This window comes from Urocitellus parryii, chromosome 7, assembly GCF_045843805.1.
Source record: "Urocitellus parryii isolate mUroPar1 chromosome 7, mUroPar1.hap1, whole genome shotgun sequence".
Lineage (NCBI taxonomy): Eukaryota > Metazoa > Chordata > Mammalia > Rodentia > Sciuridae > Urocitellus > Urocitellus parryii.
Window position 1 is genome coordinate 92,067,500 of NC_135537.1, and position 72,089 is coordinate 92,139,588.

Genomic DNA, 72,089 nt, shown 5'->3' on the forward strand with positions numbered 1-72,089 from the left:
AGTTTTATGCTTGTTGATCCTCTCACAAACCTCAGAACAAACTGTAAACTATCCATGACAATCGAGAAACAAACATATGTGTGGTACTGTATAGATTAACATATAAAACTTCCAAAAACTTATTGATCTGGCCAAGAGATGATGTAGTAGCTATATACTGATCGAAAAACTGAAATTTAAAGACAACTAATACTGAGAATCACTAACAATCATGTAGCCATTGAAAGCAGATATTCTGAGTAGGAAGCTATCAGAAATGATGTCCACTTCATCTTTTATATGAATATTTGCTCATTATGAGGGTCACCACATTTTAACCAGGACACTTTTGAGGTGTCCATAGAGCACATTAAAAAAAACCAGAATTTTCTTTATGTACCTAGGTATGATTTCCTAGATATCCTTTGAGTTTTTTCACTGACTATTTACATCTTTTAATACAACTAGCCCATTATTCTTGTTCTATTCAAATCTATCCATCCTTTAAAAAGTAGTTTAATTAAATCCCCTAGGATCTTTAAAAAAGTCTCCACTAAAATATTTTTCAGGTTCTCAAGTATTTTTATTGAAGTACCTAGTATCTTCATGACCACTAAGTAATGGCCTTCTATGTATCATTTTTACCATGTGTCTTTATCATATTACTTCCATTATGATTTGAATACGTTGTTCAAAGGATCATGTGCTGGGAGCTTGGTTTGCATTGTAAGAGAGTTTGTAAATAGTGGAACTTATAAAGAGTTCACTAGTAGATGGTGGTTAGATCATTTGGGAAAATTCCCTTAGAAACGACTAATGTAGCTCTCATGGTACTCAAGTTAATTTTTATTAAAGCATGATGCTACAAAAAGAGCAATTGTCCCCAATTTGTCTGCTCCCTGTCCTTTATCTTCTCTCTCCCTCTTGAATTGGCTGTCACCATCATGCCTTCTCAAGTGTGATGCAGGTGAAGGGGGCTTCACAGAAGCTTAGAAGATGCTGGGAAAGTGTTCTTAAATCTTTATAACTATGTACTCAGATAATATTTTTATGCATTTTTTCCTTTTTATGCATTGGCCTGCCTCAGATGTTTTTGTATAAAAATGTATAACACAGACTATAACAAATTCTGTGTCTTATTTCTCAAAATAATTTCTGGGGAGACACTGCAGTGCATTACCAGGAGTTGTAAAAAAAAAAAAAGATTTGGAAAAAGATCTGTTCTGCATTCACTGAGTTATCTTTAGTGAGTGATTAAATGTCTTTGAGTCCCAGGCCTCTCATTTATGACAATGAGTAGGATATCTATGATTACATTTTAAAAGACCTTTTGTAGATCAGATGGTAAAGGGCTCAGTTTTTATGAATCTCATTTTTTTTTGTTGTTGTTCAGAAGACGTATCTTGTATTTTTTTTATATTCCCCATGGTACTTAGACTAGTTTCTTGGCATTTACATTGAAACTGAAATATGTGGAGTGATTTTGCTCAGTAAGCAAAAGGAAAGGTGACTTCTTAAATTATAGCAAAGACTCTAAGTGAATATTCTGATATATAATGTGATGTAATGTCCATTTGCTACTGATTATAGAGCAAAATGGCATTTATCTTTATGGCACCCATTAATCAGAAGTGGTTTGAATTGACTTGATCAAAACTGTTAGAAAACCATAAATAAAGAGGCTTATCATTAAGCAAATTTATGTTTTGCCAGCAGCAGTTTGAGTCTTCAACTAGAATATAAGTTATGTGTATTTTTACTAGTGAATGGACTTTAAATTATGTATTTACTCTTTAAGCTAATTTTATTAACATAAGTAAAAATCAATTAAAATACCAGTGTAGAAAGAGATATGAAGATCTTCAAAACCTGAAACACGTTCAAGTACAAACTCAGGTTTATATTTGAATGCAAAACAGCTCTCTTGATTCACATCATACCTCTTTGGGCTTGAGATAGTCATCCAGAAGAAAGCAAATTTTGTGTGTTTGTGCACATATGTGGGCAGGTGCTAAACACATTAAGAACTAACATAATTAGAATGTAAAGTAAAAATATTTTTATTTGGGGTTCATTTGTTCAAAGTAGGAGGAATTTCCCAGGAAGAAAATGCAAGAGATTTTGTCCTCCATTTCACCAACTTTCTATGTGAAAATCAATTTTCTGTCAATTATAAGTGGAGCCCACAAGTAATCAACAGCAGGTATTGAAAGGCTGTGATGAAAAACCAAACTAAAGATGTTTTTCTCATTTCCTCTAGCGCTGATTGCTGTGCAATTTGATTTAGATGTTTGCTATATTAAAAATTGTATTGAAAATAAACATGACCTATTTTTAAAAATTATTTTAAGGTTATTTTAAGACCCATAGCCTAAGGTCACAATACACATTATAGTTACCTCTTATTTTTATAATGCACTCCAAAGATAAAGAATTTTGAATATATCCTTTATGAAAAAAAATCTTATTTTTCTGAGTAAAACTAAGTTGTAACATGCATCATATTTTTCTCTGAAGTATATGTTTGATCTGAAGATTAATAGAAGAAAGTGTTTTTATGGAGCAGCCAAAAGATTAATATGATCTTGACTGGGGGGATGTTGTGGGAGGATAGATGGAGGATGAACCAGAAATCCTCGGGAATCATGTAATTTCTTCACCAAAGACAAAGAAACTGACATCATTGTTATTAATGGAAAAGACTGGCTAAAAACAGCAATGTTCTTTAAGTTGTACTTAAGGGAAGAATTTCTTTGTTAAGCAAAAATTCCCTGTGCAGCCAGCAAGGCTGAAATACATTATACTGAGATTTTGGGAACCTGGGTTCTATTTATTGATAGTTTCTGTAACTAGTAAAGTGACCTTAGCTAGCTCGATAAACCTCTTTATATCCCTTCATTTGCTTCTAAAACCAGAGGAGCAATGCTTTCTAAAAGAAGAGGATCAATACATTTATTTTGTTTCTTTTTTTTTAACTTTCTGGATTTTTTTCCCAATGTGACTAAGATAAAACCTGCAGAAATATTTCAGAGTGTATCACACAGCATACAAATGGGATTTAATAACATTGCTAACTCTATTTATGACTCTTTTTTCTTTCAAAGGTTGTCCTTGCAAAAAATGGTTTATTCTCTTACTGCAATTTACTCAAACTGATTATATATAAATTTTCCCTCTTATTTAGCCATACTATAACCAATAGTAGTCTCTTGCTTAAATCTGTACATTTTTTTGTATGTTCTTGTATGTAAACCCAATTGAACTTGCCTGTCATTCAGTCATGTTTGGGGACAAAAATGTTGTCCATATAACATATTTTATCATGTTTCATGTAGAATTAAATTGGAAAAATGTATTTCTATATTTGAGAGTGTACTATGTTCCCATAGCTTGTTTTTAGCCATATATTTTTGTAAACTTAGTTCTTCATGAATTATAGGTAATATAAAAAAATAATAATTTTGGAATATGATTGTTGTATAGACCCCATGTATGAGAAGCTTTTACCTTATTGTAACTGGTAAGCCAAAATTTTATTATAAGAAATTTAGTATTATTTACATTCAACCTGCTCTGGTTATCTTTTACACTTGGCCCACACAAAATAAGGCTCAGAAACATACCTCATTGTGTATTTTTTTCAGATATCTAAGGCCTCAACCTTGATTCCAGATCCATTTCTCTGATTCCTGCCCTGAAGTCACACTATATATGGAACCACAGTGATCTCAAAATTTACTGGTGTACCTTCAAACACTATTGGCCACATTCACAACAAGATTAAATATTGCCACCAGGGCTGAATTCTAGAAGGCTATTATGCACACACAAGAGAGAGGAAGCTGTTCTCTCCTATAAAAGTCCACATTTAAGTCTGTGGAAATTCTATTTTCCCAAAACAATTCTTGCTCAACCCAATCAAAATGCATGGCTCTGACCAGAGTGACAGTTCACAATGGACAGGAAGCAGCTGCTAAATTTATCTAGGACACAACATATTCTGTTACTGAAAATTAGGTGAGGAAATCAACCTGATGCTGCCACTGGTCATTTTCTACCTGAACTACAAACTTCACTTCACAGTATTCTTACTCACACCTTCTAAATTCTACAATACATGTAGGTCTGAGAAACGATTAAGAAATAATTAAAACCAAGAATCAATAAATGGGATGGATTCAACTAAAAAGTCTCTTCCTCACCAAACAAACAAACACACAAACAGAAAAACAATCTGTGAGGTGTATAGAGAGCCTACATCCTGGTAGCAAGTTTTTTACTCCTCACATATCAGATAGAGCACTAATCTCTAGGGTATATAAAAAACTGTAAAATTCAAGCACCAAAAAACAAAAATAACCAAATCAATAAATAGGCCAAGGACTGAACAGTCACTAATCAGAAAGAATATACAATAAATCCACAAATATATAAAAAGAATGTTCATAATCTCTAACAAATCAAAACTATTCTAAGATATCTCACTTCATTCAGAATGGCAGCTATTATGAAGACAAACAACAATACGTACTGCCAGAATGTGGGGAAAAATACATTCAAACACTGCTGGTGGGACTATAAATTGATGCAGACAGTATTGAAAGCAGTATAGAGATTTTTTGAAAAAATGGGAAATCACCATTTGATCCAGCTATCCTCTAATTGGTCTATACAAAAAAGATATAAAAACAGCATACTACAGGGACACAGCCACATCGATATCTATAGCAGCACATTTAACTATAGACAAACTCTGGAACTAACCTAGATGCCCTTTAATAGATGAATGGATAAAGAAAATGTGGCATATATACACAATGGAATATTACTCAGCAATAAAAGAGAATAAATCATGGCATTTGCAGGTAAGTGGATGGAGTTACAAAACATAATGCTAAGTGAAGGTAGCCCATCCAAAAAACCAAATTCTGAATGTTATCTTTGATATAAGGAGGCTGATTCATAGTGGGATAGGGCAAGGGAGCATGGGATTAACAGACAAACTCTAGATAGGGCAGAGGGGTTGGAGGGGAAGAGAGAGGGCATGGGGTTATTAATGATGATGGAATGTGATGATGATTATTATTCAAAGTACAGGTAAGAAGACATGAATTGGTGTGAATATACTATATATACAACCACAGATATGAAAAATTTTACTCTATATGTGTAATAAAAATGTAATATATTCTGCTGTCATATATGAATAAATAAAGAAAGAATAAAATCCAAAATATAAAAAAATTGTTTATATTCTAGGTGCATTACTTCAAATACCAAAAAAACCCTTAAATAACTAAATACAATATAATAGACAATAAATTGAGAAATACTATGCTACAAAATACTTACCTAATAACTATAAAGAATATCTTTTTTACAATGTAAAAATCATGAAAAAGTTAATAAAGTGGAAATTATAACCTTCTTAACTTTTAATTTTATTTGTAAACATTATGGAATCCCACTACATTATTTTTGTACTTGTAAAATTATGTGTGTCTAGCAAACTAGTGAGTAAGGAAAGACAGTTATTGAAAAATTAAAGGAAACATCTTTGTAGAGGCTGTCCTACAAACAGGAAAGCTTCTTACTCTGAGGCTACAGAGAAAATTCAGAGGAAAAGTGGTGCCTATAGCCAAATTCTGAAAACATTCTGAATTTGTTTTGTTTTGTTTATTGGATTGGCTAACTTCACTTACCATTATCTTCTGTAACTTCATCCATTTATCAAATGAGAATGATGCATGTGAAGAGTGATCTGGAAATTCAAAGATAGGGCAGGAAGTCTAAGGAGAGAACTGAGCAGTATAAGTAGGGAATGCATTTAACTATTACAAGAAGATAGGGTCCCAATGAATTTGGACGATAGTTATGACATAAAGTCATGCATGTCCATAGTATAGGGCCATTGAAAACAGATTAGGTCCTATTTCTTTGGAAGGACTAGATCCAGGCTTATATATACACAAACATGTAAAAAAAAATGCTTATTTGCACTGAAAAAGGCTAAGTGAGGTGGATTTTGGTTCCATGAATAAAAGTAAATTGAATCACTTATCAAAAGAAATTAGAGTGTTTTCTGGAGAGAAAGAGGTACAGGGAATTCCAATACAAAATGGAGAGTCCAACAAGGGAACTCCTGATTCTCTTGATTCAATGATTTCACAAGTCTATTGTCTCTTGTCCAAGATTCCTAATTTTTCATAGTGGTAACAAGCAGTTTTAAATGTCTCTCACATATCTCTTTAGTTCATAGATTTTTATCACATTTCCCTGCTATTTTCTGAATGTACAATATACCAATGAAAAAGTATAACCTTAACAAGCATACTGAAAGAATACACATATGTTGCTGGGATTCTTACTATGAGTCAACATTATAAATGTCCCTTCATTACTATCATTTTAGTATCCACCCATAAATTTCTTCAGAACAGATTGAGATATAAAAATGTATTTTTTCTGAACAAGGTGACATTCCAGTGTTTCTAGATACTTAGAGAATCTCTCTTGAAAAGAAGATCCATAGCACCAAGTGCTGGGTCGGCTCAAATATCTGCTCTGCCTTACTGGGATACCTAATCTGTTAGTTTCCTCACTTGTAAAATGAATGATAATACCTGCCTACTGACATTTTCATGAAACTTAAATGGGATAATTTATGTAAAGTACACAACAACATTTATATTCCAGTTTAATTATCTTTTGAGATTTGCCATATATTAACTTGTATCATGGATATCTTTATGCATCTTATCCCTCATGGGGTAGCTCCATGATGTACTGTCCTGGTTATACCAGTAACTCTCACAATATTTCCTTTCCCTAAAGTGACTTCAAAAGAGTTAAGTTGGATATTAAGAATAAAAAGCTGGGATGGTATTGTGGCTCAGCGGTAGAGCACTCACCTGGCACAGGTGGGACCCAGGTTTGATCCTCAGCCCACATAAAAGAAATAAATAAATAAAGGCACTGTGTTGTGTTCATCTACACCTAAAAATAAATAAATAAATATTTTTTAAAAAAAAATAGAATAAAAGGCTGGGCATGGAGGACCATGTCTAATTCTAGCAGCTCTGGAAGTTGAGGCATGAGAATTGTGAGTTCAATGCCAGCCTTACAAAAGTGAGATGCTAAGCATATCAGTGAAACTCATTCACAAAAATACAAAAACACAAAAGGGGACTGGTTTTGTATCCCTGAGTTCAATTCATAGTACCCATTCCCCAGAAATAATAATGATAATAATAATAATAATAATAATAATAATAATAATAATAATAATAATGTTAAAAACAGCTAGGGGAATAACCAAATAGTAGAGTAGTTGCCTACCATATTGGAGGCCCTAGGTTCAATGTCCAGCACCATAAAATAAAATGACATAAAATTAATGTGACATGACATAAAATGAAATGAAGTACAAAGAGTGAAAATGAGGAAAAGCATACTATATTTTTCTTAAGAAAATTAATATCATATGTTCATTTAAATGTAAATTAAGTAAAAAAAATACGGATGAAATCATAAAATCTAGTACCTATTCTTTAATACTTCAAAATAATAGTAAAACAGAAACCCATTTACAACAATCTGGATGAGGAAAATAATATTTCAAGTATTGATAAGGCACTTTGAGAACAAAAACTTCTGAATACTAATGATACATAAAGTGAGGCTGGGTTTGTGGCTCAGTGGCAGAACATTTGCCTAGCATGTGTGAGGCACTGAGTTCAATCCTCAGCACCACAAATAAATAAATAAATAAATAAAGAAAGAAAGGTATTGTGTCCTTCTATATCTAAAAATATTTTTTAAAAAAGATGCATACAGGAGACGATGGTGTACACCTATAATGACAAATACGTGGGAGGCTGGAGGATTACAAATTCAAGGCCAGCCTGAACAACTTAGTGAGACTGCCTCAACATAAACAATAAAAAGAGGTGGGCATGCAACTCATTTTTAAATTGCCCATGAGTTCAATTCCCAGTACCAAAATACAGTTTAAATAGTTTAATTGGAAGGATAATTCAAACTTCCTTTTAGAAAAGTTAATTTTATAGCAATGCTTGCTACTTTGTTATTCCCAGGAAAAGGCTACTATATTACAGTAAAATTGCAAAACAACATTCCTGAAAGGTGTCTATGCAAGTTACAATGTAATAAAGCTAGTGTCTAGACAGAATGCAGTGGCACCCACCTATAACCCCAGAGATTATGGGAGCTGAGGTACTCTTTGAGTATATTTTATCACATTTATTTTCCCTCTTTTTTAGTTGGGAACATTGAGTCTCCAAGAGGTTACATGACTAGTCTAAGATCTCAGAGCGAGTGAGAGAAAATTCTGTGGATCAAAGAGCTCTTTCTATGACCTCTTAAGACCTTGTTCTACAGGAAACAATTGCTAGAGCACAGACATAACTAATCTGAATCCTTACGGAGGCAGTGGTCACCTCGTTGCAGCCATGATAACATTGCATAATGGAGAGGGGGAGTGCCCCAGCAAAGGTGAGGATGTGGAACCCGTCAAGTTTTCACGGGAAGTCAGAAAGCCAAGCTGTGAGATGGGCTCTTAGTGAAAGCTAAGATGCTAACTGCGCACATGGTCTCTGAGGTTCCCCTCCCTCCATCGTGGCGCCAGCACCCCTGTGATTCATGCTTCAGAGTCACTAAGAGCTCGCAGGCACCAACTCTTCAGTAGCAAAGAAAATGGATGGACTGCCTGGGGATGACTTCCCTGCACGCACCACATTTCCTTAAAAGGCCTCCAGTGTATATACAGTTCTGACATGAGGGCAAAGCTAAATCACAGCTGGGCCCCTCTTCCCCCTTATATGGTCAAGTATGACAACGACATCCTCCCTTCTGATTTATGAAGCAAAGGAGTAGAGGAATGTTGATCAGGAGATGCGGGGATGTTTCACCAGGGAGAAGATATAAAGCTCATCAAGCTGGCAAACGACTTGCAAGACCAACTGGAACAGAATGCGAACTTGCTGAGGTTTTTCCTTTAGTTTTTCCTTTTTAACTCTGAAGAATAAACACTTCAGGGGCATCTTGATGTGAAACTTTATGTGATCCCCAAGGAGACCATATAGTATACATAGTAACACTCAAGAAAACAACACACCAACCTCCTCTCCAAATGAAATGCACTGAATACAAACATTCAGCCTGGAGGTTCAAATTCTTAAAAGCAGAAATTTACTAAGTCAAATACTGCTAAACCCAAACACAGGTCTTTACCTGAAAACATTCTATTTCAGATACTCATACAATTAGAACAACAGACAAAGCTCTCAAAGCACTCATGGCAGACTCCACACACACACACACACACACACACACACACACACACACACACCAGCTTTATTAAATGGCTACATTTGAAGCAGAAAGAATCAGTGGATATTTGGAGAGAATGCTCAATCCCTGGGTTGTCTTGGACCAACATGCAGGGAGTGGAGCTGCCTAGGTGTTCACATGATTCCTACATCCACACACACTCCAAGGGAGTGAGGAGGGAGCTTTTGAAGGGTATGCCCAGTAGCTCAACTTTAAACACTGAGGGAGTTTTCTTACAGGGATTGGGAACCAAATATGTGGTATGCAGGTCTTCAGGCTTTAATACCTGAGTAAGAATTACCTGACAATATTGTTTAAAATGAGAATTATTGGACTCCAATCAGAATGACTAGATCAGAATCTCTGGGGTGGGCATCTGGAATCTGCATTTTTACCGGCTTTTCCACCTACCTAACTCTCATAAGATTCCTATGTACTCTAACATTGAGGTCCAATACTATAAGCATTTCCAAAAAGAATATTTCTCTCAGATTTTACAGAAAAAAAGATTATCTTAGTCTGTTTTCTGTCGCTTTAACAAAATGACTAAAGCTGATACTTTAAAAAGAAAAGAGATCATTTAATCCCCCATTCTGGAAATTTAAGAGCATAGCACCAGCATCTGCTTGGTTCTGGTGAGGGCCTAAAAGGTGGATGACATGACAACAGTGGGATCATGTTGAAGAGTGGGGAGCAGAGCACCTAGAGAAGAGATTCAAGGGAGGTACCAGACTCCCTGTGATTCACCCTCCTGGAAGCTCTTCTGGTGCCACAAAATTTGCATGGACCCATTGTGAGGATGGTGCCCTCATGACTTAATTATCTTCTACTAGGTCTCACCTCTTAAAAGGTTCTGCCACCTCAACACTGCCACACCGTGGGCCAGATGTCTAGCACATGAACCTTCAGGGAATATGCTCAAACCATAGGAGGTTCAAGAACAGCGGTCCCAACTTTTACATCGTTTGGTGGGAAATACAGAGAATATGGGCAGAGTAACTGAGGTCCCCGGGGGCCTATTGCCAGTTTATGGCAGAGCCCCAAGGGAGTTCTCATCCAGGTCTAGTCTCAATATCATTACTGTTTCTGTCATAACACCCAACACCCTCCCTGGACTTTTCTTTTCCCCACCCATAGCTATCTAACACCCTACAGGGCTATTGGTACAAAATGTTGAATAATCCTCCATGGTGACATGGAAGTTACTGTTTCTGCCTGCCCAATGCCCAGCCTCTACCTAAAGGACACAGACTTTTGTTTTACTTGTGTAGAACTTCTCCCTTGCCCACTGCCTGTCACTCAAGGTAATCATTTCTTCCCTGGCCAAAGAGTATGCAGGTGAATCCTGAGTGGAGTAAAAGTGGAGAAATATATGAAGTTCCATCTGGTAGCTAATTCTCTGAAGAGATTGCCAATACACAACTCCTGTCCCCATGTTTTTGTTTTGGTTGTTGTTATTTTTCTTTTTTCTGGTGCTGTGCTGGGGATTGAACCCAGGGCCTCATCACATGTTAGGGCAAGTGCTCTACCACTGATATATATTCCCAGCTCCCTGTTATTTTGGAGACCAGCTTTTCATTGGTTGTCAAATTTACTCCTTATCCTTCCATTGCAATCCTTTAAATAACCTAAAATCGGTCTTCTTACTTAACATCCCAACAACCCTACTTGACCCTGGCTTCATTACCTCATAACCTTAAATGTGCAAATCTTTGATCCAATCTGATGGAAAGGGAAGTTAGGATAAAATATCTCCCTTATGGAAACAGGGTGGGTGTTAAGGCCTTGCATTTGGATGGGCAGGGATGAGGCAGTACTGGAAACCCAGTGCCTTCAATACTATCACTCTGTTATTCCAAATAACTCAGTATTTCTGTCTTTGATTCCCAAAACATAACATCCCCAAGCTAAAAGGCTTACAATACTATGTAGCTGAAAATAGAAATAGTCACAAGCTCACAACTGCAAAGTGATCCAAATGACTCTTCTAAGTGGTGGATGCAATCTCCTCAAGATCCAGTGCCAAGAAGCTGTTGGGCTCTGCCTCATTTGCACAAGTAGATAGACTGTCCTCCTTGTTAGTCTGGGTTTTATCTTTAATTATGTCCCTCTCCCCAGGACAGCAATATGGTCTCTGACATACAGTGCATCTGCATGCAATTTCAACATAATGGGAGCAGGGCTCCGTTATTTTAAATCCACAAGTGCCATTATGAGGTCTTTCTGCCAAAACCCATATTGCTCTTTTGTTACAAAGCTATACAAATATTTGTGTTTTCTGTTTAACTTGGCAGCATGGCAAGCTTTCAGACTCTCTACTGCTTTTGCTTTTGAAATGACTGCCTGTCTCTTGCTGGAGGTTATTCGCTATTTACTGTGTTTCTCCAAAATAAACTCTAATTTTTTGGAGGAGAATCCCAAACCTCTGTTGTTAAAGAGGTCCATCACTAGTGGTTACCCAGAGAAATGGTACGCACATTGGCATTAAAAGGGAAGTTTGAAAATGTGTTTTTGGGGGCCCTGGGTTTGTGGCTCAGCAGTAGAGCGCTCGCCTAGCACGTGCGAGGCGCTGGGTTCTATCCTCAGCACCACATAAAAATAAATAAATTAAATAAAGGTATTGTGTCCAACTACATATATATATATTTTTTTTTTAAAGAAAATGTATTTTACCTTTTAAAATTAACCTAAAGGGAAACTGACATTTGGGTGTGTTCTGATTTATGAATTTTGACTTGCATAGATTCATGTTATCTACTACCACAATCAAGATACATCACCCCAAGGGAATCTTGTGTGGCCGTACCTGTCCTCACTGCTAGCACTGCTGTTTTTGACTCTATAATTTTGTCTGATTGAGAACAATATAAGTGACTCAAAAAGTATGTGACATTTGAGTCAGTTTCCTTTCCCTGAACAAACAAACCAACAAATCCAACTTGTACATATCATCAGTTCTGTTAGATTCAGGAGTAGTTAGTATTCCATTGTATAGCTAATGTATTATTGACTCATGCTCCCAATGAATGGCTTTAGGTTGCTTCAGTCTGCAGTCTCCTAGTAATAGGGGTGTTTTATATGACTATAAGATTTTAATTCTCTAGGGCATATACGTATGTGTAGGATTTAGGGTCTGAAGGTGAACATCTGTTAAGCAACTGAAAACTGTTTTCCAAAGTAGCCTTCTGTGCCATTTGCATTCCCACCAATACTGTGTGAGAGCCCAGGATGTGCAGCCTCATCAGCACTTGGAAATAGCAGTAATTTGTATTTCATCCATTCCAATTCTAATGTAGTTTTAATTTGCATTTATAGGTTAATGCTGTTAAACATCTCTATGAGGTTATTTGGATCCATGTATCCTCTTTGGTGAAGTGTCTATGTGAATCTTTTGCATAATTTGGACTGTTTGAACTCTTAAAATATGTTGAAAATATACTTTCTCCTAAGAATTGCTTTATCACCACTGTCAAAAATCAATTGGTCAAGGATGGGGTTGTGGCTCATTGGTAGAGCGCTTGCCTACTATGTGTGAGGCACTGAGTTCAACTCTCAGCACTGCATCTATAAATAAATAAATAATATTTTATTAAAAATAAAATTATTTTATAAAAAATAAGAAAAATTTTAAAAAATCAATTGGCCATATTTATTTAGGTCTATTTTAGGACTCTATTCTGTTTCATTGATCTACAAATAAATTCCTTTGCCAATGCTTTCCTCTATTTATTTAAAACGGTGTCTATTCCAGTTCCTTTGATTTTCAATATAAATTTTAGAATCATTTGTCTATATCTACCAAAATCTTATTGGCACATTAATTGAAGTTGTATTAAATCTATAGGTCAATTTAAAAATAAATGCATCTTTAAATAAATAAATAAATGCATCTTTACTATGTTGAGTCATCCAATCCTTGGATATGGTCTCTCCATCTAAGTGTTCTTTGATTTTTTTAAATCAATGTTTATAGCTAGTATATATATAATTTCACTAAATTTACAGCAACATATTTTATTTTTGAGCAATTGTAAATAATATTTCTCTTTTTTTCATTTCAGTTTCCAACTAAACATTGACAGTACATAGGACTACAATTTTTTTATATATTGACTTTGTATCCTCTGACTTCCCTCTATTAGTTTTAGGAGACTTTATAAATCATTTGAGATTTTAGATGTAGACAAGCATGAATAGGAGTCATTTTATTTCTACCTTTTCACTCTGTCTATCTTTTTAATTCCTTTTCTTGCCTTCCTGCATTGGCTAGAACTTCTAGTACAATGTTGAATAGTAGTGGTGAAAGTGGACATCCTTGCCTTGTTCATGATCTTAAGGGAAAGTGCTTACTTTTTTCCTGTGTAATATAATTGTATCATATTAAAGGTACCCCTTATTTGGCTTTATCTTCTGTTCTTAATTTGAAGGATATTGAAATTTTCTCAAATAATTTTTTGTTTCAATTGATGTGATCATATAGCATTTCTTCATAAACTTCTAATAAATATATTGATTAACTTTCAAATATTAAGCCAGCCTCACATTCCTAGGATTAATTCCACTGATATTTTTATAACTTCTAGATTTATTATGTTAGTATCTTGATAATTATTTTTATATCTATGCATATGAGAGATTTTTTTCTGTACACTCCTTTTCTATGTCATGTTTGTCTAGTTTTACTGTCAGGTAATATGGCCTTTTAAAATTTCTTTGGAATTGTTCCATCTTCTTTTTTCTGAAAGATATTATGTGTAATTCTAATGTTTGGAATAACTTCCCAGAGCATTTTTCTGCACTTAAGTTTCTTTTTTGGGAAGATTTGATACTGTTGATTCAGGCATTTTTAATAGTCTCAGAAATATTTAAATTATCAATTTCATCTTTGGTGATTGTAGATATTTTGTGTTTTTCGAGAAATTAGCCCATTTCCTCTAAGTTATTGAATTTAGTCATGAAGAGTTGTTTGTGATTCGACGTTGTTATGCTTTTAATGTATAACAAGTTCTAAAAATTATTGTTGAATTATAGGCTCAGAAATGCAATTTTCAATAACACAACAATCTAAATTTTTGTATAAAATTTCCCAGGTTTAAATGTTAGCAGAATGATTCAAGAATAAAATTTCAGGGCATTAGTTTTCTTTTTTGGGTCTAGAAAGGACCTGCTAGTGTCTCTAGTTAATTTTTTTTTAAATAAAATGGGAAAAAAAATCCATGTTTATTCAAGTTCTAGTTAATTTTGGTGTGTATATATAGTGTGTATATTTATATAAGGACTGTGTGTGTATATGTGTGTGTTCATTAAAAATGTGATCTCTATCCTTGAGATGTCTGTAGATTCCTTATATATAGTTGTTATTTAAAAACTCACTGGTAAAGAACTTCAAAATCTAAGCACCAAAAAAATAAAAAACCCAATCAATAAATGGGCCAAGGACCTGAACAGACACTTCTCAGAAGATGATATACAATCCATCAACAAATATATGAAAAAATGTTCATCATCATTAGCAATTAGAGAAATGCAAATCAAAACGACTCTAAGATTTCATCTCACTCCAGTTAGAATGGCAGCTATTATGAATACAAACAATAATAAGTGTTGGTAAGGATGTGGGGGAAAAGACACACTCATACATTGCTGGTGGGACTGCAAATTGGTGCGGCCAATATGAAAAGCAGTATGGAGATTTCTTGGAAAATTGGGAATGAAACCACCATTTGACCCAGGTATCCCTCTCCTCAGTCTATACCCAAAAGACTTAAAAACAGCATACTATGGGGACACAGCCACATCAATGTTTATAGAACCACAATTCACAATAACTAAACTGTTAAGCCAACCTAGATGTCCTTCAGTGGATGAATGGATAAAAAATGTGGCATATATACACAATGGAATATTACTCAGCAAAAAAAAAAGAGAATAAAATCCTGGAATTTGCAGGTAAATGAATGGAGTTAGAGAAGATAATGCTAAGTGAAGTTAGCCAACCCAAAAAACCAAATGTTGAATGTTTTCTCTGCTATAAGGAGGTTAATTTATTTGGGGTAGGGAGGGGGGGCATGGGAAGAATAGACTAACTCTTGATAGGGCAGAGGGGTGGGAGGGGAAGGGAGGGGGCACGGGGTTAGAAATGATGGTGGAATATGATGAACATTATTACTCTAAGTACATCTATGAAGACATGAATTGGTGTGAATATGCTTTGTAAACAACCAGAGATATGAAAAATTGTGCTCTGTATGTGTAATAAGAACTTTAATGCATTCCACTGTCATATATAAATTAATATATATATATATATATATATATATATATATATATATATATAGTGTGTGTGTGTGTATATAAACTCAGTGGTGTAGTAATGTGTAAAATATAAGATCATTCAGAAAAAAGATATTCATCAACTTGTGGACTGTTATCCATGACTGGACTCCCTGGACATTGCTCTGAACTCCTTTCTCTTTAAGGCATATCATTTCACGGAAGTTGCCAAGCTTCCTTTTCTCCACTAACAATGTCTTTTATCAGAGCCTCTTACTTCAATCAGAGCCCAGAGGAAATGAAACAAGAGGAGAAAATTAGTAAAAGAGAGAAAATCTCAAAAGTTATAATGAATTTATGTCATAGAGTATTTTTTATAGACAAGTCACTGAAAAGGGTGTGTCATGTCTTGTTTGATTTTAATTTCAAAGTGAGGTGAACTGAAGGGGATAATGAAGCTGACTAGTTCTTAATCACTGTCAATAATGGAAAATCAGGAGTTAGCTATGCACAAATATGAAAGTATTTTTTATTTTAGTAAAGAAATCCATTAATATGGACCAATTAGTAGTTAGTACTAACTGGCCCACTTAGCTGATGAGAGCACGTTGACACCATGACTAACTCAAACACCTGACTGGGCCACAAGATTGAAAGGCTGAATATTATTAAAATGTACTTCTCTCCAAATGGCTCTATAGATTTAACAACAACAAAAAAAAAAATCCCAATCCCAATAGGTTCTGGTAGAAATTGACATGCTGATACTAAAATGTATGTAGAAATGCAGAGGATCTAGGATGGATGAATGGATGGGGATACACACACACAAAAAAAGGAAAAATTATTGGCAATTCACCTGATTTCAGTGAAATATTTTCATAAGGATCAACAAATAAAATCAGGGAGCAAAACAGAGAATCCTGAAATAGATACACATATATATATATATATATATGGCCAACTGATTTTTTAACAAAGACACAAAAGCTATTCAGAGGAAAGGAAATGCTCTCAATAAATAGGGTTGGAACAACTAGACAAAGCAAAAAATAACCTTCAACTACTACCTCACACCATACATAAAAATTAATAAAAATCATAAACATGAATGAAAAGTTAAAACAGTAATGATTCTAAGAGAGAAAACATATTTCTGAAGTTGAAATAAGTAAATATTTCTCATAGAAGATGAAAATATACATAATAAACATAATTAATTACAATAAAAATTATTAATAAACTGGACTTCATAAAATTTAAAACTCATCAAAAGTTATAATTAAGAAAATAAAAAGCAAGCAACAGGCAGGGAAAATATTTGAGATATAAATATATATATTTGATATATATATATCTCAAATAATTATATTTGAGATATAGATGTATATATATATATATATATATATATATATATATACCAAAAGACTTATCCAAAAAAATATAAAGAACCTCTACAAATCAATAATAATAAAAATACAATGAGCTTAACTTTAAAAATGAGCAGATACATTCCACAGATATGCCAAAAGAAGTTATACAAATGGTCAGTAAACATATGGAATTGAACTCAACCAGTAATTGAGATGATGTGAATCTAAACAATGATGAAATAATATTTTGCAATTTCTAGAATGGCTAAAATAAAGTCTAAATGTTGTTGAGGATATAAAACAACTGGAACTCTCATAAATTGCAAGTAAGAGTACAGAATGAAAGCCAGATATTTTATTGTAAAACTAAATATTACATGTATCCTACAATCCCCATTTCACTCCTTGATACTTACTCAGGAGTAATGAAAATGTGTCCACAAAACCATTATTATGTAAGAGTGCTATAGCATCATGATTCATATAGTTAATAGTTGGAAACAGTCGATATGTCCATCAATGGGAGATTGGAAAAATAAATTGGGAAAGCCTCTGGGCTCTGATTGAAGTAAGAGGCTCTGATAAAAGACATTGTTAGTGGAGAAAAGGAAGCTTGGCAACTTCCGTGAAATGATATGCCTTAAAGAGAAAGGAGTTCAGAGCAATGTCCAGGGAGTCCAGTCATGGATAACAGTCCACAAGTTGATGAATATCTTTTTTCTGAATGATCTTATATTTTACACATTACTACACCACTGAGTTTATATACACACACTATATATATATAAATTTATATATGACAGTGGAATGCATTAAAGTTCTTATTACACATACAGAGCACAATTTTTCATATCTCTGGTTGTTTACAAAGCATATTCACACCAATTCATGTCTTCTGTGTGTAATACCACACAGAAACAAAAAAAGAGATGAGTTACTAACACATGCTATAGATGTAGGTAAATAAAAATGTATATATTAAATGACAAAACACAGCAACAAAGAAGTATATAGTACATGATTCCATTTGTATGAAGTTTAAATCAGGCAAACACATGGTGATAGAAACTGTTGCAATGATTGCCTATGAGGGACATGGGGTGATGGAAACCTGGGTGGTGGTTATGGAAGTGTATACATTTCTCAAAACTTGGTGAACTGAACGGTTAAGGCTATGCATTTCACGTATACAAATTTTTACTTGATGAACAATTAAATGAACAACATTACAAGGAAAAAAAACTACACAATCCAGAAGGTGGGACTCCCTAAGACAACTGGTAAAGTCTCTTCAAAAATCACTATCATTAAATACAAGAGAAAAGGACTGCGCCAGATGAAGAAAAAACCTAAGAGGTAAGTCTTGGATGGAATCCTATCATGAAAGACATTTGGGAGACACTCGGGGGAAATTAAAATATGATCTTGGTTTCACATGCCAAAAAATTGTATTAATAGAACATTGGAGATTGTTGATGGACAAGAAAAACATCTTACAAGCAATATGTTCTTTCTGATCTCCTTTTGGCATTAAATTACATACATGTTGTGTATATTATGTATTTTAGTTATATTGGTACAATATATATTATGGAAAGATTTTCAGTAAGGAATATAAATTTTGTTATTTGTTCGTCTGTGTTCTCCAACTTTCCACCACGCACATGTCCTGTTTTAATAATAATATATACTGTTTTTAAAATATTAGACTCAAATTCACTGTTTTGTAAGTCAAGGTAGGAGATGCTAATAAGGGTAAGAGAAAGGAGATTTACTTCATAGTGACTGGTCAACACTGACCAATCTCCTACTGGGCAATTTCCATCGCTCTCTCATAGCATTCTAACAATAAACCATCCCATTTTTACAGAGCTAATGAAGGTACAAGCAAACTTTTATAAATAATATGTTCTGACCTCAATCTCCATATTCTGTACCACTTCATTTATATATACTATCATATTTAGTAAGTTCTTTTACTAGTCTGTGAAGTATATGTACAAAGTGTTTGTTCTGTTAAATGTGTTTCATGAGTCACCTCATTCACACCTCATAACGATCAATGTAAGGATGATATCATTATCCCCATTTTATTGGTAAGAAAATGAAGGCACAGAGCTCAAATAAGAAATAAGAAACAAGCTCAGGCCAACTGATCTTCGGTATTTCTACCCAGTAAACCATACCATGTCTCTAAGTTCCTATGCTTTCAACATGTTCACAGAGGGTTAGATGAGAATGAGTTCCAGCTGCCAACAAAGGGTATGTTGACATCAGACATCTATCAAAAAGTTTTTTAACAGTGGCATTCTTACTTACCTTTCTAGGGCAGTGCTGGTTGGCATACTTCTCCCAAACCCTCGAACTCCTGTCTGATGGAAATATGGAATGCAAGAGAGGTTGGCAGCAATGATAGCCAGGGAGTCAGAAGGACTCACAAAGAAGCCATTTTGGCATAGGATCATGTAACGGTCCTGTGGGAAGGAATGTGTGAAAATTATCAGACAGAAGCATCTGCTGCAAGCAGATCATTCCCATAATCATCCCAAGCCACTTTACTGTCATCTTACATTTAAACAACCTAAAACCATTTGAATGAGGCCAAAGAGAGCATGGGAATCCTTATAAATCCCTGAACATAAAGGGCCTAGAATCCTGACACAATGAGCAATGTGTTCCACCTGTTGAGATGTGCATGACTACTTCATGCTTCAGTAGCTTCCATAGCTTTAATTCCAGCTTCTTCCAAACAGAATGGAGAGCAGAGCTTATTGCTGAATAGCTGGTTCCTAACAGGGTGTTTTCAATAAAACCAGCTATAAATAAAGATTTATTATATGAATATTTTTAAAAGAAATAGCTTCTTTATAACACATGTTCATCTGAAACTAAAAAAAGTAGTGACTATTTAATTGCAATATTTAGCCATTAAAGAAGAGAACAGATGCATAGCCAGTTAGGGTCCACATGCCCTGCGCATGTCAGCTCCAGATGTGTTCATTAATTCTCTGGTTTTCAATGCTTGGCTCAAAACATGGTAAAAGAGTCATCAGACATAAAACTTTCATACTTACCCCATCGGCATCAAACACAGCTCCAAATCCATATTCTCCTCCTTTCATGGCTTCCAAAACGGTTGTTGCATATGTCAGATTTGGGTCAGGATGCTGCCCTCCAAAGTCTTCCAGGGGAACACAGTTTATTGCAGAATTGGCTGGGGCCCCCAGCTCATCACACAGAACTTTTCTCACATATGGTCCCATAACTAAAAAAAAAAAAAAAAAAAGGAAAAATGAGACATACAATGATGTGAATTATCTGCAGAATCCTTTCCCCTTGGTATTTTATTCTGGTAAGAACAAGCAAGCCCACTTAATCACGAAGAATAGAAAGATAAATTTTACAGGGTTTTCCAAGACACAGCAGAAAATAATATTCACATTTATTACATTTATTGAGCAATTATGTGCCAGTGACTATGTTAGGCATATAGAAAATGTAGTCGATAATCCCACTAAACAAAGTTTTTCTCCCCAAATTTTTCCAATATGTTGCCTGAAAGAAATCAACCACATAAAAATGATTCATTACCTGCTGTTTTTCATGTATTACTTAATATAAATTGCCAAATATATGCAAAAGCACTAATGGGTTCTACAGTGTTCTTTGCCTGTGCAATCTTTGAACATTGCCAAATGTGTGAACACTGTAAACCACTCATGTAGCATATAAAACTAAGCACATTTTGCAAAATACGTGCTAAGGAATAATATTTCCCTGTTCCCTGGAATGGAATGCCTAATATAGAACTCCTGTGTTAGGTATTGAAGAGATAGAAGCAAAACACGTAGTTTGTACATTCCTGACCTCTTAATCTAATCATGGGATGAGTCAAAGCTACAGATGAGAGACTGGAGTGGTAAAAATAAAAGAGGTGCCATTCAAAACACATTTATAAAATAATTAGATCCAATGGTTTAAGAGGAGCCATGAGCACAGGTAAGGCTTCCAGGAAGAAGCAGAATTCCTGGGGAAACTTGAAGAAGAACATATATTTGACATGGGTGGGAGAGTTCCACCCACATGGAAGGGAACAAAGCCTGCAGTAGCACATCAGGCACATTTGAGTACTCCTGTGTAATCCTGTTAGGTGAGATCTATGTAAATTATCATTTTCATATATTTGCCACCAACATAGTATAGTCCTTAGACAGTAAACATTTTTTATTTTTATCATTGTTTTAATTTTGACTGCCTAGTGCCCATTTCTCTTCCTTTAGTAGCAGCATTTGGGGGTTTCTTCTGGTAAAACACTTTCTTCTCCATCTTAATCCATATAGTTTGAGTACAGCTAAATCCCACTGCACCCAAGGCTAAGGAGGTGACCTAGGTCTACCTGATTAATGTCCTCTGTCCTCAGCTAGAGTAATTGATTCAGAGATGGACATGGCATAAGTCTGGTAATGAGCTCAAATCCATAAATATTGTTCAAACTCTTTGGAAAAAGGACCTCATTTCTCTAAGTCACATAAAGCTAAGGCAAAAACTTAGAAGATCTTTTTTTGGGGGAATATAATCAGCTCAAAAGAAAGAACAAAGCAGCCCAAACAGAATCTCTTAGACTAAAGCCCATGGAGGATCCAACTCTCAGTGGGCTCAGAGCTCCCAGCCAAAAACCACCAAAATTTTGAGGAACACAATTAACATAAGTGTGAAACCAACAAAGAGTAAAGAGAAATTATACAGAGAGAAGAAAACTTTTAAAAATATATCAATCATATTCTAGTAGAGATGAACAAGATAGAGTAGAATGGCTGAGATCGAAAAGACCGACAATACCAAGCAAGGATGGAGAGAAACTGGAGCACTCAGGCACCCAATGTGATATAAATGGTACATCTACTTTGGGGAAATGTTTGATAGTTTCTTACATATTTAGACATACACTTATCATCAGACTCAGCAATCTCACTCCTAGGAGCTTACCTAAGACAAATGGAAATATATGTTCTCATACAGATTTGTTTGTAAATATTCATAACAGTGTTACTTAGAATAGTCAAAAACTGGGGGTAAAAGCCTCATTTCCATCAACCAGAGAATGGATAAACAAACTGTGGTACACCAATACAATGGAATACTACTGTGCGATAACGAGAAGCAAATACTGATATATTCAACACCACACCTGCATCTCAAAAACATTATGCTGAATGACAGAAAACTGAAGTAAAAGTCTACAAACTTTATGCTTCCATTTCTATGGCTTTCTGGAAAAGGAAAAAACAATAGAGGTAGAAAGCAAAGAACTGGTATCCAGGGGCTGGGGGTGGGGAGATGACTGCATAGGCACACAAAGGGAACTTAACGTGGTATGAAGTCAGAGATGCTCAACACTGAAAAGTCACCAGAAGCCGTGTATTCACATTTAGTGACAGGGTAGATAAATACAAAAAAAAAAAAAAAAATACAAGAATTGAAAAGTGTTGACTCCTGAAAGTAGGAAATTGAGAAAAGAATAAGGTGAAGATTTTTTTTCATAACAAACTTAGAATTATTTGATTATTTAAATTACAGCATGTGCTTTGATCACAAACATGTAAATAAATACAGTCTTAATCCACTCCACACTCTCACAGACATAGCCTTAAACTCATTTATTCAACTTTTGTTTTCATGTTATGCTGAAAAAAAGAAATTAGAGAACTTAAGTTTTCCAGAACCTTCCAAATACCTGAACATAGACAAGTTGTGTGATTACTGGTGAATCCAACTTCCTCAAAATCTCAGAAATCCAACATTTGAAGAAGTCTGCTTAACATTTCTCAATCACTACTTTGTAGAAAACCACTAGCTCACCTCCATGCATTGCATCAACGCGGATCTTCAGTTGGCCTGGCCCAGTCAGCAAACTCTTAATGGCATTAAAGTCAAAGATGGTCCGAAGGAGGTTGAGATAGATATCCACAGGGTCCACAATCTCCACTGACATCAGAGAAACAAAGCGGGGTGTCAATGACCATATCCAGGAAAAAGACTTAGAAGTGTAAAGACTGTGACTATCCTAATTGCATGAACTTCTGATCACAGTTCTGACCTAACACAATAACCCCATGTGTTACCTGGAAATTACAGGGTCCTTTTGTAGATAAAATCACAAATTGAGGTATACTCAAGATGCTACAAACTTTTCAGATGATCAATGGGTAAAAATAATATCAAATTATAAATTCTTCTTTACAAGTGAAAAATTAACCACAAGAATAATTTAAGATAAAAATGTACTCTGTCACCAGTACCCTCACCATCTTGACACCATCTCTCTTCCTCAAAATGCACATGTATCATTGTTAACAGGCATCTTGGCATATCCAATTGCCTTTCCTATGGGGGTTAGCCAAAGAATGACTCAGCTGTTGTGAAACAAATAACAAAGTGACCTCAGTAATGACCCCTATTTTCCAAATGCTTTTGTACCTATCAGATTCAAGTGCAGAATTAATTATGACAGTTATATTCCTGAGTTTGCAGGAAATGTTTTTTGTACCCAATCTAGTAGCTGATTTTTCAGGTAAATGACAAATATCTGAAAGTCCTCATTAAACACAAATGCTTTCCAGTGTCTGGCACCATCCAATGACCAGGAATTCAGAACAAGTCTTTTCCACTTATTTAACATCTGAAAAACCCAGAATGCACCGTATTTTCCACACTCAGCATCAGCATATAATTATCATAAAATACTTTGTAAAAGCAATAAATACCTGACTCTTGAGGAACTAAAATTTTACCCAAGAGTCTTGCTTTTTAAATTTGTAGTTAAAATATAAAACACAGATATATTGCTTTTCTATTTTTTCAAATACATACCACTTGGGAGCCCTGAAATGCGTAAATCTGTACTGGAGATGTTACCAATCCACCTTCAATAATTTTCAGGACAATCAGATACAATATTTAATGGATAAGATTTTAACATATGATGTAAAATTTTCCCTTCATATGGTCAAATACACACCTAAAAATTCTTTCCTTTACATTTATATCAAAGTATGTTTGTCCATTCAAATTTAATGTAATACTTTAAGGAACAAGACATCTTTTTATTATCTTTTGAAATGAGGAGGATATTAATCTAGAAAACAATTAAACATTAATCTCCATGAACTATATACCTAAAATGGCTAATATGGTCAAATTGTATGCTATGTAAATTTTATGTTATATCTATTTTGCCAAAATAAAAATTTATCTATAAAATAAAATGTTATACCCTGTGTATTTCAGAAGTTTTACTCACTCAATAAAATAGGATGGTATTTTTGGCAATTTCACTCTGATTATTTAATTCTTAAACCACTTTTCTAAAGGCATTTGGTATTTACAACAGCTAACACATAGTACCAAACAGAAATAGGAAAACAAGGAAACCAGCAGTTCTTGAAAATTCAGTTTATATCTGATAGTTCATGCTCTTGACACATTAAGGTGATACTCCAAAGGCTAATTTGCTTCCAATTAACTCAAGCCTTCAATGCTTGAAACAGCAAGAATGTCGTGCACAAATGATTTCAAAAGATTATCTCCAAATGCTCTTGGAGCCAGGGAATCCTTCACACACACTCTATTAGCAACAGCACTTTAGAAAAGTCATCCAACTCACAATATGTCTGCAGCAATGAGCTCAAATCTGAGCTCACCAAAGACTTGGGACTCTTGGACAACTATAATAAACATTGTGACAATACCAAAAATAAATAAATAAACTTCCTCCCAATGGCAATACCCAATACTTCTCCGTCATCTGATAGTCCAGTCCTTCCAAACATATGTAGTCAAGCATATTCAAACCATTTTGTTTAGTATAACATATCCCTTGTCCTCAGTTGTCTAGACATTCCATGTGTGTGTACACCTGTCCATGTACTTACTCCTAACTAGATTAATAAAAACAGGAACTGTTGCTTACAGTGCATATCACAATGTTTCAATAAATGTCTGTTCACTAGCTGAGCAAACCATTGACTCAAAAATTTTTAAGAAACATTTTATAACATTGGCCCAACACAATAGCCCCCTGGACCATCCATTTTAAACTTTTCTCTGTCTCTAAAATATCGAGAGAGCATGAACTAATAATTTTATCTTTTCAGCCAAGTTAAATGACATACAAAGATAGCATCTTAACACAAACTGTATTCAATCTTGTAGGGTCACTAAAAGAATAAACATGTTAGTTCTGGTGCTATTTAAATGCTTTCTGGGAAAAAGCAATAGGTCAATATAGAAGCAGAAAATAATATACACACATGGTATTAATGTTGATATATGGTTCAAAATTAATTAAATAATGGGTTTTGTTTGGAGTACTTCAGAAGTTTTATTCATTTATTCATTGATTCACTCTGTTATACATTATTTATTAATTTCATTATGATTCTTGAATTCTTAAACCACTTGCATAAATACATTTGGGAATTAGTGAATTTCTTTGTAAAATCTCCTAACTATGCTTGTTATAGAGTAGGTGATCAGTAATTGTGCATTAAATTAGGCTGAACAGCATGATTCTGGCTTGCAAAAGAAATTTGTGGCTCTCATAGGAAATTTAATGACCCCATTGACTTGTTTGTTCTCTTCTTAAGTATCTAAGACATTCTAGCACCTTTTCCCTAATTGCTTAGAAATCCAAAGGTAACTTTTAGCAAGTCATCATCTTTTCCAGGAATGACATGATGAAGTCAACTATAGAACTTTTCCTACATATAAAACAAAAGAATTCGGGAAGTGATTTTTCAAAGCATCCAATTCTGGATATGTTGGCTGATCATGTCTCTCCATACTACATACATTTTCCACATGTTTATTCATAGTCACCTTTTAGATTGATACTTCAATAATTTTCATGAGTCCACTCACCTACAGAACCACTGATCACCAACTAGGAGAGCCCCATTCTACCCATGCAACACCTAAACTCTATAAAGTATGAACCCTGCTTGGAAGGCACTCCCATCCATGGGGCTTTTCTGACTTCTTTAAAATATATGTAATCTCTATATTACCTCTAAATGGTTTAAATTTGTTCTCCAAGTCAAATTCTTGTCTTCCTAGTCGAGACAGGTCAATTTGAAGATCAGGACATATGGCATACTCCTCAATTGTTTTGCTGATCTGATAGATTTTGTCTGAGACAACATCTGGTGCAGGACCTATAATTTGAACATCCAAAACCCATTTTTTTTAAGTCTCAGGAATTTCAATCAGAAAAATATTATCATCCTCCACCAAGATGGTGAAAGATTCATGTGGTCTCTAAACAATGAACAATCATTCACAGTTCAATTATCCTGAGTGTTTCTTATCCTGCATGCATTCACAATAGAGGGAATTTGGTCAGCCTCACCTGCTCTATACAGACCAATAACCCGCATGTTTGTTTGTTTTAATCCACTTCTAGGCAATGATACATCTGCTCTAAAAATAGTTTCACACCTGCTAGGGAGACCCAGTTATGTAATCAGCTTTATTCAGGATATGAGACATAAACAGGATATGCATTTGACACAAGTGAGGGATCCCAGATTCAAACCACAGCTTTGCAAGTCCACCTAGAGAAAGAAAATCTGATTTCTCTCAGCTCTCCTGCCTAGTTGATGTATGAGCTTAACCAGGTAAATCTTTTTCCCCAAGTCACACTTTCTAGTCACACCTCAGCAGGTCCAGTAGACAATTAAGGAGTTAAAGACCTTAAATGCATCATACATGGGATCAATAGTTGTTCTCCCCTTGATTTTCTTATTTTTAATATTCATATCTTTTAAAATAATTTTTAGTTATAGATTAGCACAATACTTTTATTTTATTTATTTATTTTTATATGGTGCTGAGTATCGAACCCAGTGCCTCATACTTGCTAGGAAAGTGCTCTACCACTGAGCTACAACCTCAGCCCTACATATCTTAATGTAAGCCTCTAAAGGTATTTTTTGCAAGAGGGCTGGGAATAAAAAAAAGCACATTGAAATATCTAATATATAAAAGAAATCATTTTATATATGAAAATTATTACTTACCAAGTAACTTATTATGATTTTCTACTAAACAGAAATTATTTCTTACTTTGTTTTTTTATGTCAATCCTTCGAGCTGTGCTGTCCAATACAACAACCACTAGCCATATTTGGCTATTGAGCACTTGAAGTGTGGCTCATCAAACTGAGATGTGCTGCATTTACAAAATGCACATCAAAAATTTAAGAACTCAGGCTGGAGTTGTGGCTCAGTGGTAGAGCACTTGCCTAGCAAATGTGAGGCACTGGGTTCAATCCTCAGCACCACATAATAAATGAATGAATGAATAAATGGATTTTTAAAACATAATAGTTTGCATTCATAAGTTTATATTTATAACAAGTTGAAATAATATTTATCATATAGCACATTAAATAAAACATACTATTAATTTCACTTATTCTATTTTATACTTTTTAATGTGGCTACTAGAAAATTTAAAATTATATATGTAATTCATAATATATTTATTTTGGACAATGCTGCCTTTGAGTACAGCCTCATTACTATCTCCTAAAAAATGTCCATAAAAAGGCATGGCAATGGACAGCCTCATAGATTGCACCAACAATTACCTCCTTGAATAGAAAAAGTGAAAACCTCAAATAAATAAATATTGCCCTTCTCCTTCATTCTTTATTATTTTTTACCTTTCACAAACTTAAAAAGTAAGTAGTCCTTGCATATTTTATATTTGCCAGATGTATGAATATGCCCCTGCACCCTCTTTGCCTGCAGTATCACATCATGATCTCTGGTTGTGTCTATCAATTTTAAGAAGTCTCTGAGCTTTAATATCAAAACACAATAGTTCTAGCAGGCTACATGATTGTCTGTGATGCCACTCAACCATCCATGTTGAAAATCTCATCATTCACCAACAACTTCTGAACTCCTTGGCAACTTCCAAGTCCCTTAACACTGTCTACTCCAATGACTTTCCTCTTCACTTTATTTTTATCACTGCTGGACACAGGCATAACTTAACTGTTTTTTTTTTTTTGTCTCTTAAAATCCTTCTTGTGAAATATCAATTTTAAACCTCTTCAGTCCACAAATTCTTTATCATCTGTTCACCTGACTCCTGACCCTTTCCTCACTCCTACACTGAAGGCTGTTGTCACTTGATCAATCTCAGGCCTTCAGCCAATTCTAGTTTTACTGGACTCTTGATCCAGAGGGAACTCTGTGGTCCACCATTTGAGCCCTGCCTTTATAAGCATCAGAGCTCAAGGCAGCAAGTATGGAGACTTACATAGAACACATTTCATACTTTATATGGAATTTAGCACTCAAAAAAGCAGAGGAAGAATGATTACCCTCATTTTCCAAATGGACACTCAGAAATTGGAAAAGATGGCATGACTTAGTGAAGGTCATATCACGGAGGCTTCATTTGAATTCTGAGAATCTGATGTTAGCTCAGACACTTGTCACCATACTTGCCATCTTGATGCTCGGCCGTTCCCTTGATGCCTTTTGCCAGTCTTGGCACACCACCATCATCTGCCCCTGCTACCCTTCCCAGACTCCCAGGCATTATAGGAAGTTGTGAAGTTACACAAACTGGGTTTCTGGAAGTATGAGACTGCTTACCAGGATCCTCACAACTTCTTAAGACTCCTCAACAAATTTCCGAGAATATTTTTACAAAATATCATCATTTATCCCAAGTTCCTTCTCTGTTCTTGCCCACTTATCTTGGCAATAAGCCTTTTTTTCATAATTTGTTAGGCCAACTAATTCTGCACCCTTTAAAGCTACATCTGTACCCATTTTTGCCACCTTCTTCATAAGTCCTCTGCCTACCTAGAGTCTAGGTTTTAAACTAACTCCACAACTTACTCTGTGCTATTGGTCAAGGACTTTTTAATCTTTCAATTCCCCAGTTACTTCATCAGTTTGTTATGGGAATTCAATGGAACAACATGAAAAGTGCTAAGCATGGTTACTGGCCCACTGTAAGTGTTCAAAACATTGGCATTTTTTCATGGTTTCCATTTCTCCTCCACTTAAAAACATGCTTAGAATGGTCCTACCTCTAAATATATTTTAAAAGACACATCATTCCAAATATGTCTTATTTCCCTGTGCCTATTAATGCTGCAGACAATTGGTTTTTTACCCACTAGATTTATCTGCATAACACACAATACTATAGTAAAAGCCAATTAAATCTCTCTATGCCATTAGGAAGGTAGTTTCATGAATGATGCCAATACATGTGAACATGAAGAATTAAATGTTAAAGCCTAGAACTTAGGTTTAAAATCATTTGTCTGTCCCTGAGGAACAGTATGACCTTCCATGGCAACACAGCCTCTCAGGACTACAATTACATCTGGAAAATGAAAGGAACAGTCTAGATGACATTCAGAGTGTATTCCAACATTAAAATCCAAAGGCCTTCCATTATCAGATAAGCATCAACTATCTGCTATTTCACTGTGCTAAACAGTGCAGGAGGCAGGCAACCAACCAAATGGGTTCAAGAGCCCAATATGTCACTTCCTTATTTCACCATATTGGGCACCTCACTAGATTTTCTTGAGCCAATTCCTCTCTGCCTTGCTCATCTACCATCAGAGGGTCCTGGTAAAACTATGATAATAGAAAAGGAAAAAAAGTCATGCTTGTGGAATATTCTGAATCACATACCTCCATTGGCAACATTAAACTTCACTCCAAACTCTCCCCCTGGTCCTCCAGGACAGTGACTAGCTGTTAGAATGATCCCACCAGCCGCCTTGATCTTCCTGATAATGCAGGAAACTGCAGGAGTTGATAAGATGCCATTCTGGCCAATAATCAGTCGTCCAATCTAAACCATTCATAAAAAAGAAAAAAAAAATCAATCCAAGTTGCATGGAATTGAAGGCATTCAATAAGAAAGTGTCCAAGACTCTGTTAACATACAATCAATTCCTTAGCCAAAGGAACTGGGTTTTAGGAATGGGCTTTAGGTTGGGGAGGGTCAGGGGTAGAGAGAACTTTTGGCATTGTCCAGAGTCTCCTAGACTATTTGGGACACTCAAACCTAGTAATCCATTGTTAGCCTATAAATTGGATATGGCTCATTGAGCTTAGTAGTTTGAAACATCTGCTTTTGATAACTAAGGGATTCACTGGAACCATAAAAGTTCTTAGTTTGTTCCTGACTCAGAAGCTATGCACATGAACATGCTATAAATTACAAGGACAAAGAAAATGAGTATTTACTCCCTTCCCCTGCTTCCTGGGCCTCTGAGCAAGCTCACACAGCACGGGCCCTAGATGACAGCACCCATATCCTCAGCATGCATATTTTAACTGTATACATCAGGGAAACCACTCTCCTGAAGGTAGGGATTCTATTTCTGCCACTATGTGACAACATGTGCTGGGGACCCAGAAGAAATTATCAAGTCACACTAAGTAGAGACCTGGAAGTCATCCATGGGTGTAGTCAGACTACTTCTAGAACTACAAGACTGGCTTTTTAAAAGATCAGAAGCACAGATCTGAAGAGCATTATTCACTACACTTTTTTTTAAAAACAGGGCTCAGAAACCCAGTCCAGTGGTTCTCAAAGTTTTTTTTCAAAACAGAATCATTTTGAAGCTTAAAAAAAAGTACTCAGATTGAATTCCAGATTAATTAAATCACAGTCTCTTGGAGTAAGATCCAGATATTAGTTGTTTTTAAAGCTCCACAGGTAATTCCAATGTTCTACCAGGCTTGGTGAGCAGCCCCACTGTGACATGCAGGACCTGCAGGGTAAGCACCACCAGCAAGACTGATAGAAATGCAGCACCTCAAGGCCCATCCAAGACCTACTAAAGAAGAAATCTGTAGTTCAACAAGATCCCTCCTCTTCTCCCAGATAATTCATTTGAGGAGTACTGATGTAGCCTATAAGCCACAGTAATCTATATCTTCTAGCTCAACAGCAAAGCTATCCTAGGGTCAATATTTCCAGATATATATATATATATATATATATATATATATATATATATATATTAGAATGGAATATGGGAAAGAAGAGCCTCCAACATGGCCCCTGTGGTCCTTGTCCTCTGGCATTCAGGCCTCTGCACATTCCCTGGATGATCAGTGTAATACTGTAAGAGCTGATAACTTTATTGCTTCCAAGGTGACACCACAGGTGATATTGACACTTCCCCTTGCTCTCTTGGACTGCTCACTCTGGAAGAGGCCACCCATCATGTCATGAAGCACTCAAAGAGCCCGGTGGAGAAGATTCTGTGGAGAGGGACCCAGGCTCCCACCTACAGCTGACACCAACTTGCCATCTATACCACTGGGGCATCTTGTAGATGACCTTGTAGGCCCCATCAATTCTTCATATGACAGAAACCTTACCAACACTAGACTATGACCTCTTGAGCATCCCCAAGACAAATCAACTTATTTCCTTTCTCATTGAAACTGAAAGAGAATAAATATGTGTTGCAGCCAGGCACATTGACGTTCACCTGTAATCCCAGTGACTCAAGAGGCAACACAGGAGGGTCACAAGTTCAAGGCAAGCTTCAGCAATTTAGCAAGACCCTCAGCAACTTAGAGAGATCCTGTCTCAAAATAAAAAAAATAAAATAAAAATGGCTGGGGATGTAGCTCAGTGGTAAAGTGTTTAGGGATTCAAATCCCAGTACTTCCCCCACCCCAACCAAAATACATATTACTGTTAGAAGCCACTAAGTTTTGTAGTAATTTCTTAAACAAAAACCAATAACTAGTACCAAGCGATGATCAAAGGAATCAAAAACTAACTCCCAGTTTTCACCAGCTACCAGGTTGTAGGTTAACTGATATGGACCAGTAGAATAGATGGCATTTTGTAGTAACTAGGATAGACTGAGAGAAGTGAAGACACAAAGACGCGGAGGATGTCAAGACAGAGGCAGAGACTGAAGTGACGTGGCCACAAACCTGGGAAGCCAAGGAATGCTGATTGCCACCAGAAGATAGAAAAGCCATGATACAGATTCTCCCCTGGAACCTCAGGGAATGTGGCCCTGCCAACACCTTCATTTCAACTTATGGTCCCCAGAGCTGTGACAGCATAAATTTCTGTTCTTGTGAGACACCAAGTAATGGTAATTTGTTATGGTCGCCCTAGGAAATTAATAAAAAATCTGTAATCTAACCCCAAATCTGTATTCATTTCCTAAGATTGTCATAACTGATTGCCATAAACTTGGTGGGTAAGATAACAGAAATAATCCATTGAAGTTTTGAAGACTGAGTCCAAAATTAAGATATCAGCAGAGCCACACATCTTCTGAAGGCTCCAGGGGAGGGTCCTCTTGGCTTCTTTCAATCTCTGTTATCTCCATGCACTGATGGCTTCTCAGCCACATCACTCCTCTCTCTGCCTCTGTCTTCACATCATATTCTCCTGTGTGTGTCTAGGTCTCCTCTTGTGTCAATCTTCCTTCTCCCAATCAGTCCAAGATAAATATCATGAGAAAAAGCATAGTTTTCAAGATTTAGTAATTAATAAAGGACACAGAATTTTTGGAGTCCTTGCTGTTTAAATACAAATCACTCAATTTGAAGTAAAAGGCCTTGATATGACTCTTCGTTCTACCCCTGACCAAGCAAGAACCATTTCTCTTCCTTGGGGCTCAAGAAAAACCTCAGAGGTGGTCAAGAAGGGATAAGGTAGTGAAAATTCACTTAACATGAGACTCTGTAAAGAAAAACTCTTTGTAAAATTGAACATAACACAGATGATGCTACTCTTTTCACAAACCCCACAGCCCCCACAATTAAAAAATTATTTTTGAGGTAGTAGATTCTCTAACTACCATTTCAGTTTCTGAAAAAGTCCTAGAAATGCTATGCTCTGTCAAAGTAGCAGACTGCTACCTTTCAAGGAAAAGTTGGTCTACTTATATAACCTGTTTTGGTTTTGTTTACAGCAATGAAACAGGCAGCATTTGACTTTTATTCCTGAGTGATCCCAGACCACAGCCCAGAGACAGCCAACAATGGCATTCTGCTGTCGCCTGGCTGCACCTGCCACAACACAGGGTCTGGATTTGGCTGGAAGATGGGCAACCCCAGCCAGCCCTGCAGAAGGGGTGCTCACCTGGAGGGACGTCACTGCCACTGAAGAACATTTCCTTCACTTCCCACTTGAAAAGGGAGTAAGGTGGTCCCTAATCTCCCTGTCACTTACATATATAAGAAGTATACAAGTTTAGATACCACAGATAGACACCCCAACACTTTGACATGGACCCTGCAGACACATATGCATCACACATGCCTTCCAGATCCACAGAAAGCCTGAACTTGCTCCTAACCTGTCATGACTTTAAATGTTCAGGGAAGGAGGACACAGTAGAAGGTAGTATTTGGTTACCACCATTTTCCTCATACAGTTCTTTATGATCTATTCTTCTAACCTGATGCCAGTGCCTCCCATAGTCCTCAAATATCATCTACTAAAATAATTTTCTCTTCCAGTGTAGGGGCATGGCAGGTCCTGAGGGAATCAGTTTGCCCAGCCACATGCCAAAGCCCAGTGTCTGAGAAAGAGAAAACAAGATCTGAAAGCTTTCTCCCAAGCAAAATGAAATTATTCCTTTATATCATGTACTACATATAGCTAATTTTTTTAAAAAATATTTTTTTAGTTGTAGATGGACACAATATTTTTATTTTGTTTATTTATTTTCATGTGGTGCTGAGGATCAAACCCAGTGCCTCACACAAGTGAGGCAAGCACTCTGCCACTGAACCACATTCCCAGCCCCTAATTTTAAAAAAATTATTTTATTTCTGTTGACTCCCTTTTTTCAGAACGTTGACAACTACTCTTCTAAATTAAATTTAGTAAGAGTTCAATTTTCAATTTGTTCAAATTAAAGTCCTAGAGAGCAGAGATTTACAATTGAAATCCTCTTGCTAACACCTCAGTCTAACACCTCAGAAAAAAACCCACAATTTCAACTCTCTGTTGTCCTTCCCCAGTAACATGACACCCGTAAAAGCTGGATTGTTTTCATGTGTGAATTCTCTTACACAAGATGGCCCTTTTAGCTTTAAATAAGTCACTCTTTTTTAAAAAAGGAAAAGGTAAGTATGACATTCCTTAGTATCATTGGTTTACCGGGTCATATCCCTCTAATGGAATCATGTCCCCGTAATGAGATCGTATCCCACAGTGAATCTGGGAGAGTGAAGAGAACAATAAACAGAAACAGTCTTGATGGTTCACAGATAGTGTTCCACGAGACCACACAGGCACCACCATGTCCACCTACGAAGTGCTATGGAGAGCCAGATACGTGAGATGCCTGTTTCCTGTAGTCTCAATTTAAAACCCAAACACCGAATGGAAGTCCCAAACCAAGCTGCCATGGATGGCAGGGCTTCACTCTCTCAGTCCCAACTGTCCCATAGGGATGCCATCCTCAAAGATTGTTGTACATGGACAAGTGGAAGATGGCAAAGTAGAATTTTGAGAAATAACAGACTCAAGACCAGGCACGGATGTGGTTATCCAAACACCAAGGGACTTCTCCATTTGCACATGGATGATTGTGCTGTTATATGCTTTCTTACATGGAGAACAGATGAGAGCAACAGAGCTCACCCTCAGCTTCCTGTAGCCCTGGAAGTCTTTAAAAGCACTCAGGGGCTGGAGGGAGGGCTCAGAGTTCATTTGAACCAAACCAACATGGATTTCACATGTGATTCCCAATAACTGAACAAGTGTAGAAACTGACAGATATTTACAAGTCTGGCCCAGTTCTGTTCCTCGATCAGTCCACCCCAGGTCTGAAGATTTCATTAAAAGATGAGGAAATCTAATTTTGCTCAGCTGAAAAATAAAGTAAAAATTGGAAGCTCTGTCCATCCTAGTAAATAAATAATTCAGTGCTTGGAAAATTCTGTGAAATCTTTGCCTTATTAAGGTAGAGGGCCTGACTCAGTAAAACAAGAAAAAGGCTTTGTTGGCTGCTATTTCATGAGACAATAACTCCAGTGGGACCCCAGGATAAGAAATGCAAATGTTCCTTGTGTTTGCCTGGTCAGGAAAGCAGAGCTAAGTGCCCTGAGGCAAGATGGTATCCAATGGAAAAGGATAAAACCTGATGTTGCTACCTCCTGCCTATATGATGATGGACATGATCCTAAAGTCCTCTGTATCTCCATTTTGTTGTCTTAAAGCCCTAAAAGATCACTTGATGCAGGGTGAAAGGTAGTAACATAGCCAAGTCCAGTTCACAGTGTCCAGCACCCAATAATTTCCTAGTACCTTTTCCTTGCCTTCTTTGCTGGTATGGTTTGTTCATAGCAATTGTTGTTTTATTAACTTGGAATGCTATTATTAACTAAGTGTATGTGTGTTCATGCTTGAACATTTATAAAGTACACATAAGCAAGAAGAAAATAAAAACCAATCCTACCACATAAAGATGTCCACCGTTATCACCTCTCTGTATAACCTTTGTCTATGTGCCTTGGTATCCATCTGTTCCATTTATTTATTTGTATATTTTATAGAAAAGGTTATTGTGTAGCCTACATTGTACACTTAATATGTCTAGCCCTTCACTCATGTCTTCCTGTGTCACTGAATATTCTTCTGTGACATGATTTTAATGACTATATAATCTTCCAACTGATATTTTCTATCATTGATTTATCAATATAAAAGTGTTCTTCTTCCTCAAATATTTATGTGTAAAACTAGAAAGTGTTTGAGGACTAACTTTACACTATGTTATAAATTAAACTGGATGTCATTTGCCAATAATTAACCAGCAAATCACTGTATAACTACAGTTGTCTTTCTTCTTTAAGCCACCAAACCTGCTAAAAAGTTGCTGAGGCCCAGTAACATGACACTAATAAAAGCTGAATTGTTTTCATGTGTGAATTCTTTTAGATAAGATTCCCCTTTGATTCTTTTTTAGCTTTAAATAAGTCACTTTTGGGGGGCTTGGGTTGTGGCTCAGTGGTAGAGCACTCATGTAGCATGTTCGAGGCCCTGGGTTCGACCCTCAGCACCACATAAAAATAAACAAGTAAAATAAAGGTATTGTGTCCAACTACAATCAAAAAATAAATATTTTAAAATAATAAGTCACTTTTTAAGAAAGGAAAAGGTAAGTATGACATTTCTCAATATTATTGGTTTTCTGGGTCATATTCCATGGCAGGGAGGGAGTGAGAGGCCCATATCCGAATACTCTTCCTGACCAGAACCTTCTTCATTGTCCCCATCTATGCCTCTGACTGGCATTTGTATGTACAAGGCCTGCTAACTTTTCAGTGCCATTGAGCTCACTGCACAAAGCTGCTTTTGCAAAACAGATCCCTGCCTAGAATTGTCAGACTTACACTGTTTATAGTATATTGCTCTTGCTTCATCCAACTCGGCATGATTTCTGTTTTATATTCTAGAAGCAAAGATAATTAGGGAGCCTTATCAGTTCTATGTAGTCTTCAAACATTTCAGACACTTGGGACTCTGCTCTAGTCTCTTTTTAAATATATCCAGGGAAGAAAATATAGCTTTGTGGGGCCTGGGGAGGGAAGCCAGAGTCCTGTGCATACACATATGCTACTTGATAAACTAAATACCACCTTTACAAATGATGGAAATTATATACGTATATAAGATAATATTTTGGGCATACACATATGCACACCCAAAGCAACAACAGAACCTCAGGACCTTTAGCACCCTCGAAGGAAGAATGCGTACATGAACATTATAGGTAGGGCATATATGTGCATTTTTTTTAAAACTCTTTAGAACAGTATGTTTTTCTGAGTAATGGTCATATCCAATTAAAATACATTTATATAGATTTGTAAATAAATCCCAACAGACCAGCTTCTGTCTGGTCAGGAAATAAGAGCTGCCCATTTGTTAAATGCCCCCACCCCTTATACTAAGTTCCAGTGACCTACAGACCTTTGGCAATCATAGATTTACAACTCAGCAAGATTCAACAGTTTACTGTTATTTATGACTGCCAAGTGGAGTCTTCTAATTTGCATCTGTCACTTTACATTTGAGAGATCCTGTCCAAAAAAAGATTATGCCTCCTAACCAAACACTCAGCAGGGCTGCAGCAACAGGCCCCCTGACAAACATCCTGACAAAACGCTTGAAAGCCAAGTGAGCTCCCACAGGTGTGCATTTTCAGACCACTCAGCAGATTAGCATGGAGTCTCTGAGCCTCTGCGCAGCCTCTTCCTCTCAGTAATCTCTCACATGGCCCAGTCCATTAGGACTGGAAATCCTCAAGAAATGAGCAGATTAAGATCTGGCTTCAGTAAGGGGCAGGGGCAGGCCTGGGGGGGGGAGGGGCCAGGGCCTCAGAAAGGTTTAAGGTGCAAAAGCACCCATGGACTTGGCTCAGTCATCCCAGGAGATCAGGCACACACCATGCTAAAGCCCTCCATTTAGAGAAGTTAATGTCTGCATGGCAGCAGCTGCTTCTACCTCAAGGGCCACAGGAGGGTGGGTATGAGTGTGCATGTGCGCACAGGGGCCGGGGATCATGCTTCCAGCAGTTGGCACCCCAGCCTTTGCCAACAACACGGAGAAATACCAAGTGTCCAGAGGAAGCTGCACCAAAGCAACTGTGATCACCACCGTGAAAGGCGCCTCCTGGCTAGAAAAGCTACTAAGACTGAAAAACACACACGTCCTTCTTTTATTTTAATCAGAATAAGATATTTTGGTAATGATTGTGTTATGTAGATCTATAAAAATAATTCTTAATAATCCACTACTTCATTTAATCCTCCCAACAACTGTGGAAAATATTGGGGCCAGTATTATTTCCCTAATTTTTTTAAATGGGCAAACAAACCCTGAAAGATAAGGTCTCACAATGTGATCCTGGCTGGTCTCCAACTCATGGACTCTGGGATCCTCCTGCCTCAAACTTCTCAGTAGCTAGGACTATAGGCTAATACCACCATGCTATCTTATCATTTCTCATTGGTTTGTTTAATTATGAATAAGTTATGCATCTACATGAATATTTCAGTCAAGTGTTTGAAACAATAAGGAAAATGATTCTCTTTCCAAGACCTCCCCGACCCTACCCCGCCACCATACACACACACACAATCACAGTTGACTGCTTGGAGTATGTTCTTCCAACACTATTTTCCATGCCTATGTTATATACACAAAAATGGGATCATGCTACACACCACATTCTACTTAATGCTTTCATTTGTGTTGCCTAACAAGCTATCATTCACATCTTTCTCATATCACATACAAATCTAATTCCTTTGTTTATAGATTTTAATGGTATTCATTGTGTGACTGTGTCAATTATTTATCTGCTCTCCACTAGTGAACATCTAGATTGTTTCTGTTTTTTTTTTCTTAGCCAAATGCTGCAGTTGGCTTGTTTATATAGATTTGCATATTTGTACTAGACAATCTACAGGATAGATTCTTAGATAAGAGATCCCCAGTTGTTGGACAAGTACTCTATTAATTTAGATACGTACTGTCAAGTTGCCTTATCAAAAAGTTGTATCTTTTTAACTTTCATGAATGGTGTTACAAATACAATTTTCCAATAACCATACCAATTCTGGGTATTTTCAATTAAAAAAATGGTCTGTTTTATTTATAGTTATCTGGTAATTAATGAGGTTGATCAACTTTTCATCTGTTTGTTGTTGACATTTGTATGAATTGTTTGAATTTTCTTATTTATTTGGTAGAGGTCTTTATGTATTGTAGAAAAAAGCCATTTGTTGTAAAATCTCGTTCCACTGTTTTGTGAAATCTTTTGTCATATAGAATCAACTGTGGTCCTCTGGTTTCATATTTTTTTCTTTCTTTTAGAGATCTCTAAATGCAAAATTAGATGCTCCTAGTTAAAAACCACTCTTATTAGAGGAAAATAATACAAAGGCAATAATTAAATATTATATTTGTGCAAAATAACTTTTTAGTACAGAATTAGAAAGGGAAGGAAAAGTCAAAAACATCCATGACTTCAGGCCAAGAAACAGAACTTCTTTGGAGGTTGAATGTTCCTGAAAATATTCTCTTCATATAAATATAGACATTATTCATGATATCATTACTGAATGGTCTCACTAAAAAATATATATAAATAAAAGACATTTAAAGACTCAGAGAATGTAGATTTTCATTTCAACAAATTTTGTATATGTTCTAGATACCCTCTTATTCATAATCTGAGTTAAATCAGATAAAAGGACCTAAAACTTTCCCTTTGGCTATGCAAGTGTAAGCAGCAGAAGTATACTGGCAAAATCTTTGAGTACTTTCAAATTAACTCATCGTGTTGCATGACACTGAAGCCCTAGCTTTCTTCCCTTTAGTTTTAAAATTTTAAAATCCCTGGTCCATTCAGACCTATTTTTCCCTGCCTATTTGTTCCAAATAATCTTGTTCATAGTACACCTAGTGTTTCTTCACGGAAGAATGTGCAATGCTGATGGAACTGCAAATTGGTGCAACCACTCTGGAAAGCAGCACGGAGATTTCTCAGAAAACTTGGATAGAATCACCATTTATCCCAGTTATCCCATTCCTCGGTCTATATCCAAAGGACTTAAAATCAGCACACTGCAGTGATGCAGCCACATCAATGTTTATAGCAGCTCAATTCACAATAACTAAACTATGGAACCATCCAAGGTGTCCTTCAACAGATGAATGGATAAAGAATATGTGATTGATATATATATATATATATATATATATATATATATATATGAATGAGAGAATATTATTCAGCCTTAAATGACATTTGCCAGTAAATATCATGCTAAGTGAAATAAGCCAGTTTCTAAGAACCAAAGTCCTAATGTTTTCTCTGATGTGCAAATGCTAATTCATAATAATGGGGGCAGGGCTAGGAAAGAACAGAGGCACTTTGGATTAGACAGAGGGGAGTGAGGGAGGGGAAAGGGTTTGGTGGTAGGACTAATAGTAAAATAATTGGGGAATTATTACCCTATGTGCATATATGATTGTATGAGCAGGGTAATTCTATATCATGTACAATCAAAAGAATGAGAAGTTATACTCCATTTATGTATGATGTGTCAAAATGCATTCTACTGTCATGTATAACTAATTAAGACAAATTTAAAAAAAAGAAGAATGTGCAAGACCCAAAAAATGATAATTAAAATTGATGAATCCAATACCTATGCCTGGACTTCTCCAAAAGTGGGTTCCAACTTCTAATCCTCAAGTCTGTATAGGAAATAGCAAACTTCCAGAGTTCACAAAGGGCCCAAAGTGAACAGATGTTTTATTAAAAAAAAGGAAAGAAAGAAAGAAGAAAAATCTTAGGATAAGTTTCACACATAATGTTCCTGGTGTGTATCTGCCTTTTCAATAAACATCATTATGTTTTATCACAAGATTTAATAAAGCAGCTTAGTTAAAAATGCCATCTGGGTCTCTGAACACATTAAACAAAGCTTAAAATAACTACCCCAGCAACTGGGAGAGCCCAGCTGTTCTCAAAAGCTCTCCCACTCTTTTGACTTCCCCATAAAAAGAGTAAATGAAGACTCAAAGCTAAAAGTATCAAGAATGCACTGGTCTGAACAGGAGAGCGATGAAGTCAAGGGCTGCCTAAAGTTTGCTGTTGTTCACAATATAGATTATCTAGTTCCATGGCTCAGGGACAACAGTTCAGCAAGGGGAGTAAAGTAAAGAAATGGAAGACTCTTTAGGGTTTACTAAAGTATCACAAACCTGCCCTTTCTGATGTCTAGACATTGTAGCTCATTATGTCCTCCTATTCTGTAGTGAACACCAGTAGAAATACAGCACAATCACCACCCAATTCTTTTTTTTTTCCTTCTAGAGACAGGTCTTCAGCAACCCAATCCCAGATTTCTAGATCCATTCCAGGAAAAATGACCTAGGTGTTGAAATACAGGTTTCCCTCTCTCGCTTCCCTCTTCTACTCTCCCAACTTCCACCTACCACCTCTTTGCTTCATTTCTAAATCTGGGCCCCTTATCTTTGGAGCCACACCAAGATTTTACCCTAGATGGGTACAGTAAATGCCAAATCAAGAGTACTCTCATTCTTTGGAGCAACTAGCTTTTCGTGGCCAATTGAATCAAATACAACTCATGCAAGCATCTGTCTGAAGGGCATTCCCAAGTCCCCCATCTGACTTCACCTTCCTTATACCACTGTGGTTCTGTTCTCACCCCTAGATTTCACTGACATTGATAAGTTCTTAAACTGTAAGTTACACCGTTAGCTTTTATTATCATTGCTGACCATCATGTGGTCGGTACAGTACATGGCTCATCAACAAAATAGATTTTTCTTTGGCTAAACCTTGCAACAGAACTGTCAGTTGTTTGCCAAAGAGCACATTCAGTCTTCATTCAATACATACAGTCAAATCATAATTATCTGAGTTATATTCAGTTGTCAATACTCCTTTGTCTTTATTGTGTTATAGATGTTACAAAGTTCTTTTGCTTATAGTGCTTCATTTGATTCCCTGAATAATTCAGCGATGCTGTCATACCAAACTCATAGATGAAGAAACAAGTGGTTTCTAGGTATGTCAAGAGGTTAAAGCATCTGTCCTCCAGTTTGCATGGCAGAACAAGAGAATGGCCAGCCCTCTGGCTGCTGCTACAGGGCTTTTTTACCATGCCTATTACCTTCAAGGCTGAAGGCAAAAGAGTCTGCAGTTACCACATGAAGAAATCTGGTTTGGACTTGCCAAATGTATGTTGATAGTGTTTGGTGATCTACCTTACTTAACCTATGGTTACTTTTGATTTTAACAGTCTACCTTCAGTTTTTAAAACAAGCATACAAACAAGTTTTATATGTTCAGTTACAGAGCTGTGCTATCTGGTAGAGTAGCTACTAACTAGTGGCTATTTAAATTTCTGTCTTGTTTTATTAAAATTAGGTGAATGCAAAACCCACTTCTTTAGTCATGCCAGGTACTTCAAGTGTTCAGAGTCTTTGGTGGCTAGTGGGTAGGACCATGCAGATAATAGAACATTTGCATCATCAGAGAAAGTTCTGTTGGACAGTAATGTTACAGAATGTCATCTTCAGAGAGAGAAGACTTTAGGAAAAGTAAGAAACATCTTGAGGCAGATGTGCTATTATCTGTCCAACATTAAAGATAGTTTACTGCTAACAAAGATTCAATCAAAGGAGAAATTGAGTGATTGCTTTTAGCTTCAGAGGGACCAACCCAAAAAAGGGCACATTCATTCTTGTAGCCTTCGTGTTGCACTTAGATCTTAAGCTCTTTAAGAGATTGGAATAAATTGATACATAGAGTATCTAAACCACTGAAGAGGGTCTGAAGTAGATGAAAATACAGCACAAATTCAAAAACTGGTTGCTGGGCATGGTAGCAAACACCTATAATCCCAGAGACTCAGGAAGTTGAAGCAAGAGGATCCAAAGTTCAAAGCAACTTAGGCCTCAAGCAACTTAGTAAGACCCTATCTCAAAAATTAAATGGGCTGGGAATACAGCTCAAGTAGAAAAGCATCCCTGGGTTCAATCCACACTGCCAAAAAATATCAGTTACAGACTAAATCTTGCTTGTAACTTATTTAACTTATAAATGATATTAATTATTTGTACATAAGTTATTTTTCTTTCACTGTACATAGTATGCTTTAGTTTATGTGCTTGAAGGGGAATTAAAATACTTCTGAAAGTTTTTAGATAAGTTCACAGAGCAATATAAAAACTACCAAAAAAGTGAAAATATCTTTTATTTATTCACTAATCAATTGAAATTGAAAATAGAAAAATCCAAGTGTCTATGATGGTATTCAAGAAAGCAAAAATGTCACAAAACAAAATTCATTTGCCATAAAATTTGTGGAGGTGGCTATTTCACCAAATCCTTACTCTAAAAATTCTAATTAAAAAGAGGAGAGAGAAAGAAATAAACAAAAGAACTATGTGTCAAGATGACCAAATAGTGCAACTGTGAAAAAAATGTCCAACTGATAAGAAAATATCAGCTAACAGAATTAATGAATTAGAAAGCCACTATTTAGAAAGAAAGTCTATTTTGAAGCCCGTAATGAAATAATCAACTCAAGAGGTGATCATTAGTGAATAATGAAACACTTGGGTAAAGGTTGATTAGGAACTGGATATATACATGGCATTAAATTTACCCCATGCTGCTGGCTCAACTCAGGGACAAATAAGGTAGGACAGAGGCAGTAACCACCATAGATCTGCACCCATGTTGCATCACTCATATTGGGACAACCAGAGATTATGATTAAAATATAATGAAATAGCCTTATTTTAAAAATGAAACCTAAATCTAAGCAAGCCTTATAATAGGGCTAAATGCTATGTCCCCTCAAAATTCACATATTGAAGTCTTAACCCCCAAGGTGATAGAATTAAAAGGTAAGATCTTTAGGAGATGATTATGTCATGAGCATGCAGTGTAATCCCTTATGATTAGAATTAATGTCCTTCTAGAGACACCAGAAAGCTAGCTGGTCCTATCAAGACACAGAAAGAAGGCACCATTCTATGAACCAGTAGGTAGACTCTCACCAGACGCCAAAAATGCCAGCTCACACCTTGACCTTGGATTTTCCTGCCCCTAGACCTGTGCAAAATAAATTTCTGTGGTTCTTAAGCTATCTAGTTTGTGGTATTTTGATATTGTGACCAAATGGACCAAGACCAGCCTTTAGAACTAATGTACAGTTAACAAGAAAAATGGGAGAAGAGTGAAGATTTAAATGACACCATAGAAAGCAATCTGAAAATTACAGAAGAGGAAACATTCTACATGACAACTGACCTTGTTCTTCAACAAATCAATATCCATAATCAGATAAAAATATGCATACAATAGTACTTTCTAGGCTAAGAATCTTGAAATAAATAACCCAATGCAATGCGTCTTCCTTGCTTAGTAAACTCAAAACATCTAAGATGTTTCAGAATATCTGAAGAAATCTGAACGTGTGCCATGGAATAAATGGCATAAAGAAAACATTTTTATTTCATGTGGGATTATATTATAAATATAAAGAAAAATATTTTTTAAAGATCCACATTGATGAATTTAGGCATAATTGTCATTTTATTTATGCTTGAGAATACTTAAATCATAAGGAATGATGCAAATGTTGCAAAATGTGTACAACCTAGGTCATGGACTCATGGATGCCATTAATTTTGTCTCCTAACTTTTGTCAAACCTTGGCATTTTCATAACTTAATAATAATTTTTAAAATCCCAAGTAATGCAGATACATGTTTGAAATATATCTATGTCAGACTTTAAGATATTAAAACATAAGTGATGTAGTTTATCATTTGTCAATTTCATCTTTCTGTTCTCCTCCTGAAATTATATTATCAAAGACCAACTACAGTCTTTCATAGACAATTTCTTTGTAAAATTGACTTTTCAGTCAAAACCAAAACTTTTCAGAAAGAGAATGAGGTCCATTCAGTCAGATTTGCCAATTTGAAGAATAAATTCTAGTTTTCCATTATTTTTCTGTCCTGTTTATAAATATCCAATAGGAAACCAAAGAGGCCAAATTATTTGGAATCAAGGTACATCATGGCTAAGTCTAACTCAATACACCAAGTCACAAAACAAGTGCACTCCCATTAATTTCTATCATACAAGACCAATTTTGTTTATAATTTTTAAGAACTTCTAGAACATGTTTCTCCTGAAGCCAACCTTCTGACTATTCACTTTACTTCAGCTCCAAGAAGGTGAACAAAATGAGGAAAAGATTGGCTAAAGTGGGTTACTTGATATTCTGAAAAATATCTACCATTCCTTCTCCCATATCTACCCCTCTTAGAAGCAATACTTTCAGATTATTTAAGAGTTGGTGCTTCTCTGTGAATTTTAGTTAGTCCTTCTGGCCTTCAAAACAACTGTTTGGTTAAATTTTAAGCACATATTAATATATCCTATCTCCTAAAGTGAACTCCATCTTTAATGTTAAGAAATGTGTTGATCAGAGAAGACCCACTGATGTTAAGAGGTTAAAGAATCTTTATGATAAAGTGGGCCAAGAAATAACAAAGGACAATATATAATTTGCTTATGCAAATGAACAAATATGGCTTCAAAAACATCCTGATCCACAGTAAACATTGGTCAGGCTGTATTTCTCACACTCCTTGAAAGAACTGGCCCAGGAAGGAATAGAACACTGTCATAGCTCTCCCAAGGCTCATTATCCTCCATGATTCCATGGAAATAACTTTGTCAGACAAGAGTAAAAGACCATTTGTCAACCTCTGTCCAGCTCTAGCCAACCTTCACCAATCCTAGGTGAAGAACCAGGGAAAAACATGAACTTCAGATCTGCAGCAGCAGCATCTGCCAAATATCACAATTCTATCACCTATCCCAATACCACTGGCCCTGTTATTCCTAATTGCTTTGGTGTTGTTGTTGTTTTTTAATCTTTCCCTATTCCTGAAACACTGAGATAAGTTTGTCTACTCAAGTAGACAAACATGAAGCATGAACAACTCTAAAGATTAAAAAAATAAGAAGAAATAAGAAAATATAAAAAGAGGAATTCTGGGAAAGAATGAGAAAATCTAAATGACAGATAATTATTTAGTTTCACTTTTACATATGTTCACGCTCATATATATACATTTTCAAAAGAAATTTCACTCAAGGAAAAATTCTATAGATGTGGGTCTGGTTGCACTAACAAGGCTCAGATTACTTTTTAAAACCCGTGTTTCCCACAGATAGTTCAGAGACCCTGAAGTTAAGACAGTTATCCTTGAGATGCTGCCAGATTTGGAAGGAAGAAAATCAGAGTTTTGGGGGAAGGGGGGTATGTCAAAGTATCCTTTTAACTGCAGGATGAGGAGGAAAGAACAGAAAAACTTGCGATTGGAAAATTCAGAAAGCAAAAGAAGACTGCAGAGGCCGTAGGAGACAGGAAAGGAAATGAGATGAAAACTGAAAAGAGTAAGAAATATGAATTGTTGTCATATGCCCCTAAAGGCATATTGGAGAGAAGTCAGGAATTACTTTAAGAAAACCGCCCCAAATCTCATTTCAGACCATTTAGAGATGAGCTTTCAGGAGCTGAGAGTCCTAGCATCAAATTGATCCACCTGATCCCTACCCTAATAATAACCAAGTTGAAGAACCAATGATCTAAAACAAACAAATAAACAGAAAAAAACCCTTTGGGGTCCATTTGCCAAATATGTAAGGGTTCAAATCTTCAAATTCTCTCTCTCTCTCTCTCTCTCTCTCTCTCTTTCTCTCTCTCTCTCTCTCTTTCTCTCTCTCTGTGTGTGTGTGTGTGTGTGTGTGTGTGTGTGTACAATTCCATTAAATTTGGCAGTCAAGATTTAGGGGTGAAGAGAATGATTGCAAGCAAAAAGGACCCAGTGCGGGGTGGTGGGGGGACTATGTTGGGAGCCTTGGAAAGAAGTCTGTGAGGGTAGTGAACAGGGTTGGAACAATTTAAAACCCATAGCTGAGGTGAAATGAAAAGAGATGAAGAAGAGAACTTCGAAAAGAAAAATAAGCAGGTGCAGGATGTGGGCAGAGACGAGCACCATGCCACAGGTTGAGGAGCCTGTGAAGCTCAAAGTAGAGCTAGATCCCTCAGGGTTTTCAGGGCGATGGGTGTCTGGGGCTGTTTCAGGCCGATGATGAGCCTGTGTTCCTGATGTGCAAGGTGGTAGTGTGAGGCTGGAGGGAGAGTGGCCAGGTGGGGGCGGGGCTCACAAAAGGGGACCCGCAGACCCTGGGGAACCCCTGGAGAGAGCACCGCTGAGGTACTGTCAGTCGAGGGGCATCCAAGTCACTCACCCCATTGGCTGCGGCCATCTGCACCACGATCTCTGTGGCCGTCTTGCTGAAGTATCTGCCGTCGCTGCCCACCACCATGGTGCAGCCTTGGCGGTCCCGCAGGTCAATGGATGACATCACGCTCTGGATGAAGTTGGGCAGGTAGTTGCGCTGGCCCTCGAAGAGGCCAGTGGGTCGCCGCAGTCCCCCGCCGCCGGTAGGCCACTGGTCCTCGAAGGGCGCCGTGGGCACAGTCAGCACGGGGATGGGGCTCCCCTCCATGGCGCCTCCTGGCCTGTCCTGCTGCGGCTCCGTGAGTCCCCGAGCTGCAGGGAGTCTGCAGCCGGGCCCCCACTAGCCTGGCTGTGAGCCCGGACTCCGCCTCGCGCCAGGCCCCCTCCCCAGTGGGCTCAGCACCGACAGCTCCTCCTCTTTGTCCCTCCCTGAGCTGTCCCAGCAGTTCGACTTCCACCTTGGGACAAAGCTTACTCCTGCCCAACTTCTCTGTAGCCCGATCACTTGAGCTGTCACGGGTTTCTTTTCCAAGCTGGTCTCACGTTTTGGAGTGTCACAAAAGCTGGGTTCTAGGGCCAGCTGGCTATCCAACCCACCGGGGACGACTTGTCCCGCGCCTGCCCCTCTGCCTTCCCTGAGATTGCCTCTCTCTGAGGCACAGCCTCCTCAAGATAGCCTGGGGGTGAAAGTTTGAGCAGGGTTTGGGCTTCTCCCACACCCTTGGCCTCTTAACCTTCCTATCCCCCAGTCCTCTCTTCTGGTTTCCCTGCAAAAGGACAGAATACACTCACAAGTTTCTCTCTGGAACAAGGACTGGGAGGGAATTGGGAGGGGGCTGAAACCTTTTGCCATCAGCGAACAGCCAGCTGAGAATTGTTATCTTCTGCCAGTGGTGAAACTGGAGGCTGGGCGCTGCATGTGTGTCTGTGTGTGTATATACACACCCATCTGACCATTTGTTGCAAGGAATCACACACTGTCAGGCCCTTTAATCCAGTGGGACCCGCCCTAGACTTCCACATTCCCAAGTCTCTCTCAAGACACTATGCAGTATGGAAACATTTTTTTTCATGTTTGTTTGTTGTGACAGTTGCAACAGCAGTGATACAGATACATATTTTCTTATTCTTCATACCCTTCTCATCATCCCTACTTAGTTGCTGCTTGGAAACAGGCTTGCTCACACTATATCTCTACACTTTTGAACTGTTCACCCCCATTAATTATTTTCAAGAGGAAGAGGCTAAAGCCCTTTTAAATGTCCTAACAGGAATGAATTAACACAGCCAAATTAAATGAGAACTGGGTACCAGGTTCTATATTGGTTCTATGCTAGGTCCTTATGCATCCTATATCCAGCAGGGGCTAGAGATATTCTCCCTTCTCACCATAAAACTCATTCACCTAAAATTCAAAACCAAGAAATCTCCATTGAAAATATGAATGACAAAAGAAAAGGATAAAATTCAAAGAGGAAAGAAACAATTCTTAGTTTTGTTTCTATCTTCTATCACCCCTCAGACACTTTTACTCTCACCAAAGCCACTGTTCTGAAATCTTCTGAGAATAATGTCCACATCCTGAGAATATAGTTGACTTGCTTGTTGCAGGGTTATAAAATGTTTGACCATAGTAAGATGACTGTGAGTAATAACTCATCGCTCATACTTGCAATAAAAGTTTTGCATATGTTTTTTCTTTAGAGGGTGAAAACAATGAAAAGAAGTAGGTATGGTATCCATATCCCCCACCAGTTTTTCAAATGAGAAAGAAGAGTTGTTGTTGGGGGTTTGTTGTTGTTGTTGTTTTTGGTGAAGTCAATAAAGTAGCCAAGATGGCACTTGTATTGCCAAATTTTTTATTGTTCTCTTTTTAAATAAAATAATATTGAGGTATGATTGGAAAACTGAATTCATCAACTGAAACCTTCCGGGACTTTTAAGCCATTCTCATAAACAGGAACAAATGGATTACTTGGAGGAAAATGGGTAATGGAGAGATGTTGGTCAAGGGGTACAAAGTTTCAGTTGGAAAGAATCTGGGTTTTGTTTTGTTTTGTTTTTTGTTTTTGAGATCCATTGCACAGCATGGTGACTACAGTTAACAGTGATATTTCAAAGTTGTCAAAAAGGCAATTTCAAATGTTCTCACTGTGGAAAAAAAAACAGATATTTGAGGTGTTGGATATGTTAGTTTAATCATTCCACATTATATGCATATACCATAACATCACATTGTATGCCATAAATATATTCAATTATATTTTTTCAATTGACGATTTTTTAAAAGCATATTTTAAGGGGTTGTTTTTCTCTACTCTGTCCTCTGTCTCCTAGAGTCCATTCCTGTAAAGTTCCTTACTTCATATTTGTGAGTTTGAGAGACCCTTGGCTTAGCCCCAAAGAGAACCTCAGAATTTCTAATGATCTCTGCATATCTCTACAGCATAGGGTTTTCTAACATTACCTTCTAATGACATTTCATTTTGCAAAAATAGTGTCATTCCCACAAGAAGAATGGATGTGGTAAGTCCAATGCTCCAGTAAAGACAAGAACACTACCCCCAAGTTCTCAGAGCTTCCCAGAACCCCCACAGGACTCCATCTCCCCACTTCTAGCACTTTCCACTCTCTGGTCATCACCACTGTTCTCTCCTACCACAGCCCAGCTTCTGCCACCATCCTGGAAATAAGGAATGGACACTACAGAACAGACTTTATACTATTCTACTATCCAGGAGGTGATCCTCTTCCCTTGGGGCTAATTCCAAAATGCTGAAATTCTGGTCAGCCAGTTTGAAGCAACGTACCCAATCACATAGCGAGGTTGTGATGTAAAAAGAAAAACAGTGTCTTTGAAGTAAGGGGGCAGTGTTCCCCCAAAGGAAGGAGAGTTGTCACTACATAGCAGTTGCCAAATACATACTTGAAACTCATGGATCAAGTCTTCTACAGATTATTTTATTCCTCTCTGAATGCATATAGCACTTGCATCTCTCATAAAGAATGTTTCATAAGCTGACACACATACACATGTTCATATGTGTTTCCTCTCTATTAGTTAAATGTGATCTTGAAATAATTCTGTAACCATTCCTAACCTTATTGTCCTTACCATAATGGAAATTATGGTGAGCTCTGCCTCATAAATTTTGTGGAAGCTTCAAGTACTTAGTACAAACAGAAAGGTATTCAATAAATTCTACTTGTTCAAATTTATTGCCATCAAATTTATACTTTTATTATTAGTAATCTCATATATAGCAAGAATTACTATAGGGGCTGGGGTTGTAGCTCAGTGGGTAGAGCACTCACCTAGCATGTGCTAGGCCCTGGGTTCAATCCTCAACACCACATAAAAATAAGTAAATAAAATAAAGACATTGTGTCCAACTACACCTAAAAATAAATAAATATTTTTTAAAGAATTACTGTATATGTTTTTGTAGATCAGGACAGTACCTAAAGGGTCTTTGGACATAGGTGATATTCTACAAAAATTGGTTGAGTTAATCTAGTTTGGGGACTATGAAAACTTAAAATATATGGAGTAAATTCTCCTTGAAATGTACAAAAAGGGTTTGCCAGCCACAAAAAAATCTCTTCAAAGCTGCCTTCAAATTTCATCAAGCTAATTCCAATTAATTTTGTCCTGATGATGGAAAAAGGAAAACTGAGAGGGCTTTCCAGATAAGGAATGTCTCTCCCATAGTTGCTCACAGGCAAAATGAGAAGTTTGGATTTGATCCATGTTTCCAAGGGGTTTTCTTCAGAACACTAGTGCCTCCTAAATGTTTCACAAAGCAAGTTTCATGGCCAAATAACTTTTAAAATCCTATATATTCCACACATTCCTAGATCGTCACAATGCACATTTCATTTTAAAAGTTCTGAGAGGCCTTAGAAAGAAGACATCAGATTAACTTCTTTAAAACTAGTATTTTCCAACCTGAATTTATATTTCTGGTTTGCTGAGGGAAAGAGAACCAGGCTAGCTTTGTGACCAGAGCCAGTGGCACCTTCCTTAACCTTTATCCCCCATGGATGGTGTCAGGGATAAATATGGTCTCAGATTCTCATGCTCATTTGCAGCATGTGTCATAACAAAGAGTAGCCCTGTTGGGCTAACGATGCCTTTCCGCCTTCTCTAAGCTAGTAGAGAAAGGGATCACACTGAGAATTCTTGGCATGAAAGAGAGCAACTGACAGTCTTCCTTCCCCTGGGGACTCCCTTGCTCTCATGTCATCAGCCACCAATCTTTATGTGGACAAGATTCTAGCTGGCTCAGCTAGACCAGCATTTCCCAAATGAGAATTTGGGACCAAATAAGGACTAAATACTTCATTTCTATCCCTTCTCACAGGTTTGCAAAGCATGTTAGCATATTGAAGACTCTGTGAAGCTCTGCAGGAAAGAAACCTATTTAGTTTTAGCCAAGCATTTCCAGTTGACCATGGTCCTGTTCCAAAACACCTAAAAACAGATCAATGACATTAACATTCCTTGAAACACTTTAGATCTCTGAGGATCCTTCCAGCTATATCATTCTGTGAGATTAATCTTTTAATTTTTGAGGCATGAAAAGATTAATTTCTATCAGGATTCTGTTTAGAAGCTTATTCAATTGTGCAAAAAGGAACAGGTAAAATTGCCCAATTAAAAATTAAAAATACCCTTGAGTAATTTTGAGACATGAACTAATATATACAAATATACAGATGTACAAATATGTATAAGGATAGAATATAAAATCACATACATAAGTATGCATATACATGTAATTTTATATTATATATTCTGCTCTTCTTTACTCCCTGCCTCTGATCTGCTCGCTGGCAGGAAAGCCCATGTCACTTTGGCCCACGGCAGGAGTACATGACTCCTATTGAGTCACAGTCCACTTCTGTGCACAGAGGGAATGCTAAAAACATGCTGTTGACTCATTGACTCAAAGAGCAGAGAAATGCCAAAAGTACAAGACGCAGAAAGGCAGGTGGAAAAATGTCACAGGGCAGTCCTCCAAAGAAGCCCTAGGTCCCTTTTTAATCTGCCCAAACACCTGCTGGTGATGGAAAAGTCAAATATATATTTCAAACAACTCCTAAAATACCTTCTACTAAGCCTTCTGTTTCCCAATAAGTGAAACAACATGTGGTAATTCCAATAGAACTGGCTGCTTCTCCAATTCCTTCACTGCAGGGCCACTTAATGCATGTTCAAGTAATACAAAGGTGCAAATGTATGTCTGGTAAATGCTTGTGCACTCATCTCAGGCTTCAGCTGTTTCCCACGTTCATCAACAACTACCTGTGTAGCCTTGCAGAAGCTGGCTACCCTCTCTAATGCTCAGTTTCTGCATCTGTAAAATGTACATCATAAAAGTTGAGCATCATATTTAAAGAGATAGTATGTGAGAATTTCTTGCACAGTACCAGTCACAAAATAAGGGCTTTAAGAAGTGATGAAATTATTATGATTACTGTTACAATTACTTAAATTAAGTACTTCTGTTAACTAGAACCATTACTAAGATATTACTATCAAAAGAGTAATTATTAATATACATATTGTTATTACTAATAACAATGATTCTTCTTCTTCATATCAGAGAATATTGACTTTGAGGGTAGGCATGCAAAATTTCTGTTGAAACTTTTGATATGTACAATGACACATATCACAATTAAGGAACTGGTGCCATTAAAGATTATTTAAACATAATTTTAAAATTATGTTTACTGACCTTTTAATTCTCTTCAAGTAACAACAAAAGGAGCCATCAGCCCAACCCATGACAAGAAATCCAATTCCTCTGCAGTTTGTTTTTGAAGGTAGCCACAGGATATCTACAATAATGAAGTACAGTTCATAAACATCCTGAGGCCAGCATAAGGGACTGATGGGAAAAACTAATGTAGGTGTGGTTTCCTGACTCCTGTATGCACTGGACCCAACTTTGTAAAGCAGTTAAAGTTAACTGACCAACTTGCAAAATCTGTGGGCTTTGGAAAGCAAAAGATTTCATTTTAATTCAATTTTACCAAAAGAAAATAAGTTACTGATCTGCTAAGGAAAAAGTCAATTTCTCAGTATCCCTTATAGTACCTAGAAATCAATGGTAAACAGTAATAGATTATTTAAATTTGTTAGAAATATTCTAAGTTTCTTCATTTTAATAATAGAGCAAAAATTTTTATTTTCTAAAAGAATCTCCATATTTTTACAAATCGTTGGACTGTTTCAAACAACTTTAAAAAAGAAAATAATTTAGGTCTGTATTTAAAAGGAAATGTATTTTTCATGCTTCAATTGCATTTATCAGTCATTTGCAATCTCAGCATACATAAAATTTTTCTTTGGTGGTTAGGATGTTTTTGTTTCTAGGAAGAAGCCCCCAATATATGTATATATACACAATACAACCCCTGTATAAAAATTTTAACGTTCCTATGTAAAGTAGTTTTCAAAAAGCTTTCATATCCATCTTTGTCATGGAGTTGAACAACAAAGATATACCATCCAAGCTAGTATTCCTGCCTTATGAATGGATTTTTTTCTCTCTCTCTCTCTCTTTTTTTTTTTTTTAGTAGTGAAGTCTGAGCGGATTTGCATGACTGAGAGTGAAATAATATGTTAGGATCTGCCAGTTTGGAAGTGTGAATAGATGCCATCCTCATTTCCTCTATCCCAGCCCAGGCTCAGGTTTTAATCATCCATTTATCAGGAACCACTGTCCCCAGAGATTCCCTGTGCCCTACAGGACCAGCTTTTCCCATCAGATTTGAACCTTGTTTTATTCATTCTCTCAGAGTGCAGCTAAGAGAGCCACATTGATTGAAAAATTAACTCAAGCTAATAGGAGAACAATGTACCCAACACATTACAGTTCAACCTAAAGTTTTCCAAACTTAACCCAGGAGTTGTACCAGTCGTTGGGGTTTAATAGGCTAAAATATGACTATCAACTTCAAAGGCAAGAGAGCATCTTCATTGTTTTCTAGTTTAATTTTACACTGTTACTGATTCCTTTGAAGCCATAAAGTAAAAGTTATTTCCCAGCAAGGTGGTCATTTTTCATTTAATATGGGATTCATTTTTCCAATTTTTTGTGGGAGCTGAAATCAACCAGAAGTTTCCAGAAGCAGCAAAATCCCTTGTAAATCCCAGATGCTCCCAACAAATGTAACTGACTGGCTCTTTATTGAAAACAGCTCAGAGCTCGGCAATAATGTTTCTTCATTAATGTTACCAGGTAGCCAACATAAGATGCCATTCCCTTTCACAATTTGTTATTTCTTTTGTCTCTGGCAGATATTAATCATTGGGATTTGAGAATAAGGAAATGGAATGTCTAACAATTACTGGAAACTATTGAATCCATGTTATTCTTTAATTTTCATAACACTTTAATTACATGTTTTTGAAAAAAATAATAAGTGACCATAATAATAAACAATACATCATTTTTCTGCAACAGGATTATATGAAAACTTTCACTGGTTTTCCACTGAAAATATTTAGTAACAAATGCATAACTTATAGAAGCCTACCTGTTAAGTCAGAAGTAAGATACCACCTATGTTCAACATTGGACTAGAAGTTCCAGCCAGTCAACTCATTAAGATAAAAAGTAAGAATTGTAAGTATTGGGGGAAATACATAATTTATCATTGTGAACCAGCGTATTGTGACAAGATTATAAAATTCAAAAACATGTTTTAAAAGTATCTCTTTTAAAGTATCTCTACCGGATCCATATGTAAGATAAAAAGAAATAAATATTAACACAAAATAAATGCTAAATAAAACATTTCAACATTGGAAGATACTACAAATATTTAATATTTAAAGTAATCATTCTTTGAATTAAATTCTTAAATCCACAAAGCATCAACTGTACTCGCTAATAGTATTCAAATAATGTGATGCTCAGATCTCCTGGTAAGGTAAACAGTGCTACCTAGAAGCAAATGTCAAAAGTGCCAATTTAAGGACACATTTTGTTTCCAAACTTGGTATTTCATAGAGATTACTTACAGAATTTATAAAAAGTATACCATGTCTATAAACTTATTTACTTTATTTTAAGAAATGATTCACTGTTAGCTGCTGGCAGTGCCCTGAACACACACATACAGAGCAACAGATCCAAGGAAATCTGACTAAGGTTTCTCTTCTGCTTCTGTCCTGATTCCCAGCAATGTTGACCTTGACCTTCATATCACTGTTTCCTGATCTTACTTTAGACTTGGAGTCAATGTATTTCATCAAACTGGAAAGGTTTCTATTGGCTAGTAAGCCTTAATTCTCACAAAACTATAAATGATCATAATAAACAAGAAATCGTTTTTCTGATTTCTTAACTGATTTTTCTCATAAATCAGAATTGGGAAATCCACATAAATTGAAATAAGAGGAAGAAATTCCCAAATGGAAACAATTTTTCTTTTGTTTCTTTTCAGAAGAATCTATAAATATAATGGTTGCCTTCTGATCTCCAAATTTTCTCCATCCCCATATAATTGTCATCTTTTTAAGTGCCCAGAACTTATAAATCCCCTCCTCTGGGATTGGCCCCAGTACAGTGAGTAGACTCTAAGTGATTTGTCCTTACTACATAATCCTGTGTTCCTGACCATACACAGGGAGAAGGGCCCAGGAGAGAACACCTGGCTCCATTGACTCTCTCCCTCTGGAGTGCACACTTGGGAACTTGACATGCAAAGGCTGGACATTGTGGCTTGGCCACACTGAAGATAAGGGCAGGAGGGACTGAATCTACAGCTACCTCTTGCTTATATCCCTGGAGCAGCCCTGAACCTCCTCTTTTCCAGTCATGAGACACTTGATACGCTCCAGCACTCTTCATTAAATCCCTCCAGGTTTAAGCTAGCCAGAATTACACTCTGTTGTTTTCAATCAAATGAACCTTAACTAATTCATCATTATTCCCTGGCCCTCATTTCTTTAATGATACCATCTATGTAAAATTCAGAAATACAGAAGAAGAATCTCTCTACTTGCTCATACACACATATGTAGTATGGGTATAAATCATAAGCAATGGTTCAAGTTCATGGTTGCCATAGTTGGCTTAACACAATGAACATCTGTATTAAGACCATGGTTGCATGGCAGGCAGAGGGAACATGGCCCAGGAGAGGCACAAGGGGAACTCAACAGTTACAGTAGTGCTTAATTTCTAGGTGACAATGTGACCCAGTTTGCCTGGGACCATGCAGTTTGAGTGTTTTCTTGCCATATTTATGAGTGTTGTTCCCTTTGTCTAAGTATCCCAGTTGGAATGATAAATCCTATGGCTACCCTTTAAAATTTTTAAATAATTATGGGAGACTACTCCTCTGTGTTGTTTAGATTTCTTTCTTTTTTTTTTTCTTTTTCTTTCTTTTTTTTTTTTTTGTATCAGGGATTGAACTCAGGGGAACTTAATAAAAAGTAAAAATTTAAAGTGCTGAAAAATTATATGACTAGCAGGTATATTTTTGAGCAAATGGGATTTCCAGAAAGAAAAGATAAGTAATTTGCCCAAGGTCATACAATTAGTAAATGGTGAGACTTGTATTATATGTATTGTCCCAGCCACTTGTATTATATGTATTGTCCCCAACCCTTTTTATTTATTTTTTTTTTTATTTTGAGACAGAGTCTCACTAAGTTAGCTAGGGCCTCACTGAGTTGCTGAGGCTGGCTGTGAACTTACAATCCTCCTGTCTCAGCCTCCCAAGTTGCTGGGATTACAGGTGTGTGCCACCATGCTCAGCTCTCGTTTGAAATTTTTTCTAACAAAAAATGTTTAAAGTTATCATGTGTACAGAATATAGCTGCTCAAAGCTCCTTTCTTCATTGTTCTGTGAGTTCCTGGAGAGCACCTTCCTCGAACAGTACTGCTAAGGATTAAAGGACACAATCTTTGAAATGCTGGACAGTGACCTGCCCTGAATGACAAAGCCACATTTCAGGTGGCATTCTTCACACTTACCTAATGTAAGTTGTTTAGTGATTTTTATTTTGATATTTTATATAGTTTGTATATTCATATAGTTCAAAATTCAAAAGGGTATATACAATGGAAAGTGTCCTACCTCACTCTCCACTTATCTCCCTGGAGACAACAAAATGCTTCCAGATTTTTATTTATTTATTTTTTTGGCAATGCTGGGTATTGAACCCAGAGCCTCACACATGCTAGGTTCTACCACTGAGCTACATCCCCAGACCTGAAGTTTTAATATTCTTACAGAATATTCTATACATGTAAGAAAAAGGAATTATGCATGTATGTGTGCATGCATACATTATCCCTGTTTGAAGTTCACAAAGATTCTTCAAAGAGGCTACATTATGATTTACATGATAAAATTGAGACTTGAAAAGATTAAGTAATTTAGGGCTGGGGATGTGGCTCAGTGGTAGAGCACTCACCTAGGACATATGAAGCACTGGGTTTGATCCTCAGCACCACATGAACATAAATAAATAAAGGTATTGTGTCCAACTACAACTAAAAAAAATTTTAAAGAAAAGATTAAGTAATTTGCCTAAGGTCACACAATTAGTAAATAATGAGACTTGGATTCAAATCTCTTAATATTACAGGTATTGTTCCAAAGTTTGAAAAAGAGTAAGAGGAATTAACCTGCTAAAATAGAGGTATAATGTAGGCATAACAGAAGCAGACACCTGCAAGTTCAGGTTCATCTGGAAATCTCATTTGCCAAAAATACACCTGCTAGTCATATAATTTTTCACCACTTTAAATTTTTTACTTTGGAGCTTAAAATGATCTACTCTTTAGTCCCCTAATTGAAATAGAGAAATGTAGAAAAGCTAAATGTATGCTAACACGGGAAAGCTCGTTGGCTTCCCTTTTAAAGGCAAGGATGAAGGAGAGGATCAGATAAGGTGAGCATCTTTATGGAGAGGAGAGAAGGAACTGAAAGTCTTGTGGTCAAAATAGGATGTGACAAAGAAATCCATCTCGTGATTCTCCCCTGTGCCCCTCTTTGTTCTGTATCAGGCTCAGCCACTGACTTGCTATCAGAAGACCACAGCCAATCAGAGTTGTTAGCAGTATAATAGTGAATATTGACTTGGTCCATTCATCCACATTCTTATCTAGCCCTCTTTTTGGCCAACAACACAAATTACCAATCCAGTGGAGACAGATAATTCTTCCACACAAGTCTCTGAAGGTTCTGAGTTAAACCTGGACAACCACTTTAGCCCCTGCCACTTTAGATCCTAAATCCTGAGAAGCACCCTCTTCCCCTGGTGCCTCAAGTTCTTGATATAGCATAAAACCAGAAATGAAAGAGGAGACATTACAACTGATGTCACAAGAATACAAAGGATCATAAGAATCAAGCCACACACAATTATATGCCAAGAGACTGAATAACCTAGAAGAAATGGATATATTCCTAAACACATAAAACTTATGAGGCCCAAATCATAAAAAAAAATTGAAGAAAAATCTGAACAGCCCAATAACAAGTAAGAAGATTAAATCAGTAATAAAAATTCTCCAATTAAAGACCAGAACCTGATAGCTTCACAACTGAATACTATCAAACATTTTAAGAAGTAATATCAATCCTCCTCAAACTATAAAAAACTCAAAAAGAGGGAATAATTTTTACAAGATCAGCACTACCATGACCCCAAAGCCAAACAAGGACATTACAATAGATAAAAATCACAAGCCACAATTCCTGATGAACATAGATGCCAAAAATATCAACAAAATACCAGCAAACCAAGCTGCGGTTGTGGCTCAGTGGTAGAGTGTTCGCCTAGTATTTTCGAGGCCCTGGGTTCCATCCTCAGTACCACATATAAAAACATATAAAGAAAGGTATTGTGTTCAACTATAACTAAAAAGTAAATATTAAAAAAACACTAGCAAACTAAATTCTAAAACACATTAAAAGAATCACCATGATCAAGTAGAATCTACTGAGAATGCAAGGATTATTCAACATACACAAAACAATAAATCTGATACACCGTATTAATAAAATTTAGAATAAGAACATACGATCATAATGATACATGTAGAGAAAACATTTGACAAAGTTTAACATCTCTTCATGTAAATTTTATAACAGATTAGGTCCAAAGGGAATGTACTTCAACAAAATAAAGGCGTAATAGCTGGGTGCTGTGCTGCACACCTGTAATCGCAGTGGCTCCGGAGGCTGAGGCAGGAAGATGGCAAGTTTGAAGCCAGCCTCAGCAAAAGCGAGGTGCTAAACAACTCAGTGAGATCTTGTCTCTAAATAAAATACAAAATAGGGTTGGGCATGTGGCTCAGTGGTTGAGTTCCCCTGAATCAATCTCTGGTACCCAATAGATAGATAGATTAGAAAGATGATAGATAGATAGGTAGATAGATAGATAGATAGATAGATGGATAGATGATAGATAGACAGATAGATAGACAGACACATAAGAAAAATCCCATAGCTAACATCTTATTCAACTGTGAAAGGTTATAAGCTTTTCTGTAATTTCAGGGATTTCAAGGATGCCCATTCTTGCCACTTCTATTCAACACAGTACTGAAAGACCTAGCCAGGGCAATTAGATAAGAAATAGAAGACATCCTTGAAGGAAAGGGAAAAGTGAAATGTTCTCTGCTAATGATATAGAAAAATCAAAAGACTCCACCAAAAAAACCTGTTAGATCTGATAAATGAATTCAATGAACATGCAGAATACAAAATCAACATACAAAACCTTTAATGCAGTAACACCCATCTCTCTGACATGAAAGTCCCGGAGAGAAGAAAACCTGTATGTGAACACTGGAACAATAAGCCAACTTGTATTCTCATCTGAAGGCTATAACAGATGGGTGCAGTGTAATCGCAGTGGCTTGAGAAGCTGAACCAGGGGGATCTTGAGTTCAAAGCCAGACTCAGAAACTTAGCAAGATCCTCAGCAACTTAGAGAGACCCTGTCTCTAAATAAAAAATAAAAGGTGAGGGGGGTCTGGGTTGTGGCTCAGTGGTAGAGCACTTGCCTGAGTCATGTGAGGCATTGGCTTGGATCCTCAGCACCACATAAAATAAATAAAGGTATTGTGTCCATTTACAACTTAAAAAAAATTAAGGTGAAAGGGGACTGAGGATGTGGCTCAGGGGTTAAGTGCCCCTGGGTTCAGTCCCTAGTGCCAAAAAAAAGAGGGTATCACTTGTGCCATAGGAGAGCTATGAACCAACGGGCAGTTTACACTCAATAATCAAAAATGAAGCAATGGAGGGCACACACAGGCCAGGCCTGCTCTTGGAAAGGGCTGGCTCTTAGCTCAGTGTGGCATGTTGTATTTGTGCCTGAGCCAATGTTTTCTAATAATTTGAATATTACTTGCACTACCAGAAAAATCAGTCACCAGCGAGGGGAATGTGTTGCTGTATCTTATGGCTGAGCTCTCTATCATAACAAGAGAAGATAACATTTTCATACAGCGTATTGTTTTGGTTTGTCTTGGCTTGTTATTTTAAAATCAACAGACTCAAAATAAAGTGTTGAAGTTCATGATATAAGCATCTCATGCTCTGTCTTTCCCACTACTCCCAAAGGATTTCGGTTGCACAGAATCCCCCTCTAACAACACTTTCTGCTGAAATCTAGTTTTCCAAGGAAGAATATCCAAAAACAGAAGACACAGATCCGAGAGGCTCTTCCTATTAGAACTGCTGCTTTGGTTTAACTTGAAAAAGCCCACACCCAGTTCCTAATGACAAACATCTGAACCACCAGGTCCTCCTGCAAGCGAGATTCTTCCTGCTCACTCAGTTCTATATGCAACTGTGGAGAAATGGAGCCTGCCAGGAGAGCAACATTCCACCAGACCTAGATTTAGCAAGACATTTCCATATCATTCTGCCAACTAGCTGGAAATCCTCCACTTCACTTTAAAAATCTAACCCACCCCGCTAAATTTCCTGATTTAGAAGTCTAATTCATTTCACCACAAGTATAGCAGAAGGAAGCCCAGTACACCAGCTCTCTCCTGCTGCTGTACCCTCTGCTCCAGACCAAAGCTATTGCATTTTCATTCTGGGTGGGGAAAAATATGGTCCAAATCTGTAACGCAGATGGTGCCAGCCCAATGTTACCTTCTTCCTAATGCCACAGGACCTTGGTTGATGACACTGGAAGAAAGTTTATTGATTACATCAGGTACCAAGCTCTCTCCCCTATGAAAAATAATAAGTAGATTAATGACATTTATTCTTATGAAATAAACACTTAAAACACAAAGAAGTCACTATTTTTAAATGTGACATACATTCTCTATGCAATGTTTGTAGAGATAACCCTCCTGAAGCTAAGGTCATGAAGCTCAGCTGTCATTTAGTACTCTGACAAAATAGAGGTAGAAAGGCTTCCAGGTACCAGTGACATGGAGAAATAGGCTATGGGAGAAAAGAAAAACAAAGTTGTTGATTGTAACACACGCAAGTACACAGAACGGTATATATATATATACAAACATGCATACAAATTTTATAAAATAGCTTATGGCTTTTAAATATGCAATTAGCCCCAAATGGCCTCTCCTGGTTAATCTTCAAGGAAAATTTTCCTTTCTCCTCTTTCCTGCACCATCCCAGGCTCCCCTTCTAACTTCTTCTATATACAAATGATCAATTTATATTCTGTAATTTGTTGTCCCTTCCCCCCATCTCCCTTTCACTATTCATTAGGCCATCAGCTGTCACAGCTGTGGGGCATCCTCAAACCTACAGTTTCCCTTTAAGGTTCTAATAGGCACACACAATGCAATAGATACCACTGCGTCCTCCTAAATGCTTTATTTAATTTTTATTGCATCTGAGAGAAATCTCTGATTTTAAAACTAGGAAGAGGCAGAGCTGCATCTGTGAACCTCAGTGGGAAGAGAGAATCCTGTGAAGAAGGACATTAATTCTACTAATCAAAAGGAAAAATCCTTTTGCTATCAGACCATCCTCTGAAGGCACTTGCCTCACCGAGTAAAGTTCATGAGAAAATGGTCAAACAGCGCCACTTACTGTCAGAGCCAGTAAGTGCAATAAAGCTGTACTGTGTCACCAAAGAGCAAGCACATTGGAGACTAGCTCATCATGCTCCGCTCTCCTCCTCGAGTTTCTGCAAAAAGAGTGTGCCAGTGACAGGAAGGCAGAGCAATTATTTTGTCACCACTTGAAGGCAACACAGATTCCAGCATACATTGGGAGGGAAATGTTAATATCAGGCTCTGCTGAAAAACAGGGAATGGCTCCCAATTGAGTTCTGAAACCTGAACTGACAGCTGGGAGAATCGTGCCTTATATCTGGCACATGTAAATAAAGCACTTCTTTGTAATCAAAGCACCACCCAAAACTCAAAACAAATCCAAACTTTAGGAACCGCATCTTCTAACACCTAACTATCTGGCTTTCAGGGTTTTCCAGTCAAAAAGAAACTCAGCACAAGGACACTTTCCTTTTAGGGATCATGTTCAGATTCATTGTCTCTTTCCCACATGGAGCATTAAAGCCATAGGGTCTTCCCATGTCCCCATCTTAGGCTTATTCACACTTAGAGTAAGATAAATCTTGAACCTTATCCCGGATGGCAGGCTCGGGCAGAGATGCTTGCTTGGAGAAGTTCACCCCAAACCTTTACATTTAAGCAAGCCCAAAGGAGAGTTTTAAGCAATTATAGCTGCCACGCAATTCCCCAGGGCCTACAATTAAGAAATCTTTGTCCTTTTGTATATGTGTATTGATGAAAGATGGAGAGTTGAAGTTTCCCTTCTAATCAGCTATTGTTTAAATGCATTAGACATTGACTCCATCTTCATTTTATCTGGGTAGATTCAATTTAAGAAACATCTGTATCCTTCTCAAATCAAAAAGAGGACCTGGCATTGTTGTTCAAATGAAGTCTTTTTGGGGGGAGGGTAGGTAACAGGGATTGAAGTCAGGGGCACTTGACCACTGAGCCACATCCCCAGCCCTATTTTGTATTTTATTAAGAGACAGGATCTCAATGAGTTGCTTAGCGCCTCGCTTTTGCTGAGGCTGGCTTTGAATTCTCAGTCCTCCTGCCTCAGCTTCTGAGCCACTGGGATTACAGGTCAAATGGAGTCTTATTTCATTTTTATCTAAAATCCAACCATTCCTCCAAGTGCTATCATCAGATAAGATGGTAAGTAAACTCTAACTGGGCAAAGACATTGTTATAAAATGCAATTCTTAAACTTCAGTGTCTGACTGCACTTTTAATCAGTCGTCTCCACCTTGCCCCATGTATTCTCCATTAGATATCCTGTGTTACTCAGTTTTCTGTCACTGCAACAAAATCCCTGAGATAATCACCTTATGAAGGGAAAGGGTTGATTTTGGCTCACAGTTCCAGGGGTTTCAGTCCAGGGTTGCTTGGTCCTGATGCTTTGGGCCAGTAATCAGTACATCAGAGTAGAGCAAGTGGCAGAGGAGTCCTGTTCACATGGCGGTGGCTGGGAAGCAAAAAACAGAGAGAGAAGAAGGGAGGGGTCTGAACAACCTCTTCTAGAGCATGCCCCCAGTGACTGAATTTCCTCCCAGGAGGCTCCACCTCTTAAAATTTTCACCACCTCTTACTAGCACCTCGGGCTGGTGAACAAGCCTTTAATACATATGCCCTTAGGGGTCATTAATCCAAACCGTAGCATACCCTTTCTCAAATTTAGAATCATAGAAACTGAAATATTATGCCTAAAGACAGCCTACCAACTTCCTGATCCTATAATTTGATAAATATAAATGAAAATAACTGGCTAGTAATTCCCACCCATGATCAAGAACAGAGGTCCAGAACCACCAGATATGCTGAAATTGTGCTATGCTCCTGCATCCTTATTTAGGAAGCTCAGAAAACCCTTATTTTGCATTGCAGTTGATGACTTCCTTTTCAAGCTCTGTCCTCATACTCTGTGACGAGACATCCTGGTACCTCACTACACAATTATAGTTTTGCTAGTTCAAGAAATAGAATAGACTTGAGAATCCAGCGTCATTCCCTATACCCAGTAAACTTGGCCTGTTCATTAGAATTTGTCTCAACTAAGCCTTCCAAGTTCTCCTGATTTTGATTTGTGCATGAATAATAATTTGTTGTGTTGGGACAGCTTTCCAGCTGCTAGTAAGCACGACTCCCCCCACACATATTGATAGTGAAATATTAAATTAAAACTGCATGAACCAATTCATGTTTATTTCATGAATTCTTATCTTCCTATAATTATTTGCAGACACAAATGATTGTTTTTGTCCTCCCATCCTCACTGACCAAAACACTGTGTCTAGTGTCTAGATACATATACTCAACTAATATGTTTTGAATAATGATTCCACCTACCCAGTTCAGAAATGTTGCAAAATGCCTACCGTGTTATTGATTTAAACATATGGTCTCATTTATCAAAAAATCAAAATCAAGGACTGCATTTTTCTTAGGTTTCAATCCTTTTTTCTAATCAACTCTCAAACTTGGCTCATTCACATCTACCTTCATAATTGTGCTTTATTAATTATTTGATATTTTTCTTTAATGGCCTCACTTTCCAAACCTAAAAACATGTCTTTTAAAAGGAAGCTTTATCAATGGGCACAGTGGCGCATGCCTGTAATCCCAGCAGCTCAGGAGGCTGAGGCAGGAGGATAGTGAGTTCAAAACCAGCCTCAGCAACTGTGAGGCATTAAGAAACTCAGTGAGACCCTGTCTCTAAAAAAAATACAAAATAGTGCTGAGGATGTGGCTCAGTAATCGAGTGCCCCTGAGTTCAATCTGCAGTACCAAAAAAAAAAAAAAAGGAAGTTTTATTACTATGGTACTATATCCTGAAAGTCAATAATATACACAACTGTTATCTAAATTCACACTGGGAAACAATACTGCATTACCTGCTGTATTCTCTCAAAACCCCTGTGAGGGAGGCAGGCCAGACCTTGGGCCAGAGACTGGAGTTGCCAGCCAGACAAATATTGACTACAAAGACAGAACAACTGACCCCTAAGCTAAAGCTTCTTCTTTGCTCCCCAGATCCCTGTGTCTCCACGTGTAGCTGGCAGTCCAGGAGCACCAACATCCCGTTGAGGTTTGTTAAAATTGAAGAAACTCCAGCCCACCCCAGGACTACTCAATCTGAATCTGCATTTTGACAAGAACCTGTTGATTTATTTGCACAAATTTAAGAAGTTCTAGTATGGAGTGATGGTTTTCTAATTTGGCAGCACATTAGAACCACCTGGGGAAAAGTAAAAAACAATGAAGTCTAGGCTCCATTCCCCTGCACTCAGAGAGTCTGATTTAAGCATCTGGAGTTTGACCTGGACCTAGGTACTTTCAAAAACTCCTCATCTTATTAAAAAGCTGGCCGGTGTTTACAAGTTAAGGAAGACTGTACAGACGAGTTTAAGAAACACGGGTCTAACTCCATGGTTCTAGAACTTTAGCAACATCTGAACCATCTGGATAGCTTGTTAAACCACAGATTCCTGACCCACTACCATTTCTAAGAAGTCCAGGTGATGCTGCTACTGCTGGTCAGGAGACCTTATGTTGAGATTCTCTGCCAGATGGTATGTGTAAGACAGACCACACGAGAAAAGAGCTCAAACTCATTCCAAGAACTCTTTTTAAGGCCCACATGCTAGCTGCAGTTGAGGTAAGCATATTTAAGGGTGAAAAAAAGCTTAATTATAAGACATTTAGGACATTTTACCAGTGATCTCACATGTTCACATTTCTCTCAATATTAAAACAAACAAACAAACAAACAAACAAACAAAAAAACGCCACATGGTGGTTTCCATGCTTGCTTATTTTAGTCTTCCTAAAATAATTTTCTGCCAGAATAAGTTCTAAACATGAACTGTACACTGGGATGTAGCCCCCAGAAAAGCTCAAAGGGACTCAGCCTAGCGGGGTGCAGCCCAGGTGAGCAGGTATAGCCAAGGCTGCTTCTGTGAAGAGCACCCCCTAGAGTCCCAGAGTTCTCCTATAGGAAGGAGCACTGGTTCTGACATTGGGCCCAAACCAGCTTCTGTATTATCCATAGGAAGCTGCCCTAAACTGCTCTGAGCAGTCCCTCAAAACCAATGCTACCAGTGTTTGTCTCAAAGTTCTTAGCCTTTGCCTCCAATTGATTTTACAGAAACAGAGAAAAGACTGACTCCCTTCTTTTTTAAAACTCCTACTGAGTTCATAGCATGTTATCATGATCCATCTGTGCAAAGCCCCTCCTGTTTTGTTTTCCCTCTCATCCCTAATTCCCACATTCATCCTCCCTACCCCATATACAACATATATGTCCTTAAGGCTGCCTGTAACTCTGTAGAAATAGAAAGTCTTGTTTTTTGTGCATATGTGGCATTAAGTTATATAATGGCATCATATAATATATTTTTTCTTATCATTGCACACAACATCCTGTTTTTAAGCCCTAGCCCAGCTGCTATATGCACACCTATATGCACTCCACCCACAACATTTTAATTACTGAGAAATGGTCTGCACATCTGGTTCTGACACCAGATGCATGGATCCCTCATTTAGGACTGTGACTAATTGCTTTCCGCTCTGTTTGCACATGCTCACTGGCTGTCATCACAGGTGTGTTCCTTAAGAAGAAAAAGATCTTGTCCCTGGGTTTACTGAAAATATCTCTTCCCCCCACTCTCTTCCTCCCTCACTGATTTTTTTTTTTTTACAAAAAAAAAGCACAGAGAGAGTCTCCTCCAAGAAAAAGTCTCACTTTCATCTACAATGCATACTTAAGATCATTCCAGCCTATGGAAAAGTGTTTTAAAAAAAATAAGAAATTACCTCATTCTGGAATTACAAGAGGTTTCAGATCAAAATTTTTAAAAAAACAGTCAAATTGCTTATCAGAGAGTTTCCTGTTCTTAATCTTCCTTACTCCTTCTGCAGATGTAAGTAATAAATCCAAAACCACCTCCCTTGAGGAGGGAATTTTGCTCCTGCAGTAACTCTTAATTAAAATGTCTTATGTCCACCTGTACATGTGACCTGCCTGGTCTTTCAAAATAGGTGACACCATATTTCTGTAATAATATACCTCATAAAATAATATCCATAAGATACCAAATAAGATTTAAAATGTCAATAACACTTTCCTTGGCTTCAAGATTCTGGGATAAGTACTTCACAAATTCGTAATAAAATATTAAAAATAATTGCTGTGTGTTTGGTGTTGATAATGTGCCACACACTGTACTAAGCATCGTCAAATGTGTTTTCCCACTTAATCCTCATAAGCCCGTGACATAGATCTTTTTATCTCTGTTTTAAAAATGAAAGCCCTGAAACTTCGATAAAACAAAAGGAAATTTTTAATCCCTTTATGCAAGATCAGCTCATTTCCACAAGCCAAAAATGTTGGGGGGGGGGGGGAACAGGTCTCCTATCTTCCTTCTTCTAAAGAAATTTAGCTTGTTTCCCCCTCAATATCCTGTCCTCCCTCTCCTTTACTTCCTTGTGTGTCTTCAGCCAACCTCAGGAGGCTCAGTCTGTGGTCACCCCTCCATGTTCTTTTCTCCCTTCTCCCTTCCATCCCTTGCAGCCTGGGAGCAATAAAATTGAAAGCTATTTTCTCAGTCCAGAACCAGCTCCAACAGTGACTCTGAGCCCTGAGCTGCTACCTCCTTCCCTTTAGGAGGAATATGAGATCTTAATTCCCCTTTAATGTGGTAGATGGAAGCAGAGAGGCACAAGATGATTTGAGAACATTGAATCCATGGTGCCAATCATTGGCAGAACAAGGACTGAAGTGACATATGGTTCAGAAGGTGGAGGTTCATTAGCCTCTTCCTGTCTTTAGAGCCAGCTGGAGAACCATAGCCACCAGCTCCAGGTTTCAGAGCATGTCAGTGTCTCCCTCCACCTTACCTGATTAGAGGAAGCCACATGGACTTTCTTGGACAGTAAGCCCCATCAGGCCCCGGGTCCACTGCTCTCTTTTGCTTTCACCCTACCCCAACACTGTTTTTCAGACATTTGCTTCATCCTATCTTCTTACTCTACATTTTTCATTTAAAAATTGTTGATTAAAAACCAGTATGAGCCAGATATTTTTCTACAACCTGGAAACATGTCAATAAGCCGGCAGGTTCTTGTTCTCATGGATCCCACATTCTAAAGAGAAAGATGAATGATAAACAGATGAGTAACTGCAGGTGGGACAAAAAGGGATAAAGTCTGGTGAGTGGGTAGGAAAACATGCTACTCAGCTATACATGGCAGAGAAGTTTGGTCTGGCAACAGGATAGTTGAGAGAGGTAAAGGGGAATATCTAGGGAAGAGGAATTCAGACAAAGGCATCAGCATGTGCATGGGCCCTGATGGAGAAGGAAGCCTGCTCCAGGACTTCAAAGACAGGTCAGGGCACAGGAACAGCTTAGGAGAGGAGGTTCCTGGGGCCCTTTGCTCCAGAGATCCTGTGCCCTCCACATAGCCCCAGCCACCCTAAAATAGATCTGTGCTAGGAATTCATCCTCAAAGTCCCTTTCATTGTGATTTATATTCTGGTGTCTTACTTCAGAAACACAATGTTCAGGCTTTCTCCTAATGATTACGAATCTCTCTCCTCCCTAACATATAATGCTGGTACGGAGAGGGGACTTGGAATAATTATGTCCTGGTGTATGTTTTACTCTTATTTCAGTACTAGAAACAAGTAGGCCCTTAATAAATATTTGTTATATGGAAGAATTCAACTTAACAAGATCCTATCTCAGGAATAAATAAAAAATGATTGGGGATATAGCTCAGAGATTCACCCCTGAGTTCAATCCCTAGTGTCAAAAAAAGCAGTAATGATATAACCTACACAAAACAAGTGTGTCTCTGAGCCTCAGTTTCCCCACATATAAAAGCATTAGATTTTTATAGACGGAAGGGCAAAATTCTAAAGGAGGCATAATTACTCAGCCCTTTCGTGCCCATTAGACTCTCTAATTGACTGGCTCTTTCTCTTTAGACTAACTTCCAAGTTCTTCCCAATCCAAGCCCCTTGGCAACCATTATCAGTGGGTCAGAGATGAGCCTCATTAACCATTCCTTGACTAGGAGATTTTTTTTCCCCTCAGTACTAGGGATTGAACCCAGAACCTCATACTTGCTAGGTAAGTACTCTATCACTGAGCTACATCCCAGCCCTTTTTATTTTGAGACAAAGACACACAAAGTTGCTGAGGTCAGCTTCCAACCTGCAATCCTCCTGCCTCAGCCTCCTAAGTAACTGGGGATTACAGACATGTGCCACCACACCCAGCAACTAGGTTTTTAAGATTCCTTTGGGTTTTTTTTAACATACTATGATTCAAATCTAAGCAAGTCTACTTGTTCAGTCACAGGAAGGTAAATTTTACTACAAATTCAACCCTAGGAAATCCCATTACTCAGAGTCAGGTGATCCCTCTGGCTACCTATCAAGGTGTTTCTACCAGCACAGAAGCCAAAAGGTAACATTTGCTTCAATTCTAATACTTTTCACCAAAAAACTAACTTAGGGCTGTTGGGCATGGTGCACATGCCTGTAATCCCAGTAACCCAGGAGGCTAAGAGAGAAGAATCATGAGTTCAAGGCCAGGCTGGGCAACTTAGCAAGACCCATCTCAAAATAAAAAGGGCTGAGGATGTGGCTCAGTGTTAGAGCACCCCTAGGTTCCAACCCCTGTACCACCTTAAAAAAAAAACAAACCCTAACTCAATGCTAACTCTTTCAATGCCCTCCTAAAGCTGCTAGAGTTATCCTTTGAGGTAGCTGAATGTTGTCCTTCCCCTTAAATCCCACTCCATAGAAGCCTGGATCCCACTCATAAATGATGAACCAGTCCTATGTCTTAAAACCAGTCTGGCTTCACTTTGAGCCTTTAAATTTCTCTACAGATGTACCTTGACTTCCAATGAGGCAGCATCCTGATAAGCCAAGTAGAAAATCATACATTTTTTTAAAAAATTAGGGCTGTAGCTCAGTGGCACAGCACTTACCTAGCATATGTGAGGCACTGGGTTCAATTCTCAGCACCACATATAAATAAAACAAAGGTCCATCAACAACTAAAAAAAAAACATTAAATATATGTAACTTAACAAACACTATAGCTTAGCCTATTCTACCTTACACATGCTTAGAACACTCCTAGTTACTTTCAACTAGGTGAAATCACCTAACACAAAGCCCAATTTATAATAAATTGCTGAGTTACATGGAAGCATGTAATTGATCTCATACTACTTTTTTTTGTCTTTTTTTTATTGGTTGTTCAAAACCTTACAAGGCTCTTGACATATCATATTTCAGACATTAGTTTCAAGTGAGTTATGAACTCCCATTTTTACCCCAAATACAGATTGCAGAATCACATCAGTTACACATTCACCTTTTTACATAATGCCCTATTAGTAACTGTTGTATTCTGCTACCTTTCCTATCCTCTACTATCCCCCCTCCCCTCCCCTCCCCTCCCATCTTCTCTCTCTATCCCATCTACTGTAATTCATTTCTCTCCTTGTTTTTTCTTCCAATTCCCCTCACAACCTCTTTTATGTAGTTTTTTATAACAATGAGGGTCTCTTTCCATTTCCATGCAATTCCCCTTTTCTCTCTCTTTCCCTCCCATCTCATGTCTCTGTTTAATATCAATCTTTTCTTCCTGCTCTTCCTCCCTGCTCTATTCTTAGTTGCTCTCATTATATCAAAGAAGACATTTGGTATTTGTTTTTTAGGGATTGGCTGGCTTCACTAAGCATAATCTGCTCTAGTGCCATCCATTTCCCTGCAAATTCCATGAATTTGTCATTTTTTAGAGCTGCGTAATACTCCATGGTGTATAACTGCCACATTTTTTAATCCATTTATCCATTGAAGGGCATCTGGGTTGGTTCCACAGTCTAGCTATTGTGAATTGTGCTGCTATGAACATCGATGTGGCAGTATCCCTGTAGTACGCTCTCTTAAGGTCTTCAGGGAATAGACCAAGAAGGGCAATAACTGGGTCAAATGGTGGTTCCATTCCCAGCTTTCCCAGGAATCTCCATACTGCTTTCCAAATTGGCTGAACCAATTTGCAGTCCCACCAGCAATGTACAAGAGTACCCTTTTCCCCACATCCTCTCCAGCACTTGTTATTGTTTGACTTCCTAATGGCTGCCAATCTTACTGGAGTGAGATGGTATCTTAGGGTAGTTTTGATTTGCATTTCTCTGACTGCTAGAGATGGTGAGCATTTTTTCATGTATTTGTTGATTGATTGTATGTCCTCCTCTGAGAAGTGTCTGTTCAGGTCCTTGGCCCATTTGTTGATTGGGGTATTTGTTGTCTTATTGTCTAATATTTTGAGTTCTTTGTATACTCTGGATATTAAGGCTCTGTCTGAAGTGTGAGGAGTAAAAATTTGTTCCCATGATGTAGGCTCCCGATTTACTTCTCTTATTGTTTCTCTTGCTGTGAAAAAACTTTTTAGTTTAAGTAAGTCCCATTTGTTGATTCTTGCTGTTAACTCTTGTGCTATAGGCGTCCTGTTAAGGAATTTGGAGCCTGATCCCACAATATGTAGATCGTAGCCAACTTTTTCTTCTATCATAAGCAGAGTCTCTGATTTGATATCCAGGTCCTTGATCCATTTGAGCTCACTTTTGTGCATGGTGAGGAGGGGATTCAGTTTCATTTTGTTGCATATGGATTTCCAGTTTTCCCAACACCATTTGTTGAAGATGCTATCCTTCCTCCATTGCATGCTTTTAGCCCCTTTATCAAATATAAGATAGTTGTAACTTTGTGGATTAGTCTCTGTATCCTCTATTCTGTACCATTGGTCCACCCGCCAGTTTTGGTACCAGTACCATGCTGTTTTTGCTACTATTGCTCTGTAGTATAGTTTGAAATCTGGTATTGCTATACCACCTGATTCACACTTCCTGCTCAGAATTGCTTTTGCTATTCTGGGTCTTTTATTTCTCCATATGAATTTCATGATTGCTTTATCTATTTCTACAAGCAATGCCATTGGGATTTTGATTGGCATTGCATTAAACCTATAGAGGACTTTTGGTAATATCGCCATTTTGATGATGTTAGTTCTGCCTATCCATGAACAGGGTATATCTTTCCATCTTCTAAGA

The 72,089-nt window shown here is 37.3% G+C and overlaps 1 protein-coding gene across 1 annotated transcript; it reads right to left on the reverse strand.

The window, feature by feature from the left end:
• Positions 1-19,291: 19,291 nt before the first annotated feature.
• Positions 19,292-47,173, reverse strand: LOC144255945 (phosphoglucomutase-like protein 5). The gene is made up of 6 exons (XM_077801089.1): positions 46,913-47,173; positions 29,709-29,871; positions 26,042-26,188; positions 22,836-22,961; positions 20,051-20,241; positions 19,292-19,450 (listed from the first exon to the last, which is right to left on the reverse strand). Exons 1-6 carry the CDS (start codon positions 47,171-47,173, stop codon positions 19,292-19,294), a joined length of 1,047 nt encoding a protein of 348 aa, XP_077657215.1.
• Between the last annotated feature and the right edge of the window lie 24,916 nt (positions 47,174-72,089).

Bases quoted from the DNA above. Each gene is read 5' to 3' on its own strand.
- LOC144255945 (XM_077801089.1), bottom strand. From the start codon at position 47,173: ATGGAGGGGAGCCCCATCCCCGTGCTGACTGTGCCCACGGCGCCCTTC. The intron at 26,189-29,708 runs GTATGTGATTCA...TTCAAATTATAG, and splicing joins GTTTAATGTTGCCAATGGAG to GTCCTGCACCAGATGTTGTC. The intron at 19,451-20,050 runs GTAAGTATGAAA...TCCTTCCCACAG, and splicing joins CTGTGTTTGATGCCGATGGG to GACCGTTACATGATCCTATG.